Below are 58,671 nucleotides of genomic sequence, written 5' to 3'. Positions count from 1 at the left end.
CGCCTCACGTTCGTAAGGACCCCCACCAAAAACATGCACACATCATCGTCTGACCGGGCGATGGACGCTCGTTACCAGGTCCCCGGGCGCGACCACGGATGCTGCCCACTGCTGCTGGCTGCCCCCCCCTGGAGGAAGGACAAGCCAAGGATGGGTTAAATGCAGAGGCCTCATTTCACCGGCCACCATCCAAAGCGTGTGTGTGCATGTAGTGTGGTGTTGTGTGATAATTAAAGATTCTTCTCGACTATATGATGGAATGCCTTTTCTTACCATAAAAGCAGAACCGAACGCACCGAAACTTTCTATCAAAAAGCATGTGTTTGTGTGTGATGAATAAAGATTTATCTTCTTATCGGCAGCGAGACAGCAGAGGCTTATTTCAAAAGTTTGGTTATTGCCAACGCAAAGGGACGGGAGATCCTCATCATCAGAAGTCAATGAAAGGGTTAAATAGGGTCTTGAATCGGGCGTTCTCGGATTGAACCGGGTTTGATTTTATTTTTTTGGGGGGGGGTCTCTGCAGTGGAATACAAAGTGTTTTGGATGATGGATTCCGAACACATGGGCCCGAAAGCACGAGGAGGCGTCCCGCCAGAGGAGCACTGCCCCAAACGACCAGACTGTGAACTGTGACACTCAACCCTAATGGACATTAAAACATGTAACCAACGAGTCAAGTCCCGAAATGAGGAGCGAAACGGAAACCACACTTTTCTCAGCGTGTTCCCGCTGCGCGCCCGTCGACGGCCGGGCCCTCGGGTCCGCGTTGACTCGGCGTCGACGAGGCGGTCGCGGTGCACGCGGCCCCGTTTGCCTCGCCGTACCGATCTGACCCGCGTCCCTTCTGTCCGGGGTGACGACGAGGGGCTGCTCCGTACTCCCACGGCACCGGGCGGCGAGCGTCGGGGCAAATTCCACCGGGCGCACATCGCTTCCGTGCCGCTGACCTTCTCGGTTCGGACGGATCCCGAGAGGAACTCGTCCCCCACCCCCACCCCCCGGGGGCCACGACAAACGTCTGGGAAGTTAAAAAAAAACAAAACCTACTGTTTGTTTTGGGGAATTCGCCTCTTCGCACGTGTCCGAATCCGTCTCCCGGGGAGTGGGAAGCGGTGGAAGTGGCCAAACGCCCTCTCCTTCCTTCCGTTTTTTAACTCTCTCCGTCTCAGTTTCACCTCAGGCAACGTTATTCGAGTCATGTCGAGTGGGACTCGGCGTTTTTTTGACCAAACACTGGAAAAAAAAAAGACTGGACTGGAGTCGTTGGTTCCAGTTGAAAAAATATATAATTTTAATTTGTTAATCATATTTAAATTAACGAATTAAAAAAAAAAATATATATATATATATATATATTTTTTTATTTTATATTTCTAAACTTAGTTTATTTTTAATTTCTCAATTTTGACTTGAAGTATGAAATCTTAAAAAAAAAAATGATTTTTAGAAATTATTAAAAACGTTTTTTTTTTTTGTTTTTTTTAAGCGGAACCAAGTGCAACTTTGTTTTTTTTCTTGATAAACCGCTATGGATGCTGCTCATTTGGGGCGGAAACGCAGAACAATTCCTAAATCTTTGTCTTTTGAAGGAAAAATGATGGAAACTGGAAAAAACGCGTCCACAACGGGATTTGGGTGGAGGAGGAGGAGGAGGAGGAGAGGGAGGAGGAGGAGAGCGAGAGGAAGCTCGGGGACGTGTGTTGTCGGTTCATGTTTAATTAAATGAGAAGCCTCTTGGCCGGAGTTGGATGAGTCATGACAACACCCGACAGCCAGCCTCCTCCCTCCACTCGGCCTCCACCCAGCCTCCACCCGGCCTCCTCCCTCCACCCGGCCTCATCCTTTCACCCAGGCTCCTTCCTCCATCCAGCCACCACTCAGCCTCCACTCAGCCTCCTGCCTCCACCCGGCCTCCACCCTCCACTCAGCCTCCTCTTTGACCCAGCCCCCGCCTTCCACCCAGCCTCTGTCCTCCACCCAGCCTCCTCCCTCCAACCAGCCTCCGCTCAGCCTCCTCCCAGCCTCCACCCAGCCTCCTCCCTCCACTCAACCTTCTCTCTCCCGCCAGTCTACTCCCTTCAGCAAGCCTCCGCCCAGCCTACTCTTCCACCCGGCCCCCTCCCAGCCTCCACCCAGCCTCCTCCCTCGACCCCAACCTTCTCTCTCCAACCAGCCCCCTCCCTCCAGCCGCCCTCCTCCCGGGCCTCCGCCCAAGCCTCCTCCACGCCCCCGCCCAGCCTCCTCCCTCCACCTGGCCTCCTCCCTTCCTCCGCTCGTCTCCCTGCGTACCTTGATCGCCGCCCACTCCTCCACGCTTCAGTTGCCGCGCAGTGAAGGGGAAGAGTTTCTGCCCAAATACTGTCGGGGCCGGTCCAACCCACAACCTGCCCATGCAGAAAACCTACCATTGTCCCTCTGTCTCTCTCTCTCTCTCTCTCTCTCTCTCTCTCTCTCTCTCTCCCCCCCTCTCTCTCTCTCTCTCTCTCTCCCTCCCCCCCCCCCTTCTCTCTCTCTTCCAATTCCTTGTGTATTTTCCTCCGGGGCTCTGAACTTCAGGAAAAAAAACAAAAACCTTCTGCAGCTTTAACACGAGTTACATCACGTACTATGGGGATGTCACAGGAAGCAGCGTGTTCGACCCCTTCCACCTTGTGTCCTGACCGGGATGAGCCCGGTCGGATGGATGCAAACTTTTCCGTTTCGGGGGGCCCAAATGTTTTGCAACTTTTCCGACAACGTTGTGTCCAGGGAACTGCCTCCTACAGTAACAGTCCCCCCCCCCCCGGGGACCCCGATGGTGGAAATTCTGTTACAGGATTTGGGCCCCGCTTGGCCGGTTAGGATGCGCTCCGGCTGCTCGCTCCTTATTGGCGGTTTGTCCCCCAGCGAGCCGTGCCCCGATTGGCTGCGCGTCCCGCGGCGGCTTGTCCCCGCTCGACCCAGAGGAAGAGGAAGGAAGGACGGAAGGAAGGAAGGAAGGAAGGAAGGAAGGACGGTCATTTCTACATGAGAAGCAATCTCAGATTATCTGTGACGCTCCACCAACTCCCTCTCTGTCTCCCTCTCCCTGGCACGTAATCACATATTGTCGCCGGCTCATTTAGCAAGCATGACACGGTAACATGTGAGAGATGCCGTCAATGCCATCACCGCTGGTCTTCTCAGGGCAAATCCTGAGGTACTGTTTGTGTGCCTGTATGCGCGCGCGTGTGTGCATTTATGTAAAAACGGAATTTTGCCCGGTTCTCCTCACGTCTATGTGAATGTGTGTGTGTGTGCTTGATAAGTGGCAAATTCCACCGCTGGTCAAAGCAAGAAGCAGGAAATTCACATTTTTGCAAACTCGTTATCCAAGTCGCTTCGCAGAAATAATTTGAATGATTGAACCTCGTCAAACGCTTCTCTTTTCGCCTCCGTTCTGCTTCTGCTGGCGGAAGAAGAAAAGAGGTGAAATTTGAGTTCTCAGCCTACAGTCCTCCCCCCTTGCACAGCCTCCACTTCTAATGTGTGTGTGTCGGTGTGTGTGTGTGCGTGTGTGTGTGTGTGTGTGTGTGTGTGTGTGTGTGTTGTCGTCTTTAAAGGGGACCTATTATACTCCTCTTTACACAAGTCAATAAAGGTCTCTGAGGTCCCCCTAAATTGTGCTGAAAATGCCGCTCAGATTATGCATTCGAGCCATTGTGACATGCCTCTAAACCCTCTTGCTCCAGACTGTTTTTTTGTGGGAGGAGCCGTGGGGATTTTTTCTTTCTTGTAAATGTCGAAAAAATGAAATAGAATAAGATTAATTCAAATAAAAAGATACATCGACAGTAAAAGCACCCAATTTTGATTGGTTTTGTTTGGAGAAAGGCACAGCGGATGGGATGGAGCAGGTGACCATATAGGGAAATCCGTGACCGGCTGACGTCAGCTCGTGCAGAGAGTAGAAAAAACCTTTGAGACGCAGCGTTGAGAGCGGTCGGAAGCCTGAGTTTCCGTTTTGTATATTATTTGATTTAATTGATTTTCCAGTTCTCTTTTTCTTGCACTTGTACTTTCTTTTAATCACACACACACACAGACACACACACACACACACACACACACACACACACACACACACACAGCACAGCACTGTGAGAGTTAAAACGAAGGCGTCAGTGACACGGGTCTGAGAGTGTTGTTCCTTCCTGCTTGTCTAAGTTGAGAGTTCACTCCTTAAGTGAAGTGAGCCTGGCGGGCCTGTGAGTGCCTCAGTGTGTGTGTGTGTGTGTGTGTGTGTGTGTGTGTGTGTGTGATATTTATTTCATGGGGATATCCCCCCTCTGCATGCTCTGTGACTGCAAGCCATGTCATCATGCTCTGAGCTGTCACAGACCATCACTGTCACCCGTAGGAAACAAGATAGTGTGCATGTGTGTGTGTGCACGCACACGTGTGTGTGCGTGTGTGTATTTTGGTGTGTGTGTGTGTGAAAGAGAGTGAAGAACATAGAAAAGAAGAGGGAAAGAGCAGAGAAATAGAGACAGCAAGACCAGGCCAATGGGCACGTGTGTGTGCGTGTGTGTGTATGTGTGTGTGTGTGTGCGTGTGTGTGTGTGTGTGTGTGTGTGTGCCAGTGGAGTTGGGAGTGCGCATGTGTGTCTGCATGCATGACTGGATACTGTAGATATACAGTATACACTGTATATACCTCAGCATGGGGCCCGTGGGAGAGTCTGGTCCAGGCTTCCCCTATTCCCCAAATCTGCTGCTGCAGCTGAACACAAAGCAGCTAAGCATCATGCGGAAGTGTCTATATTCCAGTTTGTAAATATGATATATATGTATATACAGTACATACATGGTTATAGTACAGTATGATCCTCTGTCTGTTCCCGCATCGACTGCTCTTGGAGAGTTGCATCCACAAGCAACTCCCCAAGGCACAAAGACAGGACGGATTTCAATATGCATGAACAAGGGGCATGTTTCTCTCGCGATTAATATGGAATTGTGGAATTTTAGATTCGATTCAATTAATTGTCATTGCACACGCCCCCCAGTACAAGTACTGAGGTAGCAAATTGCATTTCACCCATCCTAGTAACTGATGTACCTCGGAGCCTCGGGCTGCCTTTTAGCAGCGCCCGGGGAGCAGTTAGGGGTCTTGCTCAAGGACACATCAGCACGCTACCAGGAGGAGCCGGGAATAGAAGCGGCAATCTTCAGATTACTGGACGACCCGCTGTACCCCCTGAGCCACTGCCCCCTCCCTGTAAAATGTAAAACAGGTGCCTCTAATTGGCATAGGAAAACCCACTGGTTTCAAGAAGCTCTACGAGACAGTGATTTGAAGTGAAGCCACTAAATGTCACGTTCAGCTTCTCTTGATGTAAAACACGTATCTTCCTAAATTACATAATCAATTACGTAGCAATCTATCTATCATCTATGACATAATCACCGCGGACCTTCTTCTCAAAAATAATTTTTTCGAAGCTTTAAAATTGTTGCTTGTCCTCATCCTCAAGCTCCACCTCACCCACCTCAAAAGGGCATCCGGGGGGGGGGTGTGTGACCCCGGCGTGTGGTGCCGTGATGGTGGCAGTGAGTTATTCCTCGGTCCTTCCTGGTCTTCGTCCTTCCTCTGTGTCCGGCTCTTTTATGTTCTCTGCTGTTTGGGGACGGGATGAGTGGCCGCTCTGTGTTTCAGTGACAATAGACCCTCTGTGGGCTCAACGCTCTGTCCCATAATCCTGTTCTGCTGCAGTGGTTCTGCTCTAATCGCTTGTTCGGGGGCGGGGTGTTTGTGCGCACCTGTACATGTTTATGTACTTACAGTGCGTGGTATAACTACGAGTGTGTGTTTTAATTCTTCTCGGGCTTGTTGATGTTAATGGATGTGTGTGTGTGTGTGTGTGTGTGTGTGTATGAGGGTCTCAGTGTGTGAGCGTGACCTTTATCGACGATTTTGCACAAACGTGATGTGGAAATGGCGCCCCTGCCTCCCTCTGCTTCCTGATGACAGTGACTGTGATGGGACTGGTCAGCGAGCATACAGGACACATCTCTCACCCAGTGCCAGTCAAGAGGCTAACGCGGCCGCTCAAGTAAACACACACACACACACACACACACACACACACACACACACACACACACACACACACACACACACACACTCCTAGGCATTAAGAAATACGCACTTGAAACCATGCGCAAATGAACACACATATTTCATATTCACACAATTAGGAAGCCAAATACTCAATTGCGAGAGACAGACAGACAGACAGACAGACAGACAGACAGACGGACAGACGGACGGACAAACAAAATCACATGAAAGTTAGAGATTGTTTATTTGTTTTTGTGATTCATGGTACTATTCGGAGGTAATAGAATCATATCTAAATTGTTTTGGCTTTGCCCACCATCCCTATGGTTTACCGTCTCCTCTACCGTCCCTTTGGCCCCGGGATATTCCTTTCCCCTGCTTCTTGGCCCTGGGGCCACATCACTTGTCTCTCTCCATTGATTTAATAATACTTTGGAGGCCTGAAGCCACCTGTGTGGTTTCTTTCAGTGGATATTTAATAGTTTAGTTTCTTTATATATGGGGAAATCGGTGACCACAATAGGGTTTTAGGACGAGGAGGAGGAGAAGGAGGACACGAAGGAGAGGGGTGATGAAGGTGAGTATTATAAATGTTATGCCGGCAACAATGATGATGATGATGATAATAATAATAATAATAATAATAATAATAATAATAATAATACATTGGCTCATGAATGTCCATCCCCCTCTTCAATTGCAGCACAGGCCCAGCATGCAGCAGTTCAGCTGTGTACCAAAACTCCACATGAAGCAGGGTTCCTGTTAAAGTGATGCAAGTTAAAACAATTTGGGATGTAGACCCTGTTGGATGCAGAGGCCAAGTGAGTCAAGTGAGAATGGGGAGAGTACCAGAGCGCCTTGTTATCCAGCCTCGAAAGGCCTGGATAATGGACGGTGTCTGCGGCCTTGTAACCTAACATGGCCGTGGTGGGGGGGTGGTTTTAAGCAGCCCCGCGGGGTCTAGTTGACTGGGCCCAGGAGCAGGGGTGGCTGTACACCTGTTGTCCATCAGAACAATCCATTTAACACAGGTTAAAATCACCCATCACCACACACACACACACACACAGGGAGAGCCTTTGTCACGGCAACTTTTCATCTGCTCCCGGCTTGTTACATCTTGCCACTCGCTCCAATATGCTTGTGCATTTTTTCCATCACTGCCTGTGTCATGTGTCGTGTGGCAGGCGGAAATGCAACGATTACCTTGTGTGTTGTCTTGTGCAACTATCAAACTCCACATTCAATTCCATCCCTGCTCTCCCCTATAACATACAGGACATAATGTCTAGAAAGACAAAACATGTAGCAATCATAGACAATGCCATTTCTGCGAGGCGTAAATATTGATGCTGATGTAAACTAAGGAGTACTTTTCCCTGATGCGAGCACATCACCCAGCGGAATACAACCCTCACGTGCTCTTCCACATTATGTCACAGCGATCGCTTCCCTCCCCCGATGTCACTTCCCCGCGCTCTTCAGCTTGTGGAGGATCTCCCACCGAACCCAGAGGATCTCATTCTGATCTCGGTCCCTGACATCGGGAAGAAAGTGCGTGTGCGTGTGTGTGTGTGTGTGTGTGTGTGTGTGTGTGTGTGTGTGCGTTGTGTGTGTTTCTGAGTCATGTTTTTTTTACCGGCCAGGGCTCTTCTCAGCCTCTGAGGGACAGTAGCATCGTAGCAGTTTGCTTTTTCCTGAACAAATTTGTCCGTTCTCAGAAGGGTAGCGACGAACAAGACATCCTAATGATGTCGACAGAAACCTGACAACTCTCCCCTCCCAAAGCCCTCTTACCCCCCCTTACCCATCTTACATACACATCCCACCCAAATAACAGCCCCGAATGGAAAGAGTTAAGAGTAATGATGAATGTGTGTGTGCACTGAGACAGTGTGTTTCGGTGTGTGTGTGTGTGTGTGTGTGTGTGTGTGTGTGTGTGTGTTTGCATATCTGTGTCCAGGTGTGCAGAGACACAACCCAGAAAACCCAGATAGGGCTCCCACATTGTCTTTGGAACAATAGACTATCAAGCAAAGCATTTGTCAAAATCGTTCCCCCATTCTTCCCATTCCTCCTGATTTCCCTCCGGAGCAATGGCGCCCCCCCCGAAGAGAATTTTCACCAAAACAGTTGATCGAATACCTTGTTTTTCTGACTTTTTCGAGGGAGAATTTACAGGCATCACTGTGAGAAACTGTGACCCACGGTATAGAGGGGCAGAGCCCATGGTAGACTGGGCACACGGGGGAAGGAGAAACAGTAAAAATCACATTGTTTTATCATCTCACCCCTGAAAAATACAAAGAAATTGTGTAATCATCCCCTGCAGGGGGATAACCCCTAACCCCAGCAAAACACCACTGTGGGCCTCTCAAGGAGCATTTCCAAAATAGACCTTTATTTACTCCCTCTCTGACCTATTCACTTGTGTTCTGTGTGTGTGTGTGTGTGTGTGCCATAGGTCACTGCACGTTCTGCCCCAGATAGCTCCCTCACATCGTGTTCTTTACGGCGCGGCGCAGGCAAAGTTCAACCTGCACTACGCGACTGGCACAGCTTTGCATCCATACGCGCCGTCGGGCTCCGTACGTTAATCAAGCCGCGGTGCCTCATAATTCGTGGTGCGGAGTATGAACGCTCGCCGCGCCTCACTTCAGGTCACTCTATGCAGAAGCTCGCTTTCATTCGGAACCAATTTTGACAGGCTCCGAAAAACGGCAGCCCATTGGAGCGGCGTGAATTTAAACAGCAGGATATATATTCTCTTAAGGTCCTTACTAGGTAACACGTGTTTCACTGGAAGCGGATTTGCGGTGAGGCGGGGGGCGAGGCGGGATGCCGGCGGAATGAATCCGCTCAGCTCCCATTTGACTCAATTTGCTGCTGAGTGAGTAACCGACGCGGTGATGAATGCGGAGCCACCTGCGCTGCGTCTCCGCGGCTCGTTGAAGCGTCTCTGTTCCGGTGTCATTCCCGGGTCGGAGGTCATCCCGTGGCGCCCTCCGCGGTCACGTGACCTGGCGATGCGCCGTCGCGCCCGCAGCCCCGGAACCCTGTGCACGAGCGGGAACGGACGCAAACGCTCAAAAGACACAAACGCGGAGATACCAGTGGACGGTGTGGTGTGGCCGCTCGACCAGCGTCTAAATGTCTAAATTTCTAAATGTCTAAATTTCTAAATGTCTAAATGCCGCGCCCGATTAGTATTTGAATTTTTGAATCTCTGAATCTTTTGAATTTTGAATCTTGTCTGTGTCCCGGACACTGTGGGTCACTCTGGGTCATATGCAAAATCCCTTGATACCGCATTCCAAACAAAAAAAAAAGAGCTTTTTGTCTCCCGGAGGCTATACTGTGTATATACTGTAAATATTTTCCGGATAGCAGGAATTATTATGATTGAAGTACTATATATATATAAATATATGTATTCAAGTCAAGCATTATAAGGTGAAATCTGTGGGAAGGTCTCTTGATATGTAGTCCATACATGCATAATATCCAAATCCGATACCCAATGTAGGTCAATGACCTCCATGTTTACCCTGATTGAGCAAAGTAGCTGCGACTTGAGCCTGATACCTGTCCTGTGGTCTTCATCTTTCATCTTCATCACCCCTCTCCCTTTCTAGATCCCCCTCCCTTTCAAAAAACCTCCTGCTGGCCGGGGCGCAGGATTCCCTGCGATCCCCTGCCTTCCTAACATGCTGAATTGTGCCACGCTGTCACTCCACATCTCAGCTTGTTGCTGCGGCCGCGTCGCACGCGCTGCCCGCGGCCGCACAGGGAGGTCGACATGATAGCTGCGGCTGAACGTCAGGACTGAGGACCACACGTACCACGCACGCAAAGATCTGCACGGAGCGCTATAGGAGGCAGGGTTATGTCCATCCATCCATCCATCCATCCATCCTTCCAGCGAGAAAGTTTTCCCAAGGACTCCCACACCTCTGGTGGACAGAATACCATCTATTCTGTACATATGAATATGCACTTTTGTTTTAATATTACTATTATTACAATATGTATATTTTGTTGCTTCTATCTAGTGCCTATACTTTACCATCAACATTTATGCACCACTGAGTGCAATTTCTCGTCAATGAAAATGTATTTGAAAACAGACGATTAAACATAAATCCCCATTCTGCGTAACGTTATGATAAGCTGTATCGTGTTGGAAGCTACCAAGTGCGTGAAGAATCTCAAAAGCCCTTAAAAGATGCACTCAGACCTCCAATCTGTGTTCCATCGGGGCGTTTAATTGGGTGGAGGGGAGATAGTAATTGCTTAATTTTTCGCTCGTTTATTTATTTATTTTTTATTTCCCGTCGCGGGAACTTGAGCTTGTAACATGTATGTCTGTCTGGTTTGGGGAGATAACGGGAGAGGCGGCAGAATACGAAGGGGAATTGAATCGCGAGGTTGTGTACGAAAGAACGGGAAAGGGACGATAGACTGAGAAGGACGATGGCGCTGAGGGCGGGGCGAATGAGTGACGGGATGATAATAAGGTGGAAAGAAGACATCATCAGAACAGAATGTGAGCGAGTTTATTCCGCCAAGGACATTTACATATCTGAAGAATTTGTCATGGTGAGGATTAGTGCGTTTCTGTACAGACAATTAGCATAAAAATGGTTAACATCCAGATTTTTTTTTATTAAATAAAACTATAATAATAAAAAATAGAATAAAAAAGTTAAATTTAAACTATATAAAAAATTTAATTAAAATTGCCAAATATACACAAATAGCCAAAAAATACAAATCGGATTCTATGCACAGGATAAATTATTGGTATGAGTATAAAGGGTATAGGTTATAATAATATATAAATATAATAAATCATTGCTAAATGTAAATATGCTGTGATGGCATAGAGACCAAAACAGCAGCAAGTTAGAGGAAATGAGGGGAAATTTGGGGTCAGGGTGGGGTGGGGTGGGTCCACTTCATTCAGACCATACAGCGCCTGAGGCGACGGCACACAGAGCAAGCGCTGCAGCCCCCGACGGGGATGGATGAATTCTTACGGGTGGGAAGGTGAGATCTATGGCTCCTAAGGTTTCGTCCTATTTAGAGGACGGCTGAACCAACCGTTTCGCCAGAAAAACACATCATCACGGCAGGATTTGCACGTGTACGTTATCTGAAGTGAATGGCTTCTTTACGGACTCCCAGGGGGCGACCACGGGGCTTGTTTGCCTCGGTATCGTCAATTGAATCCAGACACAGTGCTGTAACTGTACACCTCATTGGGGGCCCGGCCCTTGATTGGCCCCCGTCGTAGCTCTCACATTTCTAATGGCTTTGGGAGTGAGTTTGTAATCACATTCATTACAGGTATAATTCTCAATCGACTACCTGATTGTACAAAGAATGCATGTGCATAATGTTTATATCAACTTTATGTTTACTGTATCTAAGTGTCTACAGTAAGCATACGTGCATGCTTCAGTGTACTGTATATCGTATGTGCATGTTTGAGTGTATATGCATATGTATCTATGAGTCTGTGTGTGCTTTATGTGCATGACCAAGTGTGTGATTATGTATATCTGAATGTGTATGTGTGCAAACGTGTGTTTGCTTATCTTTTCTTCAGGGGAAGCGCAGGCCGGCGTCCCAGCTGAGCCCTGGTGGAGCAACCAAGTACCGTGGCCCTGATTAGATTTCCTCTCCTTCTGCTCCTCTCAGTGGCTTTTAGGATGCAGAGATAATGGTGATTAGTCAAGCAGCACCGGGAGAGCTGTGCGGGGCGTGGGGGACGTTTTGCGTGTTGCTCAGGTGCCGCCGCAACACACTTATGGGTTGTAATGCAATTTGGGCGTACTGTCAGAGGAAAGCATGCTCTGACTGCACAGATCGGCAATGTTGTGAGGACATTAATGAGCTTTCGGGCGCTGTCCCGTCATGCGTTACGGTTCGGTGTTGACTCAGTCATCGCAACAAAAAAAGAAAATTGTTATTTATCCAAATAAAAAGCTGTGGAACAAAAGGTTGTCACCAGAGAAGCGCTCAATGAAATAAGGAAGGCTAAAATGTAGCGTCGGAATAGATAGAAAGGCCGGCAAGGGATTAAAACAATGGCCTCCATTAATCAACGCGCAAATGACACGAGACAATCCATCAGTGTAAATGGGGTGGATGACCGGGATTTTGCCGAACACTTTTAACTTGTTTTTCTCCCGCTTTCCAAAGCTCTGAGTTCTCTGAAAATGTTTCCATGCGTTAGAGGGTCTCTGGTACCTCAAAATGACGTGTGTTATGCGATATGTCAGGAATGTGTCCCCGCCCCCATTCAAGAGGGTGACCACCCGAGGGCGCACTTTGCCAGATACCTACAGTCTGAAAAACATCCGCTATCATCCCCATTCCAAAATCAACAAAAAAATCCCATGAGTTCAATGAGTTTAGACCTGTTTCCCTCACATCCCTTGTCATGGAACTCTTTTCGAGAAGATTTTAAAAGATAAGGCTGTCTCCCTCATGGATGGCAAATGAGGTCCCTTGCAGTTTGCTTATCGAGCTGGTGAAAGTGGAGAGGATGCAAAAAGCGTCGTCCTCGACGTACAAGCGCCTTGAGAAAACCCAAATCTCACGTGAGACTTTTATCGCAGTTTTTTTTTTTAACCGACAGGATCCAGCAGGTTTCGGTAAATGGACATAATGTCCAACAGCAAGGTCCCAAATATGGGCTCGCCCCAGGGGTTGTGTCCTGTCCCCCCCAATAGCCTCTTCTTCAGGGCTCGGAGTCAGATCATGGTTGTGCCAAACCTGCCATTGTTAAGTGGAGTGAACATAACTTCCTCCACCTAAACGTATTAAAAATGATCAAATCATTGATTTGAGGCAGAACAGCGACAAACCAAAAGCTGGCGTTATTGACGGCGAGGATGTTCAAATTGTGACATATAAGTATTTAGGACCAGTGCTCGACTCTTGACCCAAGTTTAATGTGAACACAGAGTGGGTTGTCAAGTATTCACTGAATGTGGAAGCTTGACTCTTTTTGTGTCTGTGGTGCTATTCTATGTCATCTTTTTGAACGATCGTTCATTGAAAGCCCTCTTACTTTCTCCTTTATTTGCTGGTCTAATGGGTTGTCTTGTCAAGGGCAAAAATGGCCTTAACGCTATCGTGAAAATCTGCTCCAAGATAATTGGAGCCCGGCGAAGAGACGTGTGCCCCACCCCCTGGGAGAAACGGGTGGCGCCCGAGAAGCAAAAGGAACGATCAACCGATCTGACCGTGTTTGGTCCAGCGAATTCACCGTAATGCCCCCGGGCCCGGCGTTATACCGTGCAGTTACTCCAAGTCCTTCATTCCTTCTGCTGTCAGGGTACTAAATGCCGACAGTAGACATTTGAAATGATTGTTACGTTCTTTTAACTTGGTTATTATATGAACTATAACGAATTATATTCTGTTTACTGCAGCTTGTTTGTCGACCCATGTACGTTGATCTGCAGCCTTTGACATGTAACTACCTTGCCTCAGCTGTGTGTATGGACTGGGTAAGCTGTAAATAAATTCCCCTCCTTGGAATCAATAAAGTGGTGGGAATCCGAATCTGAATTGAAGGGGGCATTTTTGTTGCGCGCGTGCATGCCTGTGTGCCTGCGTGGATGTTCATCGGTGTACTGTATATCTGATTTGTGTGTTTTCTATCTCCTTATTTTAACCATTTGTTTCCCCCGAGCGTGAGACTTATCACATTGCACTGAATGCCGATCTCCTTCAAAGGCCACGCCCCGTTATCTGGATCCTCTGGCTGACATCGCCCTCATGTTATCGTTATTTTCTCTTGCTGATACGTCAAGATAGAGGTTTTAAATTTCAGTCAAATGCGCCACAATGTGGAAAAACACATCTGCGTCATTTTTTTTTTTCATTTGGGTCCTCCTCCAGAAACCCCCCCACCGAAAAGTTGAACGTCCACATTTCAAATGCTTCCCCAAAAATGTGTCCTAGCTGTGCAGCCCCCAGCTGGCACACTCGTGGGACTCTTTGGATGGGAGAAATGGATGGAGGTTGTTTCTCCAAGGGACCTTTTTATGGAGGGGGGGGGTTAAAAACTATAAATACTCTGCTGGCAGGGGGCGTCCCTGAGGTCAACGGGACGACCAGAGCGGCCATTCGAGCCTTCCGATCATGTTGAAACGTTAAAGTTTTATCCTCAAACCAAATGTATCTCAACCTTCTCCCATTCCCCTCCTCCTCCTCCTCAGCCTTCTCCTTCTTTATCGCCAGAGGACTGTTGTTGTTTTTCCCACTGACCTTCCTTCTGTCTCCTTCCATCCCTTCAGGTCATCCTCTCTTTGGAATTTTCTTTGCAGCCTATTTCTGCAAGGCTTTATGTAAATGGTTATTATTATTATTATTATTATTATTATATAATTACTTCAATATATAGAGATACATCAGTTCATACACTGTATATAGAGAGATATGCTGTATACACATTCCTGTTCTCCTTCCACTGTTTGCATCACACATCAGTGATCCCTAAAGTGGTGATCTGCGGAGGAGGAGGGTGACAACTTGGACCGCTACTTGGACCTTAATTACGTAAGAGTTAATTACATAATCTCCCCCCGCCCCCCATCCCCCACACCCTGCTCTTCTTCCTCCTTAGTGGTCGGACGCCCATTTGTTACAGTACCAGCTGAGGAGGCATGGCCATGTAGTGTCTGCTGTTGTGTTTGCTCCTAATGGAGCGTCTTCGTACTTCTGCTGCTTTGACCCATTTCACTGCTCCGCTGCAGCGTATGGCTTCCACAGTTGGGTCCTCCATAAATAGACCTCGGATAGTGGAGAAGCTTGTAAGGCGTATATAGTAAAGGCGGCACATGTTCAGACTGCTGCCGCCCCTGGAGTTGTGTTGATTGGCCAAGCCAAATTTGGCTAGTGTGTGTGTGTGTGTGTGTGTGTGTGTGCGTGCGCGCATGCGTGCGCACGCATGTGTGTGTGTGTGCGTGCGTACGTGTGTGTTGCAGGGACACATATGAGCCTAGAGTTGTAGGCTTAATGAATTATTTATTGGAATTATTACTCCTCGTTTCATTCCCACCGTTGTTTCCTTGAAATGGTATTCCCTTCTCTTTATATCGTTTTTTGTGTGAGACAATGGACATGCGATGGAAACAATATAACCACAATATACTGTACGTCACCAAGATATTGTCCATCTTGGCGTGAGGGTGGATATAAAATATTTATAGCAGACTTCATAGAGTTCTTAATTTCACCCTTAAACAACTCCTGTTGATGGATGATGGATAAACACCCAGGAAAGTAAATTTGCCGTTTTATAGATAAAATATCCCCGGAAGGCTCCCGTTTTTGGACTATCAAAGCGGGTTTAGGTTTGATGTTAATTGCATTTTCACTCATTTTGGGGAGATGAAGGGACTGCTAGGACTCAAGCGTCTCCTCCCCTGAAGGATTTTCACTTTAATTTGCCTCTTGTTTTGTAGTCACGAATGAAACGGTGTTGATCCAAAACTACAGAGAGCAAAGTGAGCGCTATAATAACTAGTATCCCTCCATCTAGTTCACCACTCCGTCCACGCACTCGAGACTACAGTGACCAAACTCCAGAGGAAATAACGCTTTTATTATTTTTTTTGGACTAAACTCTTACTGTTTGGCTCTTGCAGCCCCATGACTTGGGGGTGGGATGCTCTGCTGGTGGGGTGGGGTTGGGTTGGGTCGGGTCGGGTTGGAGCTGGGGGAGGAGGGGAGGGGGGGGGGGGCTCGGAACGACGCGCAGATCCAGTTGAAGGGACCTGACAGAACGCCGCAGCCTCTCCAGCTCCAAACCGCGCACCGGCGCTCAGACGGACCCCGCGCTCCCGGAATGAAGCCGCGAGACGCGCCGCGGTACCGACGCCCCTTCCTCCCCCCGGTCCCTTTAGGTTTTTTCCCCTAATTCGGAAGGAGAAAAAGGACAGGGGAAAAAAAAAACCCAAACAAACAAACAAACAAAAAAAAAAAAAAACCCTAAAAAAACTCCCTCCGTCAGCAAGTTTTCACCCCCCCTCCCTCCCCCCCTCCGTCAGTCCTGCCGGTCGCACTGGAGGAGGGAAGCGATGGCAGCCCCGGTGACCGCAGCGCTCCGTCTCCTGCTCCTCACCGCGGCAAGTGAGTAACGGGACGGGACGGTGCATGGGATGGGACGTTGGGTGGGGGTGGGGACCGCCGTGTTCCAGCGTAGTCCACCGGAGCTGATCTGTGCGCGGTGCGATCGCGAACAAACAAACAAACAAACAAACAAACGTGTCCTGCGCGAAATCTCCAACTTCGTCAGGAGGTGAAATATTTTCCCAAGCGCGTTCGGAGGCGCTTGGGAAAACATCCACCACAGCGCGTCCGTTCGGAGGAGATGTCGTTGTTTCTTTGTTTGTTTGTTTTTTTGTTTTAATCCTCTCGCCAAATTGTTCTCTCTGCAAAGTACTGGCACGCACAATGCAGGCGGGGGACGCGCTCTGCACGCCCGTGATTCTCGGCGCGCCGCTATTAACTAACGCTCCTTTCGGCAAAACCAACCTGTGTGAGGGTGGACATGGGACGCATGCTGCTGCCCCTCATCGGGTCTGAGCCCACTCACTGCTTTTAACCTCAGTGCTTAGTTTTCGGTTCAGGAGGTTCAGCCGTCTGACAGATAAGAAACAACAAGGCATTTTTCTTTTATGTTTGCTTGGTTTAAATGTCATATTTGTGTTGCCAACACTATGCCGTAATGGTAGAGACGCGCCAAAAGACTTTTAAATGACTTTCCAAAGACTTTCCAAAGGCTCCCCCATCCCAGTGGTGCAGGCACCCCAGTGGTGCACACACACTATACAGTAGTACACTACAGCATCGTCATCACACGGGATCACACATCTTGGGAGCACACGTCACAGGAGCCAAGACCTATAGGGAGATCGAACCAACCTGATATTCCAAGAGTTTCTGAGCATCTCAATTCAAATGCCTTCCGGTGATCGGAAGGTGCGCCTAATGACCCTCAAGAGGACAAATCTCTTCCGACTCTCTCCTGACGTCGACATTTTGTCTGGAACCCGGGCATCCCAGCTGAGGCCCTTTTTCACTTTTTTCATCCAACTTATGGGGATCTAGTTTACGGTGGTGAGTTGTTGGATTTCCGTCAGATTTTCCCATTTTATCGCATGGTTCAGGAGGAGGCTGCCCATGCTGCTGAAATGAGGATCAGCCTGTCAGACCGGTTGAAGTTCAGCCCGCGGGGTATTTCAGGACACTTGGCTTGATGTGCTCTCTTCTCAATGTGCAGCAGGATGCAGTTTCCAGGGAATCGCTCCGTGGAGCTGTCCGTGGTGCTGAAACATGCCAGCAGTTCAATTTCAATAGATACGTAGCCCCCGGGCTCCATCGTCTAACAAGGAGTCGTTAGACACTAATAAAATGGACCCATACACCCTTTAAAATCATTAGCGGGCAGGTTGAATATAACTTCAGTTTAACTCAGAATGGAATAACAATTGCATCCTGTTGTAAAACACTACATTGACTTGTTGTATACAGCATATTACTTGTTGTATACAGTATACTACTTGTTGTGTACAATATATTAATTCTAGTATACACTACATTGACTTGTTGTATACAGTATATTGACTTGTTGTATACAGTACTTGTTGTATACAGTATATTGACTTGTTGTATACGGTATATTACTTGTTGTATACAATATTTTACTTGTTGTATACAGTATATTCACTTGTATACAGTAAATAAATTGTTGTATACAATATATTCACTTGTAGTATACAGTATATTACTTGTTGTATACAGTATACTGACTTGTTGTGTACAGTACATTGACTTGTTGTATACAGTATATCGACTTGCCGTATACAGTATATTACTTGTTGTGTACAGTATATTGACCTGTTGTGTACAGTACATTGACTTGTTGTATACAATATATTGACTTGTTGTGTACAGCACATTGAATTGCTGCATACAGTAAATTTACTTTTTGTATACAGTACTTTTTGTATACAGTATATTGACTTATTGTATACGGTATATTACTTGTTGTATACAGTATATTCACTTGTTGTTTTCAGTATATTACTTGTTGTGTACAGTATATTAACTTGTTTTGTACAGTACATTGACTTGTTGTATACAGTATATTACTTGTTGTGTACAGTATATTGACTTGTTGTGTACAGTACATTGAATTGTTGTATACAGTATATTCACTTGTTGTATACAGTATATTACTTGTTCTATAGAGTATACTACTTGTTGTATACAGTGTATTCACTTGTTGTATACAGTATATTACTTGTTGTATACAGTATATTACTTGTTGTGTACAGTATATTGACTTGTATGCAGTATACTACTTGTTGTATACACTATATTACTTGTTATGTACAGTACATTACTTGTTGTGTACAGTATATTGACTTGTTTTATACAGTATTACTTGTTGTATTCAGTATATTGACTTGTGGTGAAGCAGAGGCTTTTCTTACATGAGTTATTTTCAATTCCAGCTCATTTGCCTCTTTCCTCATTCACCCTGCCTTTATTACTTCCTTCTTTACTTCCCCCCCTTCTGTCTTTATTTCCCTTCAACCTCCCCCCTCCTTCCTCCCTTCCTTTCTTCTTTACTTCCTTCCCCCCTTCCTTTCCCTCTTCCCTTCCTGCTTTCCTCTACTCCCCTTCCTCCCTCCCTACCTCACTAGCTTCTGTCCTTTCTGCCTTCCCTCCTGCCTTCATACCTTTCTTCTTTCCCTTCTGTCTTGCTGCCTTGCATCCTTCCCTCTTTCCTTTCTTCCTTCCTTCATTCCTTCCTTCCTTCCCTCCTTCCCGCCCTACCTTCTTTACTTCTTTCTTCCTTCCTTCTTTACTTCCTCCCCTCCTTTCTTTCCCTCCTCCCTTCCACCCGCCTTCCGTCCTCCTTTCCTTCTTCCTCCACCTCCCTACCTCACTCCCCCCCTTCCTTCCTCCTTACCCCACTCCTTCCTTTCATCCCCCCTACCTCCCTACCTCTTTCCTTTCTTCCTTCCTTCTTTCCTCACTTCCTTCCTTCCTCCTTTCCTTTCTGTCTTCCTTCCTTCTCTCCTGCCCTCCTGCCTTCCTTCTTTCCCTCCTGTCTTCCCGCCTTCCTTCCTTACCTCTCTCCTTTCTTTCTTCCCTCCTTCCTTCCTCCCTTTATTCCTTCCTTTCTTCCTTCCTTCCTTCCCTCCTCCCTTCCTTCCTCCCCCCTCCCTCCCCTCCCTCCCTACCTCACTTCCTTCCTTCTTCTTTCCGTTCTCTCTTCCTTCCTTCCCTCCTGCCCTCCTGCCTTCCTTCTTTCCCTCCTGCCTTCCTTCCTTCCTTCCTTCCTTCCTTCCCTCCTCCCTTCCTTCCTCCCCCCTCCCTTCCTCCCTCCTTACCTCACTCCCTCCTCTCCCTCCCTACCTCACTTCCTTCCTTCCTCCTTTCCTTTCTCCCTTCCTTCCTTCTCTCCTTCCCTCCTTCCTTCCTTCATTCCTTCCTGACTTCCCCTCTTCCTGCCTTCCCTCCTCCCTTCATTCTTTCATTCAATCCTTTCTCCATCCCTTCCCGCCTGCCTTCCTTCCTTCCTTCCTTCCTTCCTTCCCACACCTTTTTGCTCTCCAGCCTGGCCGTCTGCCGCTCACCCCTCCCTGTGGTCCCTGGGCTCCGCGGACTCTTGTCTGGAGAACCAGGCCCCGGGGCCTTTGCGTTGCGTGACTGTGTCTCTGTCACGCTTCTCAAACCTCGCCCCGGCCACCACAGTAAAAGGGCTGCATGCGGCAGCTCCCCTGTCTCGTTCTCTTCCCCGTCTACTTTTAGTCCTCACTTCCCCCTGCTCGCTCAAGTCTCCGTCTCAGTTTTGTCACAAGACTCCGCTTTGACTCCGTCTCGTCGCTCAGTCGGCGGCGCTCCCAGTTGTGCTGTGACTCTTTTGATGCTCAATACTTTATCAATTCTGTCTCCTTGCTACACTTCACTCTCTCTCTCTCTCTCCCTCTCTCTCTCTCTCTCCCTCTCTCTCTGTCTCTCTCTGGCTCTCTCCATCTGCCAATGTCCCGGGCCTCTCGCCGTTCTTCTTTATATCTTTATCCCTCCCCGCCCCCCTCACTAGCAGCTGCACAGCGTAGTAAATTGTTGGTCTACTAATGTGCGTTGCAGATAACCCTAATTTATTCATTTGCTCATTAAAGGCCGGCCCACCGCCGAGGAGTGTCGACCAGATAAATCACACGCTATCCTTATTAAACACGGTGCACGCAAACATGCTCCCCAATGCAGGCGACTTCCTCCTTTCTTCCTCCGTTGCCCCAGGGAAGTGGTGATCAAGCCCCGTGTTTTCAAACTTTGTTCGTGCTACTGCCCAGAACATTTTCTGCATCGTCTTGCGCGTGGGGGGGGGGGGGGGGGTGTCTTAGTGTCGGGTGGCTGCTGTTGTTTATCACACACTTCGATTTTTTTTTTTTCTCCTCGTTCTCCTCTCGTCAGCGACTCACGCTCGCTCACTCATGTGGGCAGGGCTGGAGTGAGTCAACAAGCGTATAGTAAATGATTAGTCACCATGCTGGCACATTTGCTCGATTGTTGTTGTTGTTGTTGTTGTTGTTTTAGTTGTTGCCGTTTCAATGGTGTCGGCTTTTAATGCCGTCCGTAGGGGAGGATTTCCCGCGCGCTGCGATTCCTAAGACACGGCAAGCCGGTTAATAAGCAATCATCTCAGAGGTAGAGAGAGAAAGAGAGCGATAGAGAGACAAAGATTTGGATTTTACGTGCGTGTGGACGTGTGCGGGTTGTGTTCAGGGGCCTTTCAAGTCCTCGGTACATGTGTCAGGTGTATCCGCGAGGGAGAAAAGTACTTAGTGTCATCGGTGGGCCGTGCGATCGATGCAGGAGGAGTGAACAGGAGAAAAACCTCTTTGCTTCCTTCTCCGGGCTCCCCAACCTCTACTCCACCTGCGGGGGGCGGGGAGGGGGTTTCAGGACAGAGGCGGTGGGAGGTCATGGAGAGATGCTAAAAAAAAACCTCACAAGTTTCAGCATGCAAAAATGTAAGGCTTGGAAAGAATAATGGTCTCAAATGTCTCAAATTTGGACATTTCTTATAGTTGGAAAGTTGAAATCGCACACACACGCACGCACGCACACACACACACACACACACACACACACACATTCACACAGCAGCAAACTATCAGACAGTGGATCTGCACTGATAATAACTTGGTCAAAGATCCTTCCAGTGGTCGACCATTTGGCCGCGGATGCACTTGAGTTGCAATGACAGCTGAATCCTGAATTGTTTTGGCCCCTGGAATGCCACAACAGATGGTAAGGCATTCAATTATTAATTTTCTGAATCTCTATATGAAAATAAATAATAATGCTCCTCCTCGTACAGTCGAAGTCACCACCAATCAATGTGCTTTGCCCCCGATGCAGAGGTGTTTAATCAGCACTTTCACAATATGAGTTTTAAGGAATGAAAATGAGTCTTGATTTGCCGTGGGTGAGCGAGAGGAGGAGGATCGCCTTTGATTGTGGCGGAGGGCTTTGCGCCTGTGAGATGATGGCGCTTTTATTTTAGCGACAATGAATTATTGAGATGGGGAGAGTGCAGTGAGGCAGACAAGAAAAGTGCGTCGGTGTGTGTGTGTGTGTGTGTGTGTGTGTGTGTGATGAGACATGTTGCCGGGCTGGTCCCGGTGCTCTGTCTATGCTTACCTCAGACTTATACACAGAATATATATATCTCATTATGCACTTGTGATCCAACACAATATTTTAAAAAACACTCCCTATGTATGCCATGTTTTAATTTCAATGCCCTGATGTTTTGGAGGACAACATTATACAGCATATGAAGCATTATTTTTTAACTGTGTATCGATGTGTTTTAAGGCTGTATTGCGACTCTTGTTCTCTTATTGGGTCAAAATCAAACAGGTTCCAAACCCATAACGAATGAAGATCCTCTTCATCTTCATCTTCTCCATGCATATTTTATGATTTTGAGCAAATAACAGCAGGGATATTTAAATTGTCAATAACAAACTGTCATACAAAGTACAACTATATACAGCTGTTTTCATTGTGTGATTTTTTTTTCTGCAGCAAATAATATATATTCATTCATCAATTCCTGGTGGTGTGTATAACCTTGTAAAATTGAAAATGATCATTGTCACTGCACCATGACAGCGTTTCTTCACACAATTTTCCTGTGATTCCGCCCCCTCTGTACAAGTCAAGTCAAGTCTAGTTTATTTATGTAGCCCTTAATCACAATACAGTCTCACAGGGCTTCACAAACCCTTATGTCACATAGAAATCAACGGCATCCCCTGCTCTGAACCCTCATCTGGGCAAGGACAAACTCCCAGAAAACCCTTTGGGAAAAAAAAGGAAGAAACCTTGAGAAAAGACCACAGAAGGAGGGACCCCCGTCGTACACTCAAATTTGACCATGTTTGACCAAGTTTTTACCATGTTTGTGGCAGTGGGGTATACATTGAGGTTCAAAATCCCCCATGACAAAGGTACATGAGCATACATTAGAGCCAACCGCAGCTGTGACGAGCCAAGAGTGTCTTCTCCAAATTCCACCTTTTTTGATCGAGGCATTTCCACCAAGGATCAAAATGACCCTGAAAGGAAAGCGATTGGAAGGCGTTTAAACCAATCATAATGTGAAGCCGGAACTTGTAGACGCAAACGTAGCAGTCTGAAATCTGAAAGTGATGGGAACGAGCTGGGGGAGACTACTCTGAAGCGGGGCGGCACAGGGTATCTCCGCATGCACATTGTTCCCGAGGAATAAATGCTTAGTCTTCAGTCTTTTTTTTTTTTTTGCGTGTTGTGTGCATGAAGAGTAAAAACTGTCAAAAAATGTCATGACTCGGGTTAGAGGTGAACGCAGCTGACCGTGGTTCTCTCAACACGAGGGAGCATGCGGAAACAGAGACGCACGCCCTTTTCATGTCCTGCAAAGTGTGGGGAAAAAAACCCCCTATATATTAAACTCCGTTTGCTTCAGGCAACTCGTGTTAGCACAATGTACTGTAGATGGAGTGTGTTCCGAAAGTGCATTTTGATTATAGATCATTAATCTCCTCGTTAGGGGGAGCTTTATATTATCCCTATATAAAAAGAGAAGAGCGTGTACTCACCAAAAACAAGTTACAAAATCATTTTTGCAACCTTTTTTTTACCACAATTAAACCCTGATTCACGGTTCAAGATTCAAGAGGTCTTTTGTCACATGCATATTACAACAAGTGTGTGTAGTGAGTGTGGATATCTTGAATTTATTAGACTTTAATCAAAACATTACACAGATATTAGATATTAGATGAAATAACGTGTCTGTAAGGATTTACAGGGTTGGGGACTTCATTTCATTTTGAAATTTTACATCAATTACATTTTTTTACGTTTGACTCTATATAAAGAACCAATTATTACCAGTGATTGGTCCTCGGCATCCAGTAAATCAACTAATTGGTGTGTGTATGTATTTTTTTATTTTTGTTTTGCGACAGAAAGAGCTTGTCCTCATCATAATGGAGCTTGATCCAATTTTGTTTCATCAGACAATGATGCTAATCTGCTTACTGCCTCTGTAGCGTGTTAGGTTCTGAAGTTGCTACTGGCGTTGTTTTGTGGCGGTAATGTGTGTGTGTGTGTGTTTGTGTTTGTGTGTGTGTGTGTGTGTGTGTGTGTGTGCGCATGTGTGCGTGTTTATGTGTGTGTGTGTGTCTGTGTGTGTGTGTGTGGGTGTGTGAATGTGTGTTTATATGTCTGTGTGATCTTGGAGCATCAAGATGTTCAGAATCCAAATCCTCTGTGTGAAGCAGCATGTCGCTGTTATCACTGTTGTCAAAATTGAACGACGACAGGAAACAGGAGGATCCTGAGATTTTAATGGTCGACGCCTTCTTACCTGTAACACAGAAAACAAGAGACAGAATATAATATATCACTCTTCTCCACATCTTCACTACACCGGTTTCCCCAATGCCACCCTCTCAATGTTATTTACTACAAATACAGTATATACCCTATTTCCTCAAGTATAAACTGGAAGTCAAATTAAACCATGGCCTCTAATAAATGCCCGGGGGCGTGGTCGTGACGAACAAATAAAAGCCTTCCTCAAATACAGACCGGGGGGAAAAACTGATCGGAACTGCAGCGTTGTTGCTCCGCTCCCAAACAAAGTAGATAAAAAGTTTGTTTTTATGGGAGATGTATTTAATTTACTCAATTTCCTATTGCTGCGTACATGATCGCAGATCGCTTCTTGGGGCAAATGGCTCGCTCTGAGAGCTCTCGCTCTCCATCGCGCTAAGCAGGAGGTGGTGCGTTCAAGGTCAACTTGAAAAAACTGTATTTCCCCCGTCGGTTACCTCCACAAGAGCAACTTTTAGGGTTGCTACTAGCTCGGTCTTTTTCCACCATACATGTGCTTGCATGGCATGGCACCCAGGGAGAGTTCTTTTAAAATTCATACAAAAATATGATCACATACAGATATTAAACAGAGGGAATTAGATATAAAAGCCTGCCTCTAATATAAGCCTGCTTCCAATAAAGGCCTGGTAACCTCTTCAGTTGAGGTATATAGGCCCTGGTGGGTTGTTACTCAACTAAAACCCCCTCTCTGAGTTGATGTGATGACAATGACTGAAATTGAAATCCGGCAATCCAAAACGAACTCATGTACTATTGAAATGGGCTGAAACTCAATTAACGTTTCTTTTTTCATTCTTTATAAATGTTTTATCTTTGATTCTTAGATGAATGTCATTGTCTAGCAGTGTGGAACTGAATCCACCAGACGGGTGGAGAGCAAATGCATTAGACCCAACGACGGGTTCAGAGTTTCCACTGGTAGTCAGAGAGTCCATTGGTGGTTTCGTCTCCATTTAGGACCGTTGCTCCTTGTTTTTAAATTGATCTCAAACTTTCACCAATTAGGTTTCTAAAATTAACAAACAAGTTGAAATAAAAAACTAAAGCAGAACTGATTAAGAGCTGATCAAGAATTCAGCTATTATTAACAGCTTTAATTTTTGATGAGACGGGGGAAAGGCAGAGAGGGCGGGGAGAGGCAACAACAACAACAACAAACAGGAAACAGCGGTGGAGAGCGAATGCTCGGCATCAGTTTCGACAAAGCGCAGTCTGGTGGCGCTGGAAATCCATCCCGAGGATTTTTCTCGAGACCTGGTTTTATAATGCGGGTTTAAAATTCCACGAATGGCCCGCAGCCTCTGGAAGCAGGAGACCGCGGACATATTCAAATATCAGGACAGTTTCCCCCCCATTTGCCTTATAAATATAAACATGTTTCGCAAAAAAAAAAGATTCTGAATTTTCATGAGTTTAAATGCGACAGCGTCCTTATTTAAAACCACCCACAATCATTTAAAGCTCTGTGACCCATTCTGATACTGCTCTGCACGGCTCACATGGGTCAGAGTTGAGTGTGTGCGTGTTTATTTGTGTGTGTGTGTGTGTGTGTCTGTGTGTCATGTGTGTGTGTGTGTGTGCGTGTGTGTGTGCCTATGATGTGTGTGATCAGATGTAATTCATTGTCACATGAACCACAGTGATTGCATGCAAGGCGAACACGCAGTGTCACACTAAATGAAGGGGACTGTGTGAGACAACTTTTTTTATGTGCATGCATTTGTGTGTGTGTGTGTGAGTGTGTGTGTGTGTGTGTGTCTGTGTGTGCGTGTAAATATTTAAATGTGTTTTGTTTGTATGTCGTACTGTGAAGCCCTATTACAACCAAACTGTAAGATCAGACAGAGATGTATAACACAGCCCCCACCCCCGGCCCGATACACACACACACACACACACACGCACACACACACACACACACACACACACACACACACACACACACACACACATACATTATATACATATATACACTAGTAAACATAAGCAGCGGTGACATCACTGCAGAACCAAGACTTTCCTTGTGATTTATTTAATAACTTGATCCATTAACATATTGTCGCTCCTAGTGTTAACCATTTTATTTTAAAAACTCTGTACTGTGCAATCCTTCAAAGTGCAATTGGTATTTTAGTCTTAGTATTTTATTAATATTTGTAGGATAAATAGGGTTCACCTTATTTAACTTACTAACCCTTGGTGGACATATTGTTTGAATTTATTGTAATATAAATTGTATCTATTTATTTATTCAGTTTCTATTCTTCTCTACTGGCTGCTGATCATGTGGCCATGTTATGGTGAGATGATTGTAGTGTTTGGTATTGGATAAATGTTTTACAACTAACATGGCATACTGTATATACGCTCAATACACTGATTCCACCTCCCATCAGCTACATCAGTATTTACTTATTTATTATTCACTCTTCTCCTTTCACCCCAATTTTGAAATTATTTTCCACTTACTTACCAGTTTTAAAATGTTAAAAAAATGTAAAAAAAAATATTTTTAATATTTCTTGAACTTGTGTATTTTCTTTTAACTTTATTGTAGTCACTTTCACCTGGTTGTTTAGTCACTTTAACTTGTTAAACTTTTTTTTTAATATTTATCTGCATCTTACCTTGTTGAGAACTTGCAGGATGAGTCATGATTTCCGTGCAAACATTGACACGTAATAACAAACAAAACTCTGAACATATGAAACGAACCGCTGATCAGTGGGAGTGCCGTTTTGCAGCACATGGCCCTGCACGCCGCAGACACCGTGGTCTCTTCCTCATAACACATGCCGCGTTTGTTGCGACGCCTCCCGGGCCCGTGTGCCTCCCGCACCTCGTCCCACATGTGACCGGATGGGGGTATCTGGAAAAGCAGTTCATGTCTGGGTCGCGTCCTTCCGCGGGGGTTTATAAATAGCAACGTTGTCGCCGTCTACCTAGGCACGTCTGTGAGATCAGATCCAATCAGTCAGCGGCCTCCTCGTAACGCAGGCCTCAGGTGTTTAGTCACCGCGGCCCGAGAGGTTTGGGCGACCTGAGGTCCACCACTCGGCGCAACACCCCCCGTGCCACAACGTCATCCCAGTGATTCAATCTGGGAATCGAGAGTTTGGAATATTTTATCGGTCTATGTTGGACGGCAGGATGTGTTTTTGACATGTCCAGTGGAGCGTCCCACGGACAAGTAAGTAAATAAATATTTATTTGTAAAGCACTTTTTAAAACATACAGTTACAAAGAGCTTTACAGGTAAGCCGCAGGTAGCATAAAAGAGTGAGCATAGAAAAAAAAAATGATGGAAAACAAATATATATAATAATGGGAAAAAAATGATAATAAAATAAAATAAAATAAAATAAAATAAAATAAAATAAATACATAGTAAGACATAGATGTACTATCATGTTATGGTCTGAGTCATAGTGTTTGAAAACTAAATGTCCAGAGTCAAAAAGGATATAAACCCTTTTTGCTCTGCAAGTTTGATTCAATCAAGCAAAAAATATGTTCTAAAAACATTATTACATGACAAAACAGAAAGAGAGACAAGTTGAAGTCCTTATTCATGACTTTATTTTTTATATAGTACATGAAGAAACTTATAATGTGAGGCAGCCATCAGGAACAAATTGATGAATCTTTTTTGGACAAACCACCGAACTATTAACAGTTTTCCCTCTGTGGGTGTGTGTTTTATGTGTGTGTGTGTGTGTGTGTGTGTGTGTGTGTGTGTGTGTGGCCTCCAGCTGCCTGGTGTGCGGAGGTGGAGGAGCGTCTGGTGAGTCACCTGTTGTCTCCGGAGCACTACAACAAGCTGATCAGACCGGCCGTCAACAAGAGCCAGCAGGTCACCATCTACATCCAGGTTTCCCTGGCCCAGCTCATCAGCGTGGTGAGGACACACACACACACACACACACACACACACACACACACACACACACACACACACACACACACACACACATACACACACACACACACACGCACACACGCGCACGCACACACACTCTTGTTTTCCTCCCTTGAGGGGTGTACCCCAATTTTGCCCAGTTGTGGGGTCCACACACACACACACACACACAAACACACACACACACACACACACACACACACACACACACACACACACACACACACACAGTATAAATATAAACATGAGTGCAGAAAATCCAAATGAGGAACAATTTAGGTCTAACCCATAAAACAGGGTTGCTTCCCACTGCCCTAGTGGAGGAGACGATGTGAAACGTGCCACTCTTTCATGTTCTCATTTTGGCGCGCGTTGACACTACCACAACAACATCATAAATCAGCTGTTGTACCAGTATTTACATTTTTTTGTGCTTTGTGCAAAAGTTATTGTGCTTGAAGGATTCTCGTGTAGCTTGCGTTTGAAAAAGTACTGCCAAGGCACCGGAGACTCTTTTGGGACCAGGAACCCTCCAAGTGGAACCAATTACAGAACTGGAGCTGCTTTTTCCACCACGCGGTACCGGCTCAACTCCACCCGACTCTATCCGCCTTCTTTGGTTTTCCAGTGGGCAAAAGTTGTGGATGGTGCCTGGTACCTGGTACTTTCTTTTGGAATCACCTCAGTCGAGGTGCTGCCAAAAGGTTTTAAGAATTAAGAACCATTATTTGTCACATGACCGCACTACAACACATGCATATACTGTATATATACACACGCTTTTTGGGGTTGGGGCCAGTGAAATGTGGCCTCTGCATTTTTCCCATCCTGGCTTGTCCTTCCTCCGGGGGGGGCAGCCAGGAGCAGTGGGCAGCATTTGTCAACAACCAGGTGTTCATCCCTGGTCAGACGATGAGTGCATGTTTTTGGATGCATGTGCATGTTTACTGATGGTAGGTCAAGTTCCGGAAACAGACTTCCTGGTTCCTGAAACCCGGTTCCTGCAGTGTTAAAGTCCCAGTTAATGAAATTATAACCCTTTGAACGACGAGCTCACACATTACAGAGCCGGTGGTAAACGTAACGGAGTTCACCCACTGATATTTGCTGCCATATAATGTCATGTTGGCGACGTATTTACGCCATGTAATTGCATTTCTGGAGGCGCTCTCAGTTGATCACATAATCCTGGTGTTTTGGGGCAGTTATTTCGCTATGAGCCAATCACCTTCTACTCTGTTGATAGCGTTTCAATATGTGACATGAGATACAGCCCCGGCGGCATCATGGGACATGTACCAATATTATTAACTCTATATTACTTTACTGGGCCGTCAGACAGCACAGGAAATCAGGTCCATAGAGCACAGACATGCTTTCCTACAATTTCTAAATCCGTTATTGCTCAGGAAGAAATGGTGCATTGTTTTTAAAAAGGAAATGTAAGGGTACCAATATTTTCAGCCATGTTTCTTGTGAGGACCGGTAAGGATATGGTCGCGATGCAACCGTGGTCTAACCTTGTTCTAAAACTGGAACACAAAGAGACGCATGTACTTGCTCTCGGAACGCAAACATTTAAATAGGCTTACGCCGACACATGGACAAGTGCATAGAAATACATACAAAGCAAAGACGAGGGAGAGAATCTGTGTGTGTGTGTGTGTGTGTGTGTGTGTGTGTGTGTGTGTGTGTGTGTGTGTGCGTGTGCGTGTGCGTGTGTGTGTGTGTGTGTGTGTGTGCGTGTGCGTGTGCGTGTGTGTGTGTGTGTGTGTCTGTGCCTGTGTATTTAAAATAATTGTGCTTTTGAGCTGTGCATGTGAAAATAAGTTCAATCAGGCCAAGAAATGATCTGATACGCGGGTCTTGCTAAACTGATTATGTTCTTCTGTCCCTTAGAGTTACAGTGGAAGAGGAACAAAAAACTCATCTCACAGTCTAACCCATAAGCGAATATTCATAATTTGATCAAAATTAACGATACGTGCATAAAGCTTCTTACTTTCTCTCGCCCGCCGACCTTCTCCACCCGTCTTTCCCTTTGCTTCAGAACGAGCGGGAGCAGATCATGACCACAAACTGCTGGCTCAGTCAGGTGAGAACGTCTCGACTGCATCGCTCGCTTCTGTTTGTGTAGAAATGTCTAATATATAACATATAATAAATATCGGTGTGCTGCAAGTCTCTCAATGCAATCTCAATCTCGAGCCACAAACAGTAAGATCGTACGAGTGAAATGACAAAAAAAAAATTGAACCAACAAACCCGAGCTCAGCCCGATAACGGAGATAGGTTTGGGGAGGGGCGTCCCGACGGAGACGGACGTACAGGAGGGCAGTTCTCCGCCGCCTGAAATGCATGTCTGTCATATGGGAGTTTGTGCGTATGTGGGTGTATGCGTATGTGCGTGTGCATGAGTGTGCATGCTGACATATTAATTTGGATATGTGCGTTTCATTCTGCGGCTCCTAATGTTCCCTGATGGCGGCGGCCGTTCAGTCCGCTCTCCGTCCGTCTGTCCGCTGGCCTGTTACGCATGACATCACATCGGTGTGGGCGTGTCCTGGGACTGATTTCGATGAAACTCAGGAGATGTATAAATGATGCTGCCTGACGTAACTTAACCACTCACCCCGCTTGAATTTTTTTTTTACCTTTATCTTCGCTCTCAGACGGATGCTTCCTATGTCTTCTGATTTATTGAGTTCTTGAGTTGGTGGGGATATTTTTTTGTGTGTGTGATATGTGTGTGTGTGTGTGTGCTCCTTACACAGGTATGGAATGACTACAGGTTAATGTGGGACCCTGAGGAGTACGAGGGCATCAAAAAGGTTCGGCTCCCGTCACAACACATCTGGCTGCCAGACATCGTCCTCTACAACAAGTATGTCATCTCCCAGTGTGTCTCAATGTGTGTGTGTGTGTGTGTGTGTGTGTGTGTGTGTGTGTGTGTGTGTGTGTGTGTGTGTGTGTGTGTGCGTGTGTGTGTGTGTGTGTGTATGTGAAATCGATCAAGAAAGGAGAATCTTTAATAAAAACGTAGCTTCAGAGTCACAAATTCCACCCGAATGGGTCCCTTTCGGTTGGTGTAGGACCACCTGGCTAGTGGGGATAGGATTTTATTATTATATACAATTTTAGAACCAATATCGAAATAAAGTACTAACTAACTTCCTCCTGTGTAAAAAAGTTCTTGGTTCCTAAAATGGCTCCCGTGGTAGAAAGGGGGCTGATGAGAGTCTCTTATGATGATAACAAAACCCAAAAGCCCTTGGTTGAATCTGCATGTGGACAGAGCGTCATAATAATGACGAGGGTTTCCAAAACAGTGGCCGGTTTGACCCGCCACTGAGCACGCACCGCTAATCCATCCCTAGCCCTCCAGAGGTCACTGGGAGTGACAGAGACACACTAAGCTCATTGTATTAATATAGAGAGAACACAGCGGATGAGGGATTAGAGGGTTCACAAGCAAGGGTTAACGAAAAAAGTAAGAGAGGAAATATCTCTTATAATTGGAAGAGACATTTGAGATGTGGGATAAGTGATAAAGAAGTGATAAAAAATTGGCAATTGTTAAAACCTGCAGCCTTATTTAGTTGGAATTCTGTATCTATGACCCTTCAATGATCCTGTCCCAGAAAAAAAACAACAAAAAAAACACTTGGTTTAAGTTGATTGCACTTCATTTAACTTGGCAAACAAGTATATTCAACGTAGAACAAGTCAATAAAGCAGAAGTGCAGACTTTGTGAAAATCCAGTGCCGTCTAGCGCTCCTGGCAGACCCACCGTGGCTTTCACCTGATGCACTCCGTGTACTGCATGTAGGTCAACACCTGGGTCCCCCCCACTTCCGCTGTGGGCTTGTGCGACATTATTCAACTTAAATCACGTAAATAAAGTTTGTCTGGGGAACATGTTTCCCCTGAGGTGACCCTTAATTCGGAGCAGGATTATTTATTTTTCTTGGCTGTTTCAGGTTGGATCGCTGTTCGCGCGCTGCCACGTACTCATAGAATGAACGGCAGCCTTATAATTGAGAACTTCATCGTGAGAGTGATATGAGTTGAGACCCTGCACGTGAAAACAATCTCCCACATCACAAGTGCGACTCTTTTCCGTACATTTTAAACCAGGTCTCACTTTTTCAGCGTGCCGAGTCATTAAGCAGATTGAAATTGGTCGGCGGTGCTCTCGGTGTAGTGTACTTACTACAGCTGCAGACGTGGGACAGACAGGGAGCGTCACTATGTGCATTTAGCTTTTTTTTTTCTCTATCAGACTACAAGACCAGAAACACAAACTGGCCTTTAATGCATGTTAAACGGCAAGGGCCCCTGTCACTTCTTTACAGGCTGACGCCATTAACCCCGATCTTGGGTGTGAGGGTACAGGTCACCGTGGGCAGGTGGGGCCTCGCTGCATATCTAAGCCACTATAAATAAGTCTGCATAGTCACGGCCTGCATTACGCAGAGCGGGTGTGATGGCCGGATTCCTAACCTGCTGTTGCATTTATGAGCCACTGATGTTTAATGCATCACCTGCAACCCTGGTGAGGAGAAGAGAGAGAACAACAAAAGACTCATCCTCAGAAGATTTAAGGTCGGGGCTGGAGGGACAGTGTGTGATAGTCAGTCGGATCCTTAGGTGCGTTTCGATCCGGTGATTTTCCGGATAGCTTTCACTGACCGGCTGTAAAATGACTGTTTATTACTTGTAACTTTGAGAGAACGTCGCTGTTGTGTGTTTCATCTTGTCGGACGTGAGGTAATGTGCTGCACTGAAATTAACTTCGCTTGGCAGCCATTAGCATTGCATCTCCGGTTCTCTTCATAGTGGGTTAGGTAGGTAATGTAAAGAATTTGACAAATAATGGTGACGTTTAGTCAGGAAGCTCTTCCATGAACAGCAGGGCGAGCTGAAGCTTGGACACATCAGCTTCTTACTGTCGGTTGGACCCGGCTGTTTTCGAATGCTCTGGTTCATCTTTCTTTTCTCTCTCTTTGCTCTCCCCCTTCACCCTCCCACCTCCCTTACCTCCACCAGCGCTGACGGAAACTACGAAGTCTCCTTCTACTCCAACGCGGTAGTCTCCAACAACGGCGAGGTGGCCTGGCTGCCGCCGGCCATCTACAAGTCGGCCTGCAAAATCGAGGTCCGCGACTTCCCCTTCGACCAGCAGAACTGCACGCTGAAGTTCCGCTCCTGGACCTACGACCACACCGAGATCGACATCATCCTCCTCAGCGACTTCGCCAGCCGGGATGACTTCAAGCCCAGCGGAGAGTGGGACATCGTCTCGCTGCCGGGGCGCAAGAACGAGGACCCCGCCGACATCACGTACCTGGACATCACCTACGACTTCATCATCAAGCGCAAGCCGCTGTTCTACACCATCAACCTGATCATCCCCTGCGTGCTGATCACCTCGCTGGCCATCCTGGTCTTCTACCTCCCGTCGGACTGTGGCGAGAAGATGACGCTGTGCATCTCCGTCCTCCTGGCCCTCACCGTGTTCCTCCTCCTGATCTCCAAGATCGTTCCTCCGACGTCCCTCGCCGTGCCCCTCATCGGGAAGTACCTGATGTTCACCATGGTGCTGGTCACCTTCTCCATCGTCACCAGCGTGTGCGTGCTCAACGTGCACCACCGCTCCCCCAGCACGCACACCATGCCCGCCTGGGTGAAGCGCACCTTCCTCTACCAGCTGCCCTCCTACCTCTTCATGCGGCGGCCCGGCAGCTCCAACATCCGCGAGAGGTTCCGCAAGAAGCACCAGCCGCGGTCCTTCTCGGAGCGGAGGCCGCGGGGGGCCGACGGGGTGGCGTGCACGGCGGGGGCCTCGGACTCCGCCTCCTCCTCCTTCTACGTGAACGAGGAGTCGGCCAAGCGCTACGGCTGGAGGATCAGCGACCTGGCGGAGAACACGGAGTTCAGGAGGAGAATGACGCTCAAGTGCAACATCAACGTGGAGGAGGGCGTGGACGGCGTGCGCTACATCGCCGAGAAGATGAAGAGTGAGGATGACGATGAGGGGGTGAGTGGGATGGGTGGGATGGGTGGGATGGTTTCTATGCGGCGGCCGTGATGGACAATCAAGACAAATAAGACAATCTGAAATGAAAATCAATGCATATTTTTACTTTTACTGGTCGAGGCAGCTTTTAATATAAGATAAAACTGTATTAATCCCTGGACTGGAAATGCAGGTGTCACAGAAACAGGACAGAACAGTGCAAGTAACAGAAGAGATAAAAATGAAATTGAAATCAAATTAAAATGCACATCCAAACAGAAGTGATGGGTTACATATTCCTCATCCAATATCTCTATATCTGTTCGGATGTGCAAGTGTATCTATGCAGCGGTGTGCACAGAGCCATTTTAAGGGGCAGGGGCAAAAAATCAGAAAAAGGGCACTTTTCACCAGTGGAAGTGGGGGAGGTCGGAGGGGAGCGTAGTCCCTCGCTGGGAGCTTTTTTTTTTTAATTTTATTGAAAACCTGAAATACCATTTCCTGCAATCTAGAGCACGTAGAGCGGAGACAATGACCTTCACTTTAACAATGCATCATCAAATAGCGTCATCCCAGAGAACTCAATAGGACGCTAACGGTGTGACAGGTTTGGACGCTGCCGTCGCAGGTTCAAGTCCCTCAGGAGGTGCGAGCGACATCATCTCATAGAAGCTGGAACCCAGTAGGTTGTTACTCTGTGGTCCAAGTTCAACTTTATTGTCGTGTGTATTAAAAATACAGTAAAATTCTTTGGCTCTCTCTGCCTTAACACAAAGGACGCACCATCCCAAAAACAGCATAAACACAGCAGACCTACATAGACTATGTATACAGTGCATTCATATGTATACATTATATACACAATATACAGTTCATTACAACAACAATTTGGGGTGGATATGGGTGCGTCAGCTGTTCAGCAACCTAACTACCTGTGGAATGGAACTGTTATGGAAGCGGGTGGTGTGAGATTTGATGCTCCGGTAACGTTCTTTAGATGGAAGGAGAGAGAACAGAACATGAGCGGGGTGGCCGGCGTCCTTAATGATGTTTTGGGTTCTCCTCTCGCAGCGAGTGGTGTCAATGTGATGAAGTGTAGCTCCGTGCCAATGCTTTTTGCCGCTGTCTTTACAGTCCTCTGTAGCAGCGTGCAGTCCCGTGCAGCCTGTCAGGACACCCAATGGTACAGCGATACAAGTTCACAAGAGTTTTGGGTGAGACGCCTCATAAAATACAGTCTCTGCTGTGCTTCCTTGAGGATGCAATTGGTGTCGAGAGACCATGCGACTTGCGTGTCTGAGATGCGTATACCAAGAAAGCTCAAACTGTCAACACTTTCAACAGATGACCCATTGATGGAAATTGGAATGTGATTGCGAAATTGCGTTCCCCTGACCTTCCTGGAGTCAACAATGATTTATTTTGTCTCATTGACATTTAGAGAGAGGTTGTTATCATGGCACCATATGATTAGATCTTCCACTTCCCTCTTATAGGCCCTGTCATCACTGTCACTTATTAAGGCAATCACTGTGGTGTCATCTGCAAATGTTTTGATGCTGTTATATTTGGCAAGACAGTCGTGTGTATACAGACTGTGTAATAGGGGCTTGAGACAGTGTGTGTGTGTGTGTGTGTGTGTGCGTCTGTGTGCGTGTTATAGTGTGTGTGTGTGTGTGTGTGTGTGTTAGCAGCCTCAGCAGCCCTGAGGCGCACTGGTCCTAAGAACTAATGTAGATGAGTATGTTTTACCTATTCTCACCGTCTGGGGCCTGCCTGTCAGGAAGTCAAATAGCCAGATACAGCTAGAGTTGTCCAGACCAAGACATCTGAGTTTCAACACCAGTTTGGATGGTACAATTGTATTAAAAGTAGAGCTATAATCAATAAACCACATTCTCACATAGGTATTTAAACACAGTGGAACCACACACGATGACAGGGAAGGGCTAAAAATGTCACTAAAAACTGCATGACTTGAGCACACGGGAAGGGATGCAACTCCACGAGCCTGAACCCTTTTAATAGTTTTACGCACATCAGCCTCTGTCACCTGCAGATCGATTTCATCAGGTGTGGCCGCTGTGCTGCTGTCACTGGCTCCAACTTGTGAACTTCAAAGCGTGCACAAGAGTTGTTAAGCGCGTCCGGGAGGGAGGTGTTGGTAGCCACACCTGCAGCCTCCTCCACATGCGTCGCAAGTCACAGCCACTGTAGTCATCTTCCAGTTTGTCCCTATATCCTCTTCTAGGGGCATTGAGGACTCTCCGTAAGTCATAAATGGATCTTTTTTTGTAGCATTCCTTGTCCCCCGATTTAAAAGGAGCCCCCTCAACCTCAGGCGAATGTCGCTGTTAATCCAGGGCTTCTGGTTGGGAGAGGAGCGAGGTGTCAGTACTGGGATACAGTTGTCCACACAGAATCTAACGTAGCCAGTGACCGATTCGGCATACTCACCCAAACTCCAGCCTAGATCCTTAAAAATCGACCGGTCTGTTGATTCAAAACACGCTCATTTTACTTTCTGCTTGGGGTCTGTCGGGGGACAGACCTGTAAGCTGCCTCAATCGTAGAGTTACAGTGGTTATGAGAGTCTCGTCTCATTGCCTCTAGTTGTGCGGTTGACATGTTGGAAAGATTTTGGTAGCGCAAAATGTAGTGTAGTGTATGTTTTTTTTCAAGTTTTACAAATAATGATAGCGAGTCAGTACTTTAAAGTAACCTTTCAGGCAACACATTTATCACATGTTTGCATGCTGACCCCGCCCCTCCTCCCCAGCAACGCAGAAAATACATGCGCAGTGACTGTTTTCGTTGCAAATTCCTCATCAACTTGAATATTTTTCAGCCAGTGTCATAACAGTTGGCCTAACCCATAACCCAAGTCACCATGCTCTTGTGTCTAATTTGTCAAATCTTACTGGTGATTCAGTTATACTGCATTTATTTATAGTTACACTTATTAAATTAAATTAAATTCAGCTCACAGGGTTCACGCAGGGTCCTTAAAGCACTTGAATTTTGCTTTATTCATTAAAATTGAAGCATTGAAATACCTGGTCAATCAGCCTCTTCTGTGGCTAAAAAAAATAGATCGGAACCCGTGCATAAAAGCTGCTGGCACTGCGGCTCAAATTTCAACAATTTGATCGGATCTTATAATCGCCCGTTCATTTCCTGAGAGCTCACCGGGTGTGCCGTGAATTCTCGTGTTGCAAGGTCAAAATTGCAAAAAGGGCTGCAAGTCAGTTCCAGCAGAACAAGCAGCTCTGTGTTCACCAGAACAAGCTCAAGCACCACGCTGAAGGTGAGAACTATTAGCAGTGATGAGAGTGGATTGTGAATGTGATTCCCCACAAGAATCCTTTTATTCTTTTTACGTCAATATAATCGTTGGCGAGTCATGCATCACTATGCAGGCCATAATAATAATGAGAAGCGGTAAACAGGATACTGGTGTGCTGTGGAAATATGCAGTATAGTCGTGGTAGAAAAAAGGTTGTGAACTACTGGTTTGGAGAATATGTCTCAAATGCTGACTTTGCAGCAAATATGTGACAGTATTTATTATTATTATTATTATTATTATTATTATTATTATTTATTTGTCACCCTTATTTTCTTATTCGGTTTGATTTTTGGCAAACGTTGAAACACCAGATCCTGGAACGGCACACATCACCTGACGCCTGTCTGCTCCGTCTCTGTGTCCCAACCACAGATCATCGAGGACTGGAAATACGTCGCCATGGTGATCGACCGCCTCTTCTTGTGGATCTTCGTGCTGGTGTGCGTGGTGGGCACGGTGGGGCTCTTCATGCAGCCGCTGTTCCAGAGCTACAACATCCCCACGGCCGAGGACCTCGAGCGGAACTGAACTGGAGATTCTCGGCTCTGAGAGTGACACCCCCCCCCCGCCGCCACTCCAACACACACACACACACACACACACACACACACACACACACACACACACACACACACACACACACACACACACACACACACACACACACACACACACACACACCTTGAATCCAAAAATATGAATTTTGACCCATGCCTTGGACCCCGCCTCCCCCCTCTCCCCTCTCACTCCAAAGCGCTCCAAACAGCGCCTTCGCCCTAATTTCCCCCCAATTGGTTCTCGCGGCATACAATGTGTTTTTCAGAGGAAAAAAAACAAGGTTGCAGTCCGTAGTTTTTTAGGGCTTGAAATAAAAAAAAGGGGGTGAAACTATGGGGTTGATGACGAAAACATGAATTCTTAGTTTACCCATTTGTCGACGTTAATAAGGGTTCGATTTTTCGATTATTTCATTATTGACCCGGAATTCCAGAGGGTCACCTAGCCAGGAACAACTCAGGACTTGTATTTTATCGTCCATTCAGACTCCATTTGTCTGCTCTCTTTCAACTAGCCAGGCTCCATCTCTCGCTCTCTCTCTCTCTCCCCTCTCTCTCTCCATCACTCTCTGAGGCTGAGTCCGCACAGCCTCCGTTATGTTCAATCGCCACCTCAGTATAATACCCCATGAGGAAAGTCGTTCTGGAGGAATAAGCAGCGTGTTATGTTCTCCTTTAAGTTGACTCAAAGGGAGAGAGCGGGAGAGTCGGAGAGGAGAGGAGAAGAAAAAAGGGGGGAGCTGAAAAGAGAGGGGGCTTTTCTCTTTCGGGATCAGGATCTTTGCTGACCCCAAAGACACGCCAACCCCTCGCACGAGCAAGAGCAGACGAGCGCGGCGTTTTGCGCACGCCACGGACACGGGGGAAGAGGAGGAGGCGGGTTGAAGGAGGAAAAGGAAGAGGAGGACGACGACCTCTGCGCATCCTCCCGCCCAAAAGTGCGGCGAGGGACGAGAGAACCGCCGACGGTCCTGTTGTTGGACTTTTCTATTGAAGGGGACATCGGGGGGGAGGTGGGGGTTGTCGCTCAGCCTGTTTCCCAGCCTCAGCCCACACTGCGCAGCTGCCTCCAGCCCCACATCCCAGAACGATCAAAGCAATAACCGACAGCGTTGGGCGTCCACCCCCACCCCGGCCCGGCCCCGGCCCCTCCAATCCACACGAGGAGGGACTTAACAGCCGAAAGCTGGAGAGCAGCATCAGGCAAACGCGACAAAAGTGTCACTGAAGCGGCGCCCAGCGGCGTCCGTCACCGAGGAATACCAGCAGCGATGTTCACCCACGTCACGCAAATCTGGCCAAAAAAAACAAAAAAAACCCCCCCGCACTCGCTACGCGTCCCGTCCGAACGTCGTCGCCGTCTCCTCTCGGACGGCTGGGTTGAATCCGCCGGCTCGGTTCCCGCTAATGCTCGTTGAAGAGAAACTCATCTCATCTCCGTCTTTTACTTTCTCAGTGCTCTCTCCTCTCCGCCGGGAATCTCCTGTTTGAAAATGAAATTCTTTCCAGGACGGTTTCATGGCGGTGGCGCTCGAGAATTTGCTGGAAGGAGTGCTGCTCATGTCTTGTTGATAAGGGATCAATAAAGGGAAATGGAAACGATCGGCGGAGTAATGAATCATACTTGTTGTCGTCCTTTTTTTCCCCCCCCCCCTCTAACTGCCCGCTCTCTTGTAACATATCCTGTTTCCTCAGAGGAACGCGTCTCTCGGTGGCCTGGTGTCGGAACCTCGCACTCGCTGTGTTCCGGCCGTCTCTCCCTAGTTAACGCCACGAGACGCCGCGCTCCCTACGTCCGGCGGCGCCGATGAAGAGGCTCCTTTGGATCGTTTCCATTCCTGTTCGTTTTGGAGCACGGACGCGCGTGATTTCGTGATTTCCGGCGACGGCAGCTGCGCCCAGCACATGCGCTGCAGTCAGTGCTTGAAGTGGAAAAAAAAAAAAGAAAAGTGCCGGTACACCCCTCATTCACACGCGGGTGGGGGTGGGGGCTATTTAAGCCGCAGCTCGCAGCGTGTGCGCTCTAATCATCCAAAGAAAAGTGCGCTCCGACTCAATAAAATATGATGCATTTTACAATATGTCCACTTGAGAGGGTAGAGCAGGGCGGCTGGTGAGACGTGCCGGTGCACAAGGAAAAGTCCCGGTACGACAGACAGTACGACGTAGAAGTACTACCTGTGAGTAACGGCCAACTTCCAGCACTGTCTGCAGTACACACAATACAACACCTCATCAAGGCTGCACTGGAGTTGGGTTTAGTGCTTAATGTTCACCAGCGCCAACCACTCCCATATGCATTTTGGCAAAAGCAATAAATTACACGTTTGACATCTGCATCAATTCCTATTAACAAAGTGGCCGCTTGGAGGGCGGGCCGGGGCGTGTGCGCCCGTGGAGGGGGGTGATAGTGGCCTCGACGTTCAGCCTATCGATCCTGCCTTTTAAACATCCCATAAACTGTCCGCACAAATATTTAATGCCTAATTTCTTTTCCATTTGCATTTGTCTTTCTTTATTTATATTGCCCTCTCTCTTCCTGCACTGCACAGACGCCGCTTTGTTCCTTCATCAGCGAATACGCCCCCAGTCGCCCGTGATGAAAGCCACTGCTCCTCAATCGCTTCGTAGCAGAGGTTTTGAACAGACTTTTTCCCGACGCGTCACATGGGATGTTAAACACGGTAGATAAGCAGGACGGTTTACATTTGGACGTTTACCAATTCAAGGATTCCCTCACGCTCTTATCTTAAACCCAAGGGACAACAGCTCCTCGTTCCCAGCTGTGTGGGGTTGGAATCTACTAAAATAATCTACTCAGCTACTGTAATTGACTTCATAGTGGGCAGCGGAAATAGCGGAACATTTGAGCATGGCCGCTCTTGGGGGGCATTATCTGTGATGGGTCCAGACGACCTGACACAACACCCAGCTTTTCGTTTGAAACTTTACCTCTTTTGCCTTTTTTTGGTAAATAAAGACATTCTGTTCGCATCTAACCCGGTGCCGTGTCCCTCCTTGTTTTGCGGCATTCGAGCCGGTCGTAACTAGGGTTGGGCACTTGTTCCTATACGATCGGTATCTATCGGACTGAATTGCAACGCAGATCTTGGTGCCACCTAAATGCCTGAGCTGTCGATTGAAATCATTTTCCCCTCTGGAGGACCCAAAATCGTAATTTCATCGCCATCGAGATATGAACATGCGCGATAAACCGGCGGAATTTAAATGTTGACACTCCCTACTCCTTACTTATCCCTTACCCCAAGTCAGTAAAGAACATATATATTTGTGTCCTCACACATGGAGTTGTGAGCAGTTGCTGAGTTGCGTGCGGCTCAACAGCAACAGGTCTGAGTCGTGTTCGTCTTATTTTAGTCCCAAACGTTTAAAAAGTCGATGAAATGTTTCTGAGTGACATGCAGCGTTCAGTCCATCTGAAATGAACCGTGTTGTTGGGAACGTCCACTTGTGACATCATGAACGGATGTTATCCAAGTCCGGTTTCCGTCTCTGGTCATTCGCATTCCCATTCGGAGTGTTTTTGTGCTGTAATTCGTGCTGCGTTTCAGAGAACCCGGAAAACTGTAATACATACCCAACACCACTAAACTGGACCCTGTGTATTGCTGCCTGCAGCTAATTATATATATATATATATATATATATATATATATATATATATATATTTTTTTTTATTATGAAACATTTTTATGAATTTAATTTGAGTTGAATGTAAGTATTTTGGGGTCAACGTCACACTTACCCCCCCCCACCCACCGCCTCGACAACGTCACCCTGCTGCAGCTGTCTGCTCAAAGCTCCATCCTTTTGGGGTGAAAAATAGAGAGAAGAGTGGGCCGGGCGCCAGGAGGAGAAGCTGTTGTAACGGCCCCTGATCTGGGAACCGTGACGGAAGAGATGAAACCAGATGAGGGGGGATGATGAGTGGGTGGGGAGAGAGAGGGATGAAAAAGGACAGGACAGGGGAGAGAAGGATGGGAGGAGGGAGGGAGAGAGAGAGAGAGAGAGAGAGAGAGCGAGAGAGCGAGAGAGCGAGAGAGAGAGACACACACACACACACACACACACACACACACATTGAGTGAGACGGAGACCGGTCGTAAAATACGGACACCTGACGGCGCTAGTCTCTCAGGACACAGAGTGAGAGAAAGAGAGCGAGAGAGAGAGAGAGAGAGAGAGAGAGTGAGAGAGAGAGAAAGAGAGAGAGAGAGAGAGAAAATAGATAAAAAGGTGAAAGGCGGTGAATTGTGAATTATTCATGTGTTATACATAAATGCAAAGTACATGTGAAAAAAGAGCCGACAAACATTATAATGTTCAGATGTTTGATTTATAATAAACACAAGTACATTTATCAACACAATTCATTTTCAAACATATTGGGCTTCATTACAGGAAGAAAAAAAGGAATTTCAACAGTTGAATTATTTTTTTAAATTTGAATAATAACATTTGAATACTCGACTCTCTATTCTATTCTAAATATAATATAGTATAATATGATAGTATAATAGAATATAATAGAACAGAGTCGAGTACAATAGAGTGGACTGGAATAGAATAGAACATTTTTATCGGCTTCTATTCTGTCTATTCTATTCAATAGAATCTTTTCATTTGTATTCTATTCAATAGACTATCACGTGCTAGAACAAATAAAACAGTCTATACTATTCTATTCTATTCTATCGGGGATCCATCCTGGGCAAGGCTCCCTTCTCCCTCCATCTGCACAGGACAGCGCTTTAGGTTTTATATCTCGCCGCCGGGTCCTCAGAGCATGAAGCCACGAGGGGCCACGGAGCCTGAGCGCCAAACACTCCCCGGGGCTTTCAACCCGGCGGGGCTTCAGGCCCGGGGTCATTCTGAACCAGCTGTGATGGATGCTCCGTCACCTGGGGACGCATCAGGATGACACGCACTGCCAACTAGTGGTGGTACTGGTCATTGCAGGTTCCTGTGTCTTCCCAGTAACAACTGCAGTACAGTGTCATTTCAGAGCGATGATATTATACAGTAGTTTCGGGAATAGCGATCAGGATAAAAAAGGAAAAATTAATGGGAGGGAAGAAAGAGAATGGCAATCAATAGAAATTATAGAAAGTTGAGATGAAAAAAAAGTTTTATAATTTTGGGTAAGCGTTAGCCGCTCTCTCACCCTTTATACAGTATTGCTGACAGTGTAACACGCTTGGCCCATCATATGAGCCGTTAAAAGTGCTGCAATCAGCACTTTTTCCTTTCAATGGATCATTTAACTCTTAATACCCTATTGTCACTTATTTTCAGCCTGATGTATGCATGAACTGATAGAATGATCATTCCCCAACAAAACTTTGGGGTTTGATTTTGAAACGTGTGTAGGCCTATATTTTGGCACACGTGCATACTTCTCTGATGCAGCGATCAAGCAAATCAAGGGATCAGTAAGCTATTATTGTCCCATGGATATCTACATTTAACACCTACATCCTAACTGGTCACTGCCAAAACTTTACCAGAACAACCCAAACCTGATGAAAGTTGTTTAGAATATTCTGAAGTGAACTGAAGGAGATTTCATGACACCACACAACTCCCCTCTCAAGTAAAACAAACTAAACTAAAAAAACAAACAAACAAAAAAAAAAACCATTAGCCAAACATACTGGCTTATGACTTTTTTTGGGTGGGGTTTTAAGTATGAGACCTATATTTGGCATCCTGATGCATCAGTCCAGTAGCGCTCCACAGGTTCAAGCAGTGGCCAAAGTTACGACATTACGGGACACGACTCCAGCAGCAAAAGCACCGTTACATTGTGTTACTTTCTTCTTGTCCATTATTCAATAATATTTAAATAAACAGTACTTGTCTAATGTTAGAATGTTCATACGCCAAATGGGAAGTGGTGGTAAAAGTCCTCTTAAGCAGAAGTACAAATACCTTAAGAAAGCAGTACTCTGGTAAAAAGAAAAATACTCCACTCAACATGTAAAGTAACGAGTAAAAGTAATAAAATATTTTACATTAAATGTACAAAATTATTAAAAGTACTTGTTCACATTTTTCTTATATTCTGTATTTTGAAATGGTGCAATACAAATATTTCTTATACATGTCCCTTCATTAGTGTGTGCCTAAGAAATTGGCCTAATATCAAATGTTTCTTTTTGGGACATACCCGAGGGGGTCCTTGGTTTATTTTTTTTTTCATTTATGGAGTCCTTGGTTGGAAAAGGCTTAAGAACCCCTGGCTTAAAGTCCCCCATTGGAGTCACGTGAGACAGTTTCCGCTACTTTTGTAGTGAATTCCAGGCGGAGGGTGCAGAGTAAGAAAATACATTTTTACCAAGCTCCGTAGGGACTGTGGGGACTGACAAGAACAAATAGTCCTGAGAACATAGCCGATGGCTGCCGAGATTGTGTGAGATGTAAAAACAAAGATAAGAAGGAACCAAGGATGGACTTAAATGGAAGCCAATGAATAGACCCGGGCATGGTAAGAGAAAAGCAGTCAACTAAGTAATACAGAGTACAGTGATGTGTGATGAATGTGGCGTGGGGATTGTGTGTGGTGTTTGAGCAGCCACACCTGACCTGGGTCTAGGTAGTTGGGGGCCCAGGATCAGCATGGCTGCATACCTGTTGCTCGTTGGTTGGTAAAACCCCCATCCCCACACACACTCAGGAGAGGAGCCCTTGTCATGACACATGTCCAACTGCTCCTGCTCTCTACAATTAACTGGTGTCTACAACCTCGTCGTCTGTGTCTCTGTGCCGGAGGGCCCTGAAAACATGGCGAAACTGCCACAGAACTTTTTTCAAAGTTGTATTGATAAAAAGCTGAAATGTGAGTGGGGATGTGACGGGCGGCTGCAATCTTGTCCGCCACGCTCCTGCTCCCACTCATATTAGCCTAGAACACATGCACTGCCACACAAATACTACTCCGTACAACACTCCACCAGACCAGGGTCTGCGGGGCAGGAGGGGTGCAAATGATTCGTGTTCGACTTGCTTGGAGGCCTCGCACCCCCACACCCTGCAATTTTCACTGCAATTGCCAACAGCACACATTGAGCACTGGGGTTTTCCAGGGTGGATCAGATTTAGAAAGAAGTTAAAAATATATTAAGATTTCAGTTAAATAAACACATTCATTGTAACACAGTATTTTAATTAAATATGGAATTATGCCGCTCTAGACTGGTGGACAACTATAATTTATTCCAGAGTTCCAAATCTATGAAAACAAATCTATGTTGACAAGGAGAGAAAAGAGTGTGAAGAGAAGAGATAGATTTGGATGGAGAGAGAGCTTGTGGGAGAAAGCAGGAGCAGTTGGCAGTTTAATTAGCGCCAAAGGTTTTAATCAGACAACTGTGATCCGAGCACAGCCGGACTAACAAGCAGAGCGAGCAGTGGAAACGGCGTGACCCAAAGAGAGCAGGAACAAGGATGCGATGGGTTTGGCCTTCATGGGTCTGCAGTGACAGGGACTGGGCCAACAATCTTTAATGATTACATTGCATTTAGCAGACGCTTTTATCCAAAGCAACTTAGAATTATTCAAACACTGACGGACGCAGCCATCAGGAGCAATTAGGGGTTAAGTGTCTTGCTCAAGGACACTACAGCATCCTAGCAGGAGGAGCCTGGGATCGAACCAGCAACCTTTAGATTACTAGACGACCAGCTCTACCTCCTGAGCTCCCACGAATGATGAATTATTTTATGTTAAAGAGAAAAATAAAATCTTAAAATAGTGATTTTATGGATTTGTTATTGATCAGTGGGAAGTGAGGGTCTTTGTGTGTCTGTGTGTGTTTGTGTGTGTGTGTGCGCGTGCATGCGTGTGTGTGGGTGTGTGTCTATTAAGACACACACCCACTGATTGTTTCAATAGGAGGAGTTTTGACCGGATGGATGGTGGGATGTGTGTGTGTATGTGAGTGAAAGAGTGCAGGATGGGGCCAACTTCACTTTGGAATTTAAAGTGATTTCTGACAAATGTACTTATTTCTGCCTTGTTTCCTATGTTCCGTATATGCAGTCCATTTGGAAAAGGTGGAAGTAGCATGGCCTTAACAAATACAGCAAAATTTGGGAAGGAAATATGTGAAGATTCTTTATTTACCACACACACACACACACACACACACAAACACACACACACACACAGGACCCTAATCGGGAGATAACTCGCTGGAAATCGAATCGTAATCGAACCCAGGACCTTCTTGCACTGAGGCAGCGGGGACGATGTGCCACCGTGTCACTGTAGTGGTCAGCGGGACCAGGAGATAAGTTTAAGGTTGCTTTCTCACCATATTGTTCGAAATTTCCTAAAACCTGAAAATAGTGATAATTAAAAAAAAAAATGAAACGTGTGAGCTATGAAATGTTAAAATGCTTGTTCTGATTCTGTCCATAATAGTAAAGTGTGTTGGGACCATTTTTATTAATGTTATAAGCTGGACTCTTTAAACGTCCGCTGCATGTTGCACCAAGCAGACGTTTCTAAAGCGGCAGTCTGACTTCAGGTCAAAACACAGGCTCTGTGTGTAAAGGCTTTTGCTTCCTCTCCACGGAAGAAGTGTTTCTGCAGAAAGAAAGAAAGAAAGGAAGAAAGAAAGCGTGACGGTGAGACAGCGAGTGCACAGACCTGACCTGGACGAAGGGGGACAGCCCTGTCCTGACACGCGGCGCCGCAGCTGCACTCGCACTCCTCCAACCCGCTCAGGGGTCCTTCCCCTTTATCTGAGCTGTCCGACCAGATGCCCACTGTTATTAAACACACCGACTGGCCGCGGGTCGCTAAGGAAGGTTAGGAGAGGGAGGGCGCAGACCAAAACAGAACAGAGAGGACAAGCAGAGAGCGAGAGGGGCGGAAGATACTGAGCCAGTGTGAGGGCCAGACGTGCTTTCTCCCCCTTGGTTTCCTCTCTGGCAGGAGGTGAGCAGCGCAGGCCTGTCACCTTATTTGCGGCCGTCCCCGCAACACCAGCCGACTGACTGTGACACAAATGCAGCGATGTGCTCCTCCTGGCCGAACCCGAGTGTCTGCGGCTGCTTTATCACCTGGCTCTCCCTCCCAGTGCTTGTCTCGCTTTATTTCTCCATTGAGCTGTGCTCTAACCACTGAGAGATGGATTCTGTGTGTGTGTGTGTGTGTGTGTGTGTGTGTGTGTGTGTGTCTGTGTGTCTGTGTGTGTGTGTGTGGCCACAGCTGTGTGCGGTTGCATTCTTATCATGGGGAAACAAAGCAATTTGACATGCGAGGGAGTGCGCACACGGTGCCGACGTGGTCAGCGTTCCCATCAGAGCCAATGACCGTCAATTCACAACGCGCGCAATGATCACCGGCACGCAAACAAAGTCTTTCCAGGATTGACAGTGGCGAGATGCCCACGCTGAGTAATAAGGAGGGATGACACATTGGATGACGTGTTTGATGTTTATTCAGTCGTGAATTGACTAAGACACATTTCCCCATTCCTGCCTGATCACAGAAAAAAACAGTCATAAATAAAGAGCCAATGGGGAACTATGAGCCAATTAGAACGATCAAACATTCCCATTAAAAAATACTTTTCATTGGCATAACAACGATGATAAAAAAAGAGTGTCAGAATGTATGGACACTAATATACAATCCGATATTGACACGAAGGGTTCTACAGTAAACCTTCAGCCCAATTCCTATGCGTTCGGGTTTGGGAATGACATTGGGAATCCAAATAGCAGCAAATTTTCCTCAGCATGGTAAAGCTCTCGTGTGTAACGTCCTTAATCCCCTTGAATGGCACGGACAAACTTGGAACGTTCCTCTCCGACCCCCTGCTGGAGCGGACCTCCTGCTGTACTGGGGACGAGTTTGAAAAAGTGGAGAGAGAGAGAGAGAGAGAGAGAGAGAGAGAGAGAGAGAGAGAGAGAGAGAGAGAGAGAGAGTGAGGGTGAGGGAGAATGAGTGAAAGAGAGAGAGAGTGAGGGTGAGGGTGAGGGAGAATGAGTGAAAGAGAGAGAGAGAGAGAGAGAGAGAGAGAGTGAGGGTGAGGGAGAGGGAGAATGAGTGAAAGAGAGAGAGAGAGAGAGAGAGAGAGAGAGAGAGAGAGAGAGAGAGAGAGAGTGAGGGTGAGGGAGAGGGAGAATGAGTGAAAGAGAGAGAGAGAGAGAGAGAGAGAGAGAGCGGAATTGGTGTGGTCTGTGGAAGAAAAAAAAGGAACCAAAGAGAGTGAAGAGAGGGCGCAGAGAGCAAGAGGGAGTCCCAGGGAGAATGTGAGCGAGAGAGGGAAATAGAAAACGATAAAGAAAAAGAAGGACGGTTGGAGAGTGGGGCAAAAGAAGACCTCCCAGCGTTCCCCGCTTCTCGACGGAACGAGATAAAGAAAAAGAAAAAAGAAGTTTCCAGAAATAGATGCGCGCTGTCTGTGTCACATCGGAGCACATCGGGAGGACATATTTGTTTCCCTTCTCCCTCCTTCTCATTCTTTTTTCCCCCCTTCTCTCGCTCGCCCTCTCTCTCTCTCTCTCTCTCTCTCTGTTGGCCACACACACACACACACACACACACACACACACACACACACACGTCCCCTCTCAGCATGTTAAGGTCTACCAGTCTATTCTGGAGCCTTTTAACATTTCATGGTGTAGCTGGTGGAGCGTTGCTAATGCCGGGAACGTGTTAGTATCTCTCCGTCTCTCTTTTATTTTTTCTCCTTCACTCCCCAGCCCTTCCACGTGTCTAGCTCAATCCTGGCGAACAGCTGCTTTATTTCTTATTAAAACATTTTTTTCTTGTTTTTCTACCTCTCGCCTCTTATGTTCTACCCCACTGCGGACCTTCCATTTGTAGTCCGGCAAAACAGACCCCTGTCCTAACAGCCCCACGTGCTCTGTGCTGTCAGAGCAGCAGTGACTGTGTTGACGTCGGTTTATTTGTGACGATAGGCAGTGTGACCAATATTAAAGTTGCATTAAGAGATATTTCTGCTCATGAAATGTATCAGAAGAACTCCAGTAATGTGAAGGATTGTTGAATTCTGCCTGGGACCAGTCACGTGCACAGGAGAGGACTACCACAAACGCCCCCCAGATTTGCCCTCTAGGTCCCCCTATAGTAGAGAAAAGAATATAAAGTGCCCTCTAGAGTGCCCGTGCCTGAGAAAAAACATTATCGAGGGCTTGGAGGTTCGATGCCAGGTGACCCTGGTCTCTGGGCCTCTTACAGGCGTGACTCATGTCCTCCAACCATCTGATTAAAGAACCCTCCTATGGCTGTTCTATCTGTCACACACCACCCGAGTGGTGTTTTTAGGGCCATCTGATGCAGAGACACAGGCAGGAGATGTTGCAAACACACCAGTTTATTGCAGAGGGGCAAGATGTTACAAGCTGGGAGCAGAGGGACAAATGTCATGACAGAGGCTCTCCTCGTGTGTGTGGATTGGGGATTTCCCTGTTGCTTGTTGATTGCACTGACGAGCAACAGGCATACAGCCACCCTGGGCCCAATTACCCAGACCCAAGACAGGTGTGGCTGCATAAACCACACCACCCGCACACCGCCTCCTTTCTGAAGAATCAAGACTTGAACCTGTGGGAGCAGTGCTGGAAGGCAGCGTCTGAACCATCAACCACCGCCACCACATCCCCTTCACACTCAGACCTGGTCTCTGAGTTCTTTTTAAACACATCACACCCTCAAGTCCTCCTACAGTGACTTATCTCTTTGAGCCGTCTTTGTGACGTTGTCTCCTGCGGTCATCTCATTTAACAAACAATTACTTGGATGAAATAATCATGACTTAAATTTGTGACGGCAGCACTGAAAGGCAGCAACAACAGAGTCCTGATAATGAGATGATGCCAACCCCCCCCCCCCCCCCCCCCCCCGCTATGCCCCGTTGGTCGAAAAAACGTTGCAAAGGTGATCTGTAGGTGCCCCTATGGTGGAGATAGAGAATACTGTACATTATTAAGTTCCCTCTAGACTGCCCCATACTGCACAACACTAGAGTGCCCTCTATTATCACCTCTTGTAAGAGAATTCAACGGAGGGAGGGGGGCAAAATTTGGGGTTTGTATACATCCATTGTAATTAAAGCAGCTTTAAACCTTCTATCAATATAAGAGAGGGTTCTCCAATGTTCACAAAATGTGCGTTTACAAAAAACATACTGCGGGATAGACTGGGGAGAATGTCGGTCGGTTTGCCCGGAGGTATGAAGAAAAGCATTACATTTAGCAGACGCTTTTATCCAAAGCGACTTACAAATTTTTTTTCAAACACCGATGGATGCAGCCATCAGGAGCAATTAGGGGTTAAGTGTCTTGCTCAAGGACACTACAGCGTGCTAGCAGGAGGAGCCTTGGATTGAACCAGCAACCTTCAGATTACTGGACGACCAGCTCTACCTCCTGAGCTGCCATCCCCCATCCCCCAGCAACATCTTTCTCTCTCCACCCTTGGTTCTCTCAATGTGTCTGCCTCTCTCATTCGATTCCCGGTCCTCCCTGTGTGTGTGTGTGTGTGTGTGTGTGTGTGTGTGTGTGTGTGTGTGTGTGTGTGTGTGTGTGTGTGTGTGTGTGTGTGTGTGTGTGTGTGTGTGTGTGTGTGTGTGTGTGTGTGTGTGTGTGTGTGTGTGTGTGTTAAAAGCAGCAGATGTAGTGGGAAATGCCAGGTAAGAGGATTAGGAATTGAAAGCGTGGCATAGCAGGGAGGAGATGGCATGCTGGGTGGGCACAGAGGCTCAGTGGTGAGTCCTGCTGCCTCACAGTAAGAAGGTCCTGGGGTTTGAACCTGACTGTGGCTGCTTTTGCTGCCGGGTCCCTCCTGTGTGGAGTTTGCATGTTCTTCCTGAGTTCATTTGACGGTCAGGATGGGTTAAATGCGGAGGAGATATTGCGGGTATTTCAATAATAAATTGATAAGAAGTGAAGCGAAACCCTGCAATAGACTCACAAATTAATTCATGTTCCGCTATATACTCACTATCTGTAAGGCAGAGACTGCAGAGACATACATCGAGAGTTGCTCCAGAGTTATCCGAGAAATTCAGTCGCTCCTTTAACTGCTTCCAAGAGCACAAGAGGAAAATGTTCTTGGGAGTTGTCTAAATTTTTTAAAACTTCTCCCTTCCTGGGCGACTGAAATTAATCTGCGCTGACATTCGTTACAGTTGATGGTTTCAAAAGAGACAGCAACTAGCCTGGGGTCCCGCATATGAAAAGATAGCACATTATAAAGGCCTGTGTTGGTGGCAATTATTAAATCATATGATCATTTTGCCTTTTTTCTTCTTAAGGAATAAGATAATTGATTACATCTGGACGAACTGTGCATCTGGATCATTTGAAGAGTCGTTCTCATAAAGGACTCTGCTGTGTTAATCCTCATCGTTGGAGACTGTGTGACTGTAACAGAGCGGCTTCAGTGCTTCAAGCGTTCCCTCCGTTGTTATGCGTACAAAATCGATTACCTGCACTAAATAGGTCATTTACAGCTCAGCGGCAAAGTATGTACTCTTACTGTGTGTGTGTGTGTGTGTGTGTGTGTGTGCGTGCGTGCGTGCGTGCGTGCGTGTGTAACATTATCCAAATTAAGTTCCGCTAAGACACTGAGGCAAACTAGCTGAGACAGATAGACAGATAGACAGATAGACAGATAAATAGGATGGTCGTCAGTGTTCCTGGGGTCCACACAAAAACAACAACAATAAAAATGAACTATAATTGAAATCACACTATCAATAAAACAAAAAGGCAAAACAAGCCAAATATAAAGCAAGTCTGAAAATAAGTGAAATACTCTACATATGAAACAATAAACAATATAAACTTACAATGAAAATAAAAACAAAGTTGTCACAAATGCACAACGAAAAATTTAAATTAAAACAATCGGAGGTTCCAAAACAGCAAAAACCACAATAACATCGAGATGAGATTCATCAATTTTTGTTTGAGTAACATTTTAAAAGTAAATCTACTTATGGTCTGTCTGATGCTGATGGTGAGCATATTCCAGGCAGAAACAGCTCTATAAAGAACAATTCTCATTATACAGTGCTCACTTGGCGTGCATTCTACCCGTGACAGAAACCAGTATATACTAGTTTTTCAGAAAGACAATTGCGGCGTATTATTTCAAATAACATTTTGCGTGAATAACAGAAGGCACGTTCTTAATTTAGCCTCCACAGTTCGCTGTGATAATCATTTATGCATCTCACACACATCAGGGCGGAAATAAGAGTTAATCTGGCTGCTCTGTGCTGTGCAATTTGGAGTTTGTTTAAGACGTCTAACAAAGATGATCTTCTCAAGTGTCTTGCCTCGCACAGGGAGTGTACTAACAGGTCCACAACTGGAGGCGGTAAACGCTGCTTTTCCATCTTTGGGCAAGGGTACCTCAGGTCCCACGGAGCAGGCGTCTATTAAAAATATGACATATTGGTTTGGAGAGCGGCCTAGTTGCAAATTCGTTTTTTTTTAATTCCATCGAAGTTATCTATACCAGGAGACGTGTCATCTCAAAGAGAGTGCAACGTCTCCTCAACTGTGTCGTGGTTAACCTTATTAAATGCAAATCAACATGTTTTATCCCTCACAAAAGCGTAACCAATGTTACATGTTGGGTTGACGTCACAGACATCGCAGAGAGAAGGACGGACAGACGGACAGAGAGCCAGACAGGCGGAGAGACGGACCGACGGACACCGTGAAGGGGTCGCTAGTCTTCCTGGGGTGCACACAAAAACAACAATAAAAAAAAAAACCAATCCTTTTCAAATGACATACACACTTAAAATAATCACACATAAAAAAGAAATAGAAAACAAAAATACGTTCATACAAATATGTACAAATACAAATAATAAACGAGGAAAAGAGATTGAGAGAGGGGGGTGAGAGAAAAATAGAGAGAGAGAGAGAGATAGGGGGAGAGAGAGAGAGAGAGAGTGTGTGTGTGTGTGTGTGTGTGTGTGTGTGTGTGTGTGTGTGTGTGTGTGTGTGTGTGTGTGTGTGTGTGTGTGCGTGTGTGCGTGTGTGTGTGTGTGCGAAATAGAGCGGCAGACTTGACAAGTTCAGGTGTAAACTGTGTAATAACTTTTGCCCGGATTAGAAGGGAGACCCACGCAGATCAGTCCGCGGTGTCGGGGCAGGAGCGCGCACAGTGCATCGCACCGACGGACACTACAACCCCAACCAGAGGCTTCCGAATCCACCCGTCAGAACACGGACCGGGCGCGCTGGAGGTTTCTGGTCGTGGCGGGGCGGGGCGGGACGAGCGAAAGTTGTGGATCACCCACTGCAGCCGCTCCATCCATCTCCAGCCCGGGAGCGCACGACGCCTTCCTCCAAAAACGCGGCTCTCCTCCACTGCCGTCGGTCGGGTGACCTCGTCCTCCTCGTCGGTGGCCAACGAAGAAGACCCAGACATTGTTCTCAACGCACCGAAAACCCGCCGATGTGTCGATGCTTCTCTCCGTGAACCCGATCGGCACCGTCCTGCTGGTGCTGGTGCTGCTCACCGCGCAAGGTAAGACGGGCGCGCCCCGCTGGAGGAGAGAGGACGGTGGGGCTGATGGAGCGCACGACTCGGCGCTGAACCACCGACGGAAAAAATGACTCAGTCAAGTGTTAAACTAAATATTATTGTGTATGCTGGAGAAAGTCCAACTTTGATTATGATGCACTTATATTTATTATTGTATTATGTATACTGCGTTATTTTGATTGTCCATATAGAGTCAATAAGCTGTAGGGACCAGTTGTTCTCAATGAGAGGTCCGGGGACCCACAGGGGCCCTTTAAGAGGTTCCAGGGGGAAAGCGAAATGATGAATTGTTAAACTTCACTGTTATTTCATTTACATATAGACAGGTATGAAAGTTTAGACTGCATGATATTTGACAAAAAAAAAATCTTATATTGGGGTTCCTTCCTCTTATCAAACGGGGTCCATGACCTTATGCATATCAACTTGAGGGTCCTGGATATGAAGAAGGTTGAGCATCACTGGGCTAAATGATGCTTTTCAGAGTTATTTTTTGTCAGTCAACAATATTTCCGATGCAGTGTGGAAGGGCGCAGAGTGCGACCTCGATGCAATGAATAATTCATACACAGCAGTCAATTTCCACATGCATGCAAGCGCGCATTATAGGTGGATCCAATGGAGCCTTCTGTCACGGTATGGTTATTCTCAGAGATAATGATGATGATGATGATCAGTGCCCGTGACATGTCAATATATTAATAGCCGATACAGCAGCCCCGAAGCTGCTGGCGACGTATCCGAACAGCATCTGAGCCGCAGCCCAGCAAACACGTGTGGCATACGATTCGTCTGCCTTCACTCGTTAACTGTCAAAGCTGATTCCATCAGTAGCACACACAGCCTTAATACAGGCTGTGTGTGAAAAAATCTTTGTTCCAATTGAATATAGGAGCAGGCATGAATGCATGGATTTAGGTCTTCTCGTTTTTATTTGTTCGTCCTCATTTTATTGGTTCTAATTGATTTCATAATGCTAGGGAGACAAAAAAAGACTTTCAAAAGACTTTCAAGAGAAGGCATCGCACATTTAAATACTTTTTTTTTTTCCCTCCGTCTCAGTTGTGCACATGCTCACGGGGGATCACGAATATTGGGATTCTAGCACACACTATAGGACCCTATACACTATAGACACTACACTATAAGACATAAGATAATATAAAACCAACCTTATATTCCCGTACGACGAGGCTAATCTGAAATGGACCACAGGAGATTGTTTGTGGCAATCTCAAATTAAACGACTGCCGCACCACTCTCAAAACAAGAGATTTCCTTAAGATTCTTAACCTGAATATTAGGCAGTCATCACTCGTTTTTTAAACCTAGTTCAATGGGGGCCCTAGAGATCCAGAGCTCAAAAATACAAACTTAAATGCTTTCAAGCAAACATGGGTGTAGTGCAGTGTTCCTATTCACACAAGTGTCATTTTATTTGCTACCCAGGCCATAAATATCCATAGAGGTATTCTTGCGGCCAGCGTCCTCTCAGATGGGGTCCCAGGAATAATTTTGTGTCTGTTTTGAGGACCTTGCTTTCAAGTCTGCCAGAGCCACTGTGAGTTGGCCTCGACATCCCAAAGTGTACCCTCACACTCCAGTTGGCGTGTTTGTGACGGGGGCTTCACACCCCCTTTAGTCTTCACGCCGACTGAGAGTCAGGGTGAAGACAAGTGTGTCTGAGCGACAAGGGATGAATTCTCCCTCTCTTTTATCCTTCTCTTTTTTCAATAAATACCACCCTTGGTTGCGTCATTGCTCCGTCCTTGAACTGAGGCAGCCTTTCAGTGCCACCTACACTCGACTGTTAATTTGGACGCAAATTGATTCCAGTGAGACAAAAATACTACTTCCATCCTTCAGTCAACTCATAAACTTGGTTGTATTGAAATTTAAAGGCTACATCTGTCTTCTGTTCTCCCTCTCACTCTCCCCACCCCTATCTGCTTTTCTCCGCTCCAATCCCCCAATCCCCGAGTGAGTGAGTGGGCTGCTTTGCGACGGCAGCAGAGCTGTGAATCTAGATAAGTGTTAAGACCGCACATGCAAACACACAAACACACTCTCCCTACGGGTGGTCCGATTATCGAGCTACGAAAGGTATTGTCTCCTACCATCCAGGACTGGCTGGTTTGCCATATGAACAAAGGAATTGCGGATCCCGCAGGCAATGGAATTGGGGTATTTTTAGGCCTGCAGGAAGAGGAGCTGGATTCAAGAGTTGTAAGGCACGATGGAGCAGAATGGAGCAGAGTGAAGGGATCCTCAAATTGTTGGTATCTTTGTTTCCGCCATCCAGAAAGTTAAAGGAAAACTGGTGTTTTTTTTAACCTCAACCTTCTTTTTCGACCGTTGGAAGTCAACCTTTTCAGCCCCTTTCACACATGCTGTCGATCCCCCGAAATGTTCCAGAACATTTCCTGCGTGGGGTCATGTGTGAATGTGAGCAGGGATTGATATTCTGGGAAATCTGTACCGGCAATTTCCCACCTCAAGACCTGGTAACACTTCCAGGAAAATGCCTGTACGGCTGTGTTATGGCTGTATTGTGAATGGAAGCGGTAACATTGCCGGAACAAGCACGTAAAGTACGAGTGGAGCTGAATCTGAGTATGGTATTGGCAAACCACAAATAGTGGGTTTTTTACGAATATTTATTTTGTACAAATATATAGAAAATTGCTTTCGGGGAGGAAAAATAAACATAAAAAAAAATGGTGAGCCCGATCTGAACCCTGGAGCTTGGCTAAAGACGAGCAAATTGAAACACGTACAGTCTCTACGGAGACGGCTCTTTATGTTCCTTAAAAATGCCACTCAGACCCTAGACGTGTCTTTGAGAATCAGGGATGGAGAGGGGAACTACATGATGTATGTCAGTTCAGGAAGTATGAAGTGCTTCGAGTGAGGCAACATCGGGCACAAGTGCTTCACTTGCCCATCGGCTGCACGCGAGAGCAGACCCGGAGAGAGAACGAGTGGACAGGGAGAACAGGGGGAGAACATTACTTCCCCAGAGGCAGAGAGTATAGGACAGGTTGGAATTGATCACACTGATTTAATAACTTTGAGTTTGGGTTATTGCGTCCAGGGGACGGGGGCTCTGTCCCCGCTCCGTCAGCAGAGGGAACCAAGTCCGTCCTGGAGAGGCGGGGAGACAGGGAGTTAGAAACCAAAGCACTGGTTTCTGAGAGCCAGGAAAAAAAAAATGAACAGATTCAGATTGTACGTCCGTTGCCGACAGATTGTCCAAGCGATCGCATCTCTTCTGGAACGGACTGTCCCTTGCCCCGGCTATATCGCTGTTATAATGGCATGCGTGAAAAGGCACGAGACGGAAATGTTCCTGAATGTAGCTGCATGTGTGAATAGTGAAAATCACTGGCAGTGGTGGAAAGGTTATCCCAGTAATTTACCAGGAACTATGTGTGAAAGGGGCTGTAAATTCATCCAGTGTTGAGAGACTAGCTTCAGCCAACTGTCGCGTACTGAGCGGTAATACATGTACGTGGTACAACTGGCATGTGTTTTCACATTAGAGCTTTGTGCGATACGTGTAAAATAAGGATTTGAATAAAAAATACCAGACTTTTCACTTGCATTTAGGGATGCATTCAATGAAACCTTGGAACTCATGGGAGAGTAAATCAAATATTTGCAAAACCGATGCATCGGAGGCCGCCCATTGGCATCGATTAACATTGATGGGGTGGCCCAAATCCGATCCGTGCCGTCTCTGGAGACGTCTTGCCCTGTGACGCAGCACTCAAATGTGCAGATGCATGCTGCCCTCCCCCGGCAGCATCACGCTGTAACTCATGTAATGAAAACATCTACAAAAGCTATCTCACCACTTTGATGTGTTGAATTCAGCTGCTTTATGTCTTCTGCTTGACCCTCTATTGGACACTAGCTGCACATTTTAACCGGCTGCAGCTGCGTGATTACTGTAGAAATGGGACGTGGCTTTTTGATGTCGGGTCCTGGCCAAAACGCAGCCAGTTAAATCAATTCATGTCACCGGGTTCTAATGGGCAGTAGTCATCGTGACCTCAGTTTATCCCTTGAAATCATATCATTCAGGACAAGGAGGTCCTGGTCGCTCTCTTCTCCGCCGGCCTGCGGTTGCCGTTGTGCGCTTGCGTCATCCGGCGTATTTGCCCGTCTGCTCGCCTCAAACGCTCCATGTGCCACTCACGCTGGAAACTCAAACGCAAGTCTGACATGAGATGCTGTGTGTGTGTGTGGTGTGTGTGAGTGTGTGTGGTGTGTGGCTTAAGGACCGTGTACGGCTTGAGGATTCTCTTAACGCGATTGTTGTATGATTGTTGCAATCCAACTTTTTCCTCTCCACACACACACACACGAACACACACACACACACACACACACACACACACACACACACACACACACACACACACACACACACACACACACACACACACACACACACACACACACACACACACACACACACACACACACACACACACCACTCCAAGGCAAAAGCCTTATTTCCACCCACATGGCTCAGCTTAACACACACACAGACATGCATGCACACACACACACACACACACACACACACACACGCAGACACAGACACAGACACAGACACAGACACACACACACACACACACACACACACACACACACACACACACACACACACACACACACACACACACACACACACACACACACACACACTCCCTTGCTTATTCCCCTGGGATATCCCGGTCTTCAGTACTGGGGACGGACTGAGTCATGGTTGAGAATGGAGGGAAAAAGTTAGAGGCAAGAAAGAGAGAGGAAGAGAAAGTCAGACAGAGGGGAGATGGAGTGGAAGACCGATGCCTCAGACACGAGGCGGCGCGATGTCTCGGGGCTGATGTCGGAGTGTTTTCCTCCATGGCCCCTCTTCTCTCCTCTCACCTTCTTGTTATTCCACTTCCGTTTGGATGCCGCTCGGTCCGTTTTCCCATCGCTATCCTTATCTCTCTCCCTCTGGATACCTGTCCACTCCAACACAGTAGGCTCCAGGTGTTTAACTCTACACAATACACCAGAGTTTGGTCAAGGTTTGGTACTTTTTTAATAAGGAAATAAAAGAAATGCAATAAAATACCTAGTGTATTTTTAGAAAACGTAAGCCATGGCT

General features: G+C 46.6%; 2 protein-coding genes across 2 annotated transcripts in view; both read left to right on the top strand.

The window, feature by feature from the left end:
• Window positions 1–16,188: 16,188 nt before the first annotated feature.
• Window positions 16,189–37,901, top strand: LOC307236347 (neuronal acetylcholine receptor subunit beta-2-like; the record flags this gene model as incomplete). Its single annotated transcript, XM_080008730.1, has 6 exons — window positions 16,189–16,240; window positions 27,838–27,983; window positions 30,055–30,099; window positions 30,779–30,888; window positions 33,055–34,045; window positions 37,746–37,901. 6 exons carry the CDS (start codon window positions 16,189–16,191, stop codon window positions 37,899–37,901), a joined length of 1,500 nt encoding a protein of 499 aa, XP_079864856.1.
• Window positions 37,902–53,422: 15,521 nt separating this feature from the next.
• LOC307235877 (neuronal acetylcholine receptor subunit alpha-3-like) overlaps window positions 53,423–58,671 on the top strand; it is a gene marked incomplete at both ends in the record, with an annotated part of 16,729 nt that continues 11,480 nt past the window's right edge. Inside the window, 1 exon segment of the mRNA XM_080008135.1 lies at window positions 53,423–53,486. Within this exon segment, the coding sequence (XP_079864261.1) occupies window positions 53,423–53,486 (64 nt within the window).

Source organism: Zeus faber (genome assembly GCF_960531495.2).
Source record: "Zeus faber genome assembly, chromosome: 10".
NCBI lineage: Eukaryota > Metazoa > Chordata > Actinopteri > Zeiformes > Zeidae > Zeus > Zeus faber.
Note: the sequence above shows the minus strand (reverse complement) of the source record. Positions and strands in the feature narration are given on the sequence as shown.